At 35.1% G+C, this 72,089-nt stretch overlaps 1 protein-coding gene and 1 long non-coding RNA gene across 2 annotated transcripts; both read left to right on the top strand.

Moving 5' to 3' along the window:
• The first annotated feature begins 2,747 nt into the window (after positions 1 to 2,747).
• LOC141512072 (uncharacterized) lies at positions 2,748 to 27,450 on the top strand. Its single transcript, XM_074220966.1, has 8 exons — positions 2,748 to 2,758; positions 3,712 to 3,896; positions 9,662 to 9,772; positions 16,736 to 16,867; positions 21,772 to 21,843; positions 24,049 to 24,111; positions 25,827 to 25,922; positions 27,440 to 27,450. Exons 1-8 carry the CDS (start codon positions 2,748 to 2,750, stop codon positions 27,448 to 27,450), a joined length of 681 nt encoding a protein of 226 aa, XP_074077067.1.
• A 15,338-nt stretch (positions 27,451 to 42,788) lies between these two features.
• On the top strand, positions 42,789 to 59,352 carry LOC141511401 (uncharacterized). The gene is made up of 3 exons (XR_012475325.1): positions 42,789 to 42,885; positions 46,492 to 46,545; positions 59,318 to 59,352. It is a non-coding gene; the product is annotated as an uncharacterized LOC141511401 (long non-coding RNA).
• Positions 59,353 to 72,089: the final 12,737 nt, after the last annotated feature.

Raw genomic sequence — 72,089 nt, forward strand, 5'->3', positions numbered from 1 at the left:
TTTTTCCTTCTTCTTCCCCCTGACAAACAATGGGAACAAAAAAGATTTGGGAGATGAAAAGCAGTTATGAAAAAATCTGGATAGTTTCAATCCAACAATAATCATAAAATATCTGAGAATTCTTGTTTAGGACCTGAAATGTTACCAGTTCAACAGAGACCTTAAAACATTGGAAATTGTCTTAGAGAATGAACCTTAAGAGTCAAATGAATTAAAATGTATCTCTTTGCCCATTATTATCATCCTAATATTATTTCCAAGAGCAAAGTAATCTCGGGAGAAACCAAAGTTTCTTTGAGATCGGAGGCGGGGTGGGGGGGTGGAAAGAAGAGGGAAGTAGCAAAATAGCAAATTCAACAACCAATGACCATGTGGAAAAATTGTTCTTAATTCCTGGTAATTAAAATTTCTATAATAATTTTAATAATCCCTTTCTATAAGAATAAGCTAACATGTATTACTAACCTATTATAATCAAGGAAGAAAATTCTAGTTCCTTGAGATATTTCTATTGTCTTACTTTATGCATTAATTATTCAATTATTTAATATTAATTATTCAAGCAAATAAACATTTATTAAGGACCTACTTTCTTTCATTAGATGCTTAGGAAACAAAAAATGGAACAATTCCTCTTCAGAAAGTGCTTACAGCTAATAGGGTATTTACTAGTACTTATGATGATTTAATCAAACACCATAAATATCTTTTAGTTTGCCAGACATGTGGAGAAGTTTAGATTTCAAGATATTTCATTCAGTGCCCACACCAAAGAACCACAGTTTTAGGAAAACAAATTGTTAAAAGACTCACCAAATGACTAATTTTGTAAATATGATTTACATACATATAGGACTAGAAGATTACCGTGAAGTTTATGCCAGTGTCACTGATGGGAATGTCAATGTTAATCAGCTCATACCTATAATGAATAAATTAGGGATTTCTCTGAATGAAGCCGAAATTAATGAGGCATTGAAATCTATGAAGATTGATGGTGAGTTGTACAAGAAGTTACTAGCTCAGAGTATGTGAGTACAGAGGCGATAAATATACATAAAATCAGAATAAACATAAAAACATTCATGTATAGTTGCAGTGGTATATTCATATATCTATATCTCTCAAGAGCAGCTAGTGGTTAGAACCCAGGTCCTGATGTCAGGGGACTTGAATTCAAATCTGTTTTCAAATACTAACTAGCTGTTTACCTCAGATCTTCATCTGTAAAAATGAGTTGGAGAAAGAAATGGCAAACCATTCCAGTATCTTTGACAAGAAAACCCTCTACTTGGGTCATTGAAGACATGACTGAAACAACTCAACACCAACTATCTATATACTATTTCCCACGATATAACCAAAATTTCTATGTTTGGACCATGATTAAGAGAATTAGTTTTATCATTTAAGATTTGCAAATTGCTTTATATATATTATATTTTCTCATTTGACCAACTAGCCAACAAATATTTATTAAAAACACCTGCTATGTGGCAGGCACTATGCTAGATGCTGGTAAAATGGACTGTTTGGTTTTTAAAGCCCTTCACAGTTTAGCTCAAAAATTCTTCCCAGGTTGATTGATTATATATTGCTTCCCGTAGTCATTCACATTTGACCTTCTACCTCTGGGCCCCATAGTCTCACCTTTCTCTTCTCATCCCATTTGGAATTGTCTCTTCTCACTTCTTCCTCTTGGAATTGCTAACTCCCTTCCCTTTCTCTAAGGCTCCACTTCCTTCATGATTCCTTGCATTGTGTTCAGAAGGGGTGAGATACTGTGTTATGGGTTCTGCCATTGTCACAAGCTTCTACTCATGCTTGTCCTCTGATCTTACCAGATCTTCAGCAGATCACTATGGCTCCTTATTCTTCCTCCTCCTCTGTAGACAGAAAAGATGACTCCTCAAAACTGATAGCTTTCATTATGGCGAGTGATTCTGACCAGCCTTAAGGTTCCTTTTCTAAAAGGTTTCTATGACCATGCCTCTGTGGTGATGGCAAAAGGGGTAGGATTTACATTGACTGATAAACCCATTAAGAAGTGATTCTTAATTTGGTTTCATAGACAGATTTTATTAAAAGGGTAATCATTGGAAGTACAGCCTGAAGGGAAGGCAGAGATTGTCTAGTTTCCACCTTTTGTTTTACACATAAAGATCTAATCCAAGGCCCCAAAACATTTATGACTTACCCAAGTCACTCAGATGAGAAATAGTTCCAATATCTTCATTTTTTACTGCTCTTTTTTACTAGACCAACACTGCCAGATATATTAAGACAAAAGGAAATAAAGGCTTAGTAGTTCACCTGCCTCCCACTTTACTTTGTTTTTGGTAAATTGATTTTTTTTAGATTTCCTTTGCCATTATATTCTCTGAGTTGTGTTTTTACACTATTTTATAGAGCATGGACAAGTTAATTTAAAGGACTTCATCAAAGTTTTATCTGAAACTAAAGAATTTCTGGAAAGCCAACGTGAGTATGAATGACTAAAACCTTCCCATTCTTGTAGTAATAGTATACTTTTATAACTTTTAAAATCTATAAATTTAACTTTATAACTTTATAACTTTATAACTCTCTTTTCAATTTGATCATTTCATTAGTTAACATTTATTAAGCATGTACTTTGTGCTGAACACTGTGCTAGGCACTGAAGATAAGAAGTTTATAATCTAAATGAGAGGAGATAACATACAAAAAGAAGCTGAGGAGGTGGGGGGTACTGGGGGGCACCCAGCATGGTGGCAGAGTGAAGAATAATTAAGAATTTTAGCTAAGATTGTTTCTGGCAAATCTTTAACATTCACAATCAGGCATACAGATCATACTAGCAAGAGAGGACAAGCTTTTAGTATCTATGTCATTTTTTTTTTCCAATTCAAAACCAATTTTACACCTAAAGGAAGAATTTCATAGGAGCCATGACGGAGTCATATTATCCTCACTCCCTTCCCCTGCTTGCAGTTCTTAACCATCCTGAATAGTGTATGTGTTGTATGTATGTATGTATGTGTGTATGTGCATAGATGCACATGAATGAGATGGGGAAGGAAGGGTATTGGTCTATATTAGTTTATAATAAAATGCTCTTAAAGTATAAGAGGAGCTTAAAGAGGTTCCCAGGCCAGCCTTGTCAACTGGGACTGACAACTGGTTTTACTGGCCCTGAGTGCATCCCTTTAGTGCATTCATAAACAATGCCTATCCCTATACCTGACCCAATCTGAATTCCCATAATAGAGTAATATCTGAAGACCTTACACTGCTTTGAGGTTCAAAGTTCAGACAGGTGAGAAGGAACATAAGAGAGTAGCAAACAGATAAAAGTAACCCTCTACCATATAGCCCTTGAAGTCAAAATAACCCTGTACCATACAGTCCTTGAAGTCAGACAATTTGTGTAGTACCTGTATATTGCTGGTACTGCACAATTACCTCACATTAGTCAATGTGTCAACACTAACAAGGAAAATGAAGTTCTAGTTCTAGTCTGCTTTTAAATATGTAATATGTGCCCTGTTACTATTAGCATGGATTAGTATTTTACTTTTTTCCTGCTTAATAAAAAATTATTTAATTGTCAGTTTTATCCAAAGTGGTGTTTAAAGGCAAATAGCAACTCATGTAGTCTTCATGGAGCCCCTGCTCTAAAAAACATATACATTCATCAAATTAGTCTTTTATATGTTTCTTTATTTTCAGCATCCTGATAGTTTTACATTTTGATTTATCCATACATGTAGGATTAGAACATGTAGGTGACATTATCCCTCAAGTCACTGGTGGGAAAGTCAAGGTCAGTGAACTGCCTCCTATCCTGGAGAGCTTGGGAGTCAAGTTATCCAAAAAAGAAGTTAGTGAAGTACTGCTAACTGTCGAGGTTGATGGTAAGTATTTCAGGTTTCTCTTGAGTTATGCTTATTATATAAGTAATATCTTCATTCCAAAGACAAAACTGAATTTCCAGGGTTCCCCACAAAGTTCAGTTTTGAGGAAGGATGCAGTAATGGTGAAATGGAAAAGAAATTTATTAAGTGCTTATCAGGTTCCATTCACAGTGCTAATATTCCAAACATTACATTCTAAATATTATCTCAATTGATCATCACAGTTTTTTTGTGAGATAGATGCTATCTCTTTCAGTTGAGAAACCAGGCAGACACCAGTTAAGTGACTTGTTCAGTATCAGGGCTAGGAAGTATCTGAAACAAGATTTGAGCTCAAGTCTTCCTGAATCTAATATTCTTCCACTGCATCACCTTGCTACCTCAGGAACAGTCTTCAGGGATTCATGTTTTTCTTTCTTGAAGTAGAATATGGAGGGAATAATAGTGAGTCAGTTTATTAAAGGGAGTATGTAACAGGAAGGACTGTGTGACAGGAATTCCTTGTAACTGCCAAACCAACATTTTGTATCCTGAATCACAATCTGAGGGTCAGTGTACCCATTTATTTCTTGAAATTTTTTCTCTAGTCTTGGTTGCCCACTATGCCCAGTTTGCAAGGACCTGATTTTTCCCTATGATCCTTTTATTGATTTGGACCAAGAGAGAATTCCTATACTGGGTTTCCACATAGAACTCCCTTCTGAGGGAGGCAAAGGCTAGACAAGGTAGACTCAGGAAGACAAGTCACTTAATTGATCTCTTATCTGCTTCAGCTTCCTCAACTGTGAAACTGGGACAATGAGAGCACCCACATCCCAGAAATTAAACAGATCAAATGAGATAAATATGAGTAAAGCTCTTAGCACCATGATATTGTTATTATTGACCCTTTAGGGGATTTTCTTGGCAGAGATTTAGGAGTAGTTTGACATTTCCTTCTTCAGCTTATTTTACAGATGAAGAAATTGAGGCAAACAGGGTGAAGTGACTTGTCCGAGGTCATGCCTCTAGGGAGGGTGTGAATTAGATTGTGACTTGAAACTGAATTGGATTGAGGTTGAATTAGAACTCATGAACAATGAGTCTTACTGATTACAAGCCCAGTGTTCTATCCACTGCACCACCTATCTGCTTACCTGGCACATCATAGATAACTAATACCTAGTCCCTTCCTTATGACAAAAAGTTAGGTGTAAACTGACTATCCTGAGGTCATTTATCACTTACTGGCCCATATTAGGTTGATAGATACTCCATATATATCCTATAACTCAAAAGAAGCATTGGAGTATTTTTAACCCTAAAACAAAAGTTTGAATTTGAGATGGTTATTACAGATATGCATTCCACTAAAGTTCTACTTGACTGTCTCATGGTGACATTAAGCTGACCCTGCATTCTCCAGGATGCCAATGGGACACAAGTTCTGACAGATACTGCCAAGCTAGAGGGTTTAAAGTTTGATCAGTGATGAATGACTGATCTATTTCCTGAAGGCCAGCCTAGCTTATAGAAACTTATAAAAGCTCATCATGTGGTTGGGCAAAGCAATCTCTTGAAAATTGTTTACTAAGTTATCTTTTCTATAGCTTAGTAACTATGTTAAGAAGCTACTAAGCTTCTTAACATAGAACTAACTCCTATTTTGTCTGCAATGCTAAACAAGTGTCTCCTGTTTCAAGGCTCTTCTCTTTTGTCTCTCTAACTTGTCTAATTTGGTAATCTTATCAGTTATCAAAGATCCAATTAACTTCTTTATGAAGATGATTCCCACACCTATATGTCTATTCCTGGAACTTTATTCTTGAATCATCCACTGTCTGTTGGACATTTCTAAACGAATATCCCATACATATCTCAAATTCGACCCAGTCTGAATTTCTCTATCCATTTTCAAACAAAGATTAAAATAATCTAAATCAAAGGTTCTTTTTAAAAAAGTTTTAATATTCATTATGTTTTTTTAAATTTTGAGTTTCTAATTCTATCCTTCCACCTCTTCCCAGTAAATAATCTGATATCAGTTATACATGTGCAGTCATGTAAAACTTTTCCACATTAGTCATTTTATGCAAGACAATTCAAACAATAAAAGGAAGGAAGAAGGGGGAATGAATGGAGAAAGGAAAGGAGGAGAGGGAGGGAGGGAGGGAGAAAGAAAAAAAAAGAAATGAAGAAAAAATAGTATGCTTCAATCTGTATTCAGATGACATCTGTTCTTTCTTTTTTTTTTATTTTTACGAAAGATTTTATTTACTTTGAATTTTACAATTTTTCCACTATTCTTGCTTTCCTCCCCCCCCAACCCCCAATGAAGGCAGTCTGTTAGTCTTTACATTGTTTCCATGGTATACATCTAGGTTGAATGTGATGAAAGAGAAATCATATCCTTAAGGAAGAAAAATAAAGTATTAGAGATAACAAAATTACATAATGAGATAATGATTTTCCCCCCTAAATTGAAGGTAATAGTCTTTGGTCTTTGTTGAAACTCCAATTTATTTCTCTGGATATAGATGGTATTCTCCATCACAGATACCCCAAAATTGTCCCTGATTGTTGCACTGATGAAATGAGCAAGTCCATCAAAGTTGATCATCACCCCCATGTTACTGTTAGGGTGTGCAATGTTTTTCTGGTTCTGCTTATCTTGCTCAGTATCAGTTCATGTAAATCCTTCCATGCTTCCCTGAATTCCCATCCCTCCCAGTTTCTGATAGAACAGTAATGTTCCATGGCATACATATGCCACAGTTTGTTAAGCCATTCCCCAGTTGAAGGACATTCACTTAATTTCCAATTCTTTGCCACCACAAACAGGGCTGCTATGAATATTTTTGTACAAGTGATATTTTTACCCTTTTTCATCATCTCTTCAGGGTATAGACCCAGTAGTGTTATTGCTGGATCAAAGGGTATGCACATCTTTGTTTACCCTTTGAGCATAATTCCAGATTGCTCTCCAGAAAGGTTGGATGAGTTCACAGCTCTGCCAACAATGTATTAGTGTCCCAGATTTCCCACATCCCTTCCAACATTGATCATTTTCCTTTCTGGTCATATTGACCAGTCTGAGAGGTGTGAGTTGGTACCTCAGAAATGCTCTATGTTGCATTTTGCTAATAAGTAGTGGTTTAGAGAAATTTTTCATGTGACTTTGGATCTCTTTGATTTCCTCATCTGTAAATTGCCTTCCCATATTCTTTGACCATTTGTCAATTGGGGAATGGCTTGTTTTTTTGAAAATTTGAGTCAGTTCTCTGTATATTTTAGAAATGAGTCCTTTGTCAGAAACATTAGTTGTCAAAATTGTTTCCCAATTTACTACATTTCTTTTGATCTTGGTTACAGTGGTTTCATCTGTACAAAAGCTTTTTAATTTAATGCTATTAAAATTATTTAGTTTGTTTTTAATGCTTCTCTTTCCATAGATCTGACAGGTATACTACTCCTTGATTATCTAGTTTGCTTATAATATTGTTTTTTATGTTTAAATTCTGTATCCATTTTGATCTTATCTTGGTATAGGGTGTGAGGTGTTGGTCTAATCCCAGTTTCTTCCATACTAACTTCTAATTTTCCCAATAATTTCCAATGACAAGGTAGATTCAGAAACTATATGAAAACAATTATAAAATGCTTTTCACATAAAGAAAATCTGATCTAAATAACTGTGCAAATATCAATTTCTCATGGGTAGACCAAACCAATATAATAAAAATGATAATTATATCTAAATTAAATTATTTATTCATACATACACCAATAAAATTTCCAAAGAATAACTTTATTGAACTAGAAAAAATAGTAACTAAATTCATAAGAAGCAATGAAAGATCAAGAATATCAAGGGAATTAATGGAAAAAATTCATGGAAAAAATGCAAAAGAAGGTGACCTAGTCATACCAGATCTAAAATTATGTTATAAAGCATCAGTCATCAAAACTGTTTGGTACTGACCCAAAAACAGAGTAGTGGATCAGTGGATTAAATTAGGTGCAAAAGAAACAGTAATAAATGACTATAGTAATTTGTTATTTGATAAACTCAAAGATTCCAACTTCTGGGATTAAAACTCATCCTTTGATAAAAACTATTGGTAAAACTGGAATAAAGTATGACAGAAGCTAGGCACAATATCTCACACCCTATACCAAAATAAGGTCAAAATAGGCACAGGATTTAAACATAAAAGGTGATATCATAAGTCAGTTAGGAGAACAAGGAATAGTTTTATCTGTCAAATATAATGGAAAGGGGAGAAATTTATGACCAAATAAGAGATAGATAACATTATAAAAGACAAAAGAGATTATTAAGTTGTAAAGTTTCTCCACAAATAAAACCAATGCAGCCAATATCAAAAGAAAAGTAGTAAGCTTAGAAACAATTTTTACAACTAGTGTTTCTGACAAAGAACTTATTTCTAAAATATATAGAGAACTGAGTCAAATTTATTAGAATACAAGTCATTTCCCCAATTGATAAATGATTAAAGGATATGAAAGGCAGTTCTCAGATGAAGAAATTAAAATATTTATAGTTCTATGAAAAATGCTATAAATAATTATTTATTACAGAAATGTAAATTAAAACAACTCTGAGGTACCACCTCACACCTATCAGATTGGCCAGTATGACTAAAAAGGAAAATGATCAATGTTGGAGAGGAAGTGGGGAAAACTGGGACATTAATGCATTGTTGGTGGAGTTGATCCAACCTTTCTGAAGAGCAATTTGGAATTATGCTCAAAGAGCAATAAAACTACACATTTATACCATTTGATTCAGCTACTAGATCTGTATCCCAAAAAGATCATGGAAAAGAGTATAAGACCCACATGTACAAAAATATTTATAGCAGTTCTTTTCATAGTGGCAAATTATTAGAAATTGGAGGGGATGCCCATCAAATAGGAATAGCTGAACAAATTGTGATTTTTGAATGTGAAAGAACCCTATTGTTCTATAAGAAACCACGAAGGACTTCAGAATAGCTTGGAAATACTTGCTTGAGCTGATGCTGAATGAAGGGAGCAGAACCAGAACATTATACATACTAGCACAACATAAGCTAATGATCAACTATTATGGACTTGATGATTTTTGCAGTACAATGATCAAAGATAATACTAATAGACTTGAGATGGAGATGTTGTCTTATGAATTATGTCATTTTTTGTCTCTTTTAATTTTTTCTTCCATTTGGATGTGATTCTTCTTTCACAACATGATTATTATGAATCTACATTTTTCATGATTATAGATATAGAACCCATGTTAGATTGATTTCTGTCAGAGAGAGAAGGGATGGAAAGGAGGGAGGGAGATAAATGTAAAAAAATGATTGTTGAAAATTACCATTATATGTAGTTGGAAAAAGAAAGAAACTTAACCATAGAAATTGTACAATCTCTCTACCTGCAACTGATCTACAGAGATTATCTTTGAACAATTATTATCTAAACTCTGTCTCTTCCTGGGAAGATGGACTCCTTGATGCCTCCTGTTCATTTTCTTCTTAATTTGTAATAACAAAGGGAGAGAGACATTTGTAGTCTTAATTTTAACTAGAAAGCAAGGTGACCCATATGAAACCTGAGCATTACCACTACATAGTTTTGAGGAATTATTATTACTTGATACTGGGGAAAAGTGCAATACTAAATTTAAAAAAAAGAATGCATGCCTAAAATCACTTCTATAGATTTATTTAGCTTCACCAACTCAATAGCTTTATCCTTTTATTTACACTTGTATATAGCCAAAGAAGATACATTTGAAAAGATTTCTGATATTACTGAGGAAAAAGTTTACAAGTTTAGACCATTTGAAGAAAACATTCAAAACGATATGAAATATCTTGACATTGATGGTGAGTACTTAACTCCCTTTTTAGGCTATTTAGTTAGAATACTTAAGAACAGCTCTTCTTTCTAATGGCAAAGCCAAAATCTCACCATTCTGGTGAGGACAAAAAGAGAGATAATAGGCTGATTGTAGAGGTGCTCATAACTGGTCCATGTTTCTTCTTCTAGATGGAGAATGGTAGGAAATAGCTTGGGGAAGCTCAAAAATCTGTAATGATTGAGAGTTCTATCAACTTCCCCAGAAAAGAATTAATGTAAATCTGGTATATTAAAATGCTTTTTTTGTTGTTCCACTAATCCTTATAGAGACCACTTATCTTTTTAAATCATCCTTAATGATTTCCCTCTAAGGTTTTTCTGTTTTGGTGTGCAATTCTGTGATGTTTTATACCAAATGACAACCACACAGAGTTCCTAAGGACATGAAATTTGCCATTAGTTGACTAGTTTGAGGTTATTTTGTTTCTTACATCACTTTAACTGGTATTAAACACCCCAAAATGCACTCCTAAATCCAGGATACTTTGATACTTGGAACATAGTGAGCATTTAATAAATTCTTTTTCAACCCTTCATTCAACTGGATCAATCAATGCATGGGAAAGTGTGGTGTAACACAAAAATTCTTAAGGCCCATCCAATAAATATGTGTAAAGAGAATATAGACATAAATAATATGCCACTCTTCAATTCTAAATTATCTATTCTAACCTATAAGGATATAACTATATATGCTCCTGGAAATTGATATAATTCTGTTGGAATTATACCCATCATGTATCTTGTTCTTTAGGTCCTATTTTCTTCATTCAGCATTCTTTTGTGCAGGTTTTAACAATTTCCTCTTGAATACTTCATGTATCTTTCCTTCCATGCTAACTTATTTTGTACAGAAAAGTTATAGCTATGATCTAATCAGGTTGCCCTAAGTTACCCCTTTTCCAGAATCCTCTACTTGCTACTGCCAGGTTTTCTATTCACTATTGGCAACTGTTAGATGAAGCAAGGTGATATGTATTCTACTTCTGATACTTGGTCAGGTTATCAATCTGGAATGACAGGGAAGATTCAAAGACCCTGAGAAAAGAACAGACTAGAAAGATTTCTCAAGTCTACATTGTGAGAGGATTGCAAGTGGAGTACCAAGAAGGAACACAAATACTCAGTGGTCAAATCACATAAATTATTATCTATGTGTCTATTATCACAGATATGTAAAAATGTTTGTAGCTTCACTGCCTTTCAGTCTTATAGGCAAACACAAGAGTTGATATGAAATACACACTAGAGAACCCAAATCAAGTGGGAGGGAACTCTAGAGGCAATAATCAATGAATTTCTGGACTGTAGTCTTCCTCTCTATATACACATTCAACCACAAGGGTATTTGTTAAAATGATTATGGTCTGTTAAACACAAATGTTTTTGTAAATTATTCACCTGATTGTTCACCATTGAGGGGAGGGAAATGGGAAGGGAGGGTGGAAGGAAATTATGTAACTTTAAAATGTGCATTTGTATATGCATGTAGATGAATATTGAAAAATGTTTATAACATGTATTTGGAAAAATAAAAAAATATCAATGAAAAAAATAAAATGATTATGATCAGGAGAATCTTGTATATCTCATATGTCTCATTTAGATAAGGCTTGTTTATAAAAATGAAGGAAGGAAGTATTGTTGGATAGAAGTCATGCTACATGGTGGAATTATGACATTCTAATAAAGCAGTCTAAATGTACTCCCTCTCTTAGTCATTTTCTCACCATTAACCAAACATCTCATCTCTGGGTTCATTCCTCAGCCCATCTTTCTGGCTACCTACTATTTGTTATGTCTTAAGAGTTCATAAATCCCTTCTGGGTTAGGATATTATTCATGGGGTCACAGTATTCCCAAAGAAAGGTGGCTTTCAAAAGCACTAATTCCCTCCCATCATTAAACCCCACCCTTCTCCTATTATAAGTGCATATGACTTCCTCCAAGAAAAATGCTCTTCAATAAGACGACCTGCTCTCTCCCCTTTTACTGAGACAGTCTCTTCCCATTTCGATCCCCTAGATTTAAATCTTTAATTTGTAGTCTTTCTTTTCTCCTATGCCTCCCCTTTTTTAAACATGTTAAGGGTACATCATTCATTCCCCTCTGACTTCCATCTTCCATTTCCCAGTTCTCTGTGTTTCTCCTACAAAAGACATAATCATTACCTAGAGGCGCTGTGGGGTTTATCTTTATTTTCATACTGCTGGTTGCATGACCCAGAAATCACTTAAGTATGTTTAGCAATTCACTCAGTTATGTTTGGTCTTGATGATCTCTGTTCTTATTTTTCTATCCCAAAAGAAAGAATGTGTCTTGTGTCTGTGTTGTTTCTGTGTTATGTCTGTCTGTCTCTCTCTGTGTCTGTCCCTCTATGATCTGTTTTTCTCTGTCTCTGTCTCTCCATCTCACCCTGTAGCTGTCTTTCTTTGATTCTCTGTGTCTCTATCTCTATCTCTCTGACTTTCTGTCTTTGTCTGTCTCTGTCTCTTTCCCTATCACTTTATCTCTCCCCTGTCCCTGTGTCTACCTATTTTTTCTTCCCATTCCATCCCTTCATTCTTTAATCTTAAAATATAGGGAATTTCATTTTATTGCATATTCTTCTTTTGTTATTTGCACTTCATTACAATTCTTGTATTGCTTTGTTTAGAAGTATTTGAAAATTTGGCAATCTACTTTAGTTTGTAGATTTTTTGATATACAGGAATTCTTCAAATTCCTCTTCTTTACTAAATATACCCCTCTTTTGGCTGGAGATTAAGCTCCCAATAGAAGGGTATGTATATCATTCTAGCTTCCAACTTGGTCTCTTTTGCTTTTCAGAATATGATATGCTTATAGTCTGGACTTGTTTTGAGGGCGGGAGTTCCTATTTGAATCTTTGGTATTTATGTCTTTCTGAAAATGTATCTTAACAATCACAGTTTTAAAAATAGGTATATCCCTAAGATTAGGCTACAAGATTACTTCAGGTTCCAAGTATTGAGGGACTCAGGTTCATATTTTACCTTAATTGTTGGAGAATAGACTTTTCTAAGTCCATTCTCACTATACTGAAATATCTGAATTTGGGGGGGGGTGTATTTTTTCACTTTTGAAAAGCAAGGACATGTAAATTTAAGGAAATTAGAAAAGAGTATCTCTAACTGAAAAGCCTAGAAACCAAGGTGAATATGAATTTCTGTCTTCCTTCTTTTTATTGATTATTTTCCTTTTTCTTACTCTTTCCTTCTTGCTCATTGTCTTTCCTTCCTTCTTCCTTCTTGTTAGAAAAGAAATCTTTAAAAGAAAAACAAAAGACTCCAGGGTGAATGACATAACTTAAAATTTTAATACATTCCTGAAGGGAAAATGTGATCATCAAAGACAGACATACACAGAGAAGCAAAAAGCAACTTTTATCTCTGCCTCTAAAACTCCAGTTTCCTTCCTTAGACCCTCATTGAACAGGGATTGTATAATTCCCAATTTCCCAGTCCACCTCTTGCATGTTACTACTTGATATATCCCCCCACCTTGATCATGCCACTATATACACTGTATGTTAGTATAACAAATCTTAAGCTCCTCCTGCGGTGGAAAAGTTAATATGCATAAACTTATTAAGTATGCTTAATGTACCCAAATTACCTCTGAGTAACTCATAGTTCTTCATTAATCTTCTTGACCTTTTGGAACTTTCTACCAGGATGTAAGTTAGTGAGTAAACTACCTTCTTTGTGGTTCACAAACTAACCATCTCCTCCTTCTTTTTATAGATGCACAAAATATTTCATTTCTTTCACCTCCTTTTCCCCTTTCATTTCTTTTCTTCCTTCCTTTCCTTCTGTTTCCACCCCTCTTTATTCCTTCCTTTTTTCTCCAGACCCATGAGTTCATTAATGTATGGACTTTCCCAGTAATAAAACTCCTCCTTCAAATTCAGAATGATACTTTCTCGGTAACTTCATAGTCTTAAATAGTTGCCTGCAGTACTGAGAGTAACTTGACAAGTATAACACAACTGGGATGGATCAGAGGCCAGTTGGACGTTTGGACTCCAAGGTCAGCTCTCTCTCAGTGGTCACTGGGTCACAGAATGCATAGAGGAGTTGGTATAAGATGACTAAAAATGTAAGAAGGGATCATATTATGAAGGATTTTAAAATTCAAACAGAGAATAATATATTTTATCCTGGAGGAAATAAATAGAGAATCATTGTAGTTTATTGAATAAAGGAATGACCTGGTCAAAACTGTTCTTTAGGAATATCACTTTGGTAGTTGAGTGTAGGATGGATTGAAGTTAGTAAAGACTTTGAGGCCAAGAGAACAGAAGTCTATGGCAATCATTTGGACTTGGACTAATGAGGGCTTACACCAGGATGGTGGCAGTGTTAGAGCATAGGAGGGGGCATGAGAGAGAAGTTATTACTGTAGAATCTATACGTCTTGGTTACAGATTGTATATGGAAAGTAAGAGAATAAGAAGTTGAAGATGACACCAAGTACAAACCTGAGTGACTGAAGTTGGTGGTACTTTCAACAGTTCTAAGGAAATTTATAAGAAGGAGGGTTTTGTTGGAAAGATTATTAGTTCTATTTTTGACACGTTGAGTATAAGATGTTTATAGGACATCTAATCTAAGATTGTCAATAGGCAATTGGAGAAAAGAATTTTGAAGACAACAGAGGAACTAGGGCTGGATAAATAGCTCTCAGAATCATCCCAATATAGATGATCATTGAATCCATGGGAACTGGTGAGATCACCAAATGAAATAATGTAGAGAGAGAAGGTAAAAGAATCCAGGACAGAGCTTGGTGATGCCCAGGTTTAGAAGATATAACCTAGAAGGTGTGTCAGAGAGGTAGGAAGAAAACCAGAGAACCAAGAAAACAAAGTGTCATAAAAATCTAGAGAGAAGAGAATTGTCAAGGTGGAGAGGGTGATTAATAGTGCCAAAGATTACAGAAAGGTCAAAAAGTATAAAGATTTGAGAACAGTCAATTCAGAAATCATTTGTAACTTTGGAGAAAGAACTGAATGATGAGTTCAGAAGCCAGACTGGCGAGGTAAGTTTAAGGTAAGGTGAGAAATTGAGAGAAAAGGAAATGGAGGCATTGATCATAGACTATCTTCCCAGGAATTTTAGTCAGGAATGAATAATGATTAATATTTATATAGCACTTAGACTGAGTCAGGCACTCTGCTAATCACCATACAATTACTATGCCATTTGATCCTCACATAACCCTAGGAAGCAGGTACTATTATTGTCTCCATTTTACAGAGGAGGAAACACAAACAAAAAGAAGGTTAAATGAGTTCCCTGGAGTCTCAGTCAAAGAGACTCAGGTCTTCCTGTTTCCAGGCTCAAAAATCTATCCACTGTGCCTCCTAGCTGCCCCTAGAAAGAAAAAGAGTTCAGCAAGGATGGATGGGGATGGAGTGAGGGTTCTTTGAAGAATGGGGAATCATAGTCAGGTTTGTAGGCAGCAGGAAAAAAGCCAGCAGATAGAAATTACAGTTGAGTGAGAAAGTAAGGCTGATAGAAGGGATAATATGCTGGAGAATCAATCAATAAAAATGTATTAAATATCTCTATGTGCCAGAAATTGTATGCTAAGCACTGAAGATACCAAAAGAGACAAAAGATAGCCACTAGCCTCAAAGAACTCAAAATCTAATAGGGTTAGGGGTATGTTTTACATGATTCTACATGTATAATCGCTAATATATTATTTACCTTCTCAGCATGTTGAGGAAGATTGAAGAGTGGGAAGGAGAAAGAAAATCTAGATCTCAAAATTTAAAAAGAAAAGAACATTAAAAAATAAACTATTTTTAAAAAGTAATCTAATGGGGAGAAAACAAAAAAATATACTAGTTACAGATATAAGATAAATGAAAAATATTTGACAGAAGAAAAGCACTAGAGATTGAGAAAGGCCCTTTGTGAATGGCCTCAATTGTTTTTACAAAATTTGAGGGAAGGAACAGAAGAAAGTGCTCCATAGAGAGAAAATAAAACAACTCAGCACTGGGCTATTGCACCATGTATGAGTCTGGTAACTTGTAGGTCACTACAAATTAACAGAAATCTTTTTATGGCATTCACTTTAAAATTAGGTGATATGGATTATTGATCATTGACTGTCAAGAAAACAGGGCTTCTTGAATCAAATGAGATAATATACATAATATGTTTTGTGAACTTTAATTTCTATGTAGTGGTTTTTCAATACCATCTGGCTCTTCATTACTCTATTTGGGGTTTTCTTGGCAAAAAATATTGCAGTAGTTTGCCATATCCTTCTCCAGCCCGTTTTACAGATGAGGAAACTGAGACAAACAGGATTAAGTGATTTGCCCAGGGTCATCTTGTAACTATCAGACCAGATTTGAACTTAGGAAAATGAGTTCCTGACTTAAGGCCTAGCACTCTATTCACTGGACCACTCAGTTGCCCCTATGTGAACCTTAAAGTGCTGTATAATACTGGTTATTATTATCAGTCTTTATCATAATTAAATGTGGCATGTCCAGGGCATTTTTGACTACTAATTCGGATAGTTGACAGAATGTTGTTCTTAGAGTCAGGAAGATCTGAACTTCAATCCTGCCTCAAACTCATAGTAGCTGTGTGATCTAACCTCTCTTAGTCTCAGTATTCTCATCCACAAAATGTGTCAAAAGGATTGTGTTAGAATTAAATAAGATCATATGTATAAAGTGTTTTGCAAACCATAAAACTTTGCTCTACCTTCAATATTCATGCATCTTTCCAAATGTAAGTTTTTTTATTATGAAAAGTAGAAATATGTGGAATATTTAAAATTTCATAGACTTCTTCCTAGAGAAATGATTATAGTTTCTTTATAGACATTTTTATATTTCTTTAGGGTTCTAAACTTTTAAATTTTATTTTATGTGCATGTAGAAATAAAAATTACCCTCAAGGTCGATGACAACAAAGTCAATGTTAACGATATTGTACCTATAATGCAAAATTTGGGAGTTGAAGTAAGTGATGAAGAACTAAAAGAAATATTGGAATCTCTTCCAACTGATGGTGAGCATTTCCAATTTCTATTAGACTATTTATTCAGATTATAATGGGTTCTTTCTAGTGACATCACTTAAAACCAGTCGTGCCAACAAGGCTAAGAATGGGTCATTGGATTGGATAAGTTAAGGAATAAACATGATACTTTATCATTGATTTAAATGAAGGCATGCTTATCATTTTAATTTAGGTGATAATACAACAGACAACAGAAAGACTTAATGGGAAAGATATAGCCAACTCTAAGAAAATGAAGTTAAATTAGGTTAAATGTAAATAAAGTCCTACATTTGAATAGAAAGATATGGACTTAAAACTGTGATAGGAAAAATTCATGGGGTTTAATGTGAACTTCCTCCTTCATTTCATGGAATGATTGAGTTTAATGATATCAAAATATCATTTGGACATCATTATCATAAAATTCTTAATGTAGGCTGAGGAAATGTAGACAGAAGACTTCAAACTTGAATCTAGAATTCATAGTGAGCCAATAGATAAAATGAATAACTATAAATGCTTTGGTCCTATCCCCCTGCCCCCCCATAAAACATATAAAGTATAAAAATAACAATGAATAAATATTGTTGTTGAGTTCAAGAAAACCCATTTAAGCTTTTCTTGGCAAAGATACTAGAGTGATTTTCCATTTCCTTCTCCAGTTCCTTATACAGACAAAGAAACTGAGGCACTCAGGATTAGGTTACTTGACCAGGGTCACACAACCACTAAGTATATGAGGGAAGATTTGGTATCACAAGGATGAAACTTCCTGACTCTAAGCCTGGCTCTCTCTCTATTGTGCCACTTACTGCTAGCATCCTAAAATGAAAACTGAATGGGACTACCACATTTAAATCAATTAACAACTCTGCAATACACATTGTAATGTAAATTTCCTAAACTACATATTTGAGAAGTAGGCAAATAAAAATTCATATAATATCAAGACCCATAATTATTAAGGAAACTATAAAAATGATTAATACTTACTCCCCCAAAAGGAGGAAGAGAATTGATAGTTATTCTCAGAGTATATGAGAAACAAGTCAAAATTCTAGAGAAATACTTTTAGAAAAAGTAAATATTACCTCACTGGGCAATTGTCAAAACTGAAAACAGGCACACATCATTGGATTTGTCCATACTGGCTAAAGGTGGTTTACCTCTGAATGATTACTATGAAACTTATAAGATCCAAAAATGAAATTAAAAAATTTCCCATGAATAAGTTCTACATAAATGCAACCAACAATGAATCAACAAAGAATCACAGAACAAATGGCAGAGTCATGAGGACTTATTTATAGAAATGAAGAAATTTATGATAGCATTTTAAGATGAAGTCATTGCCAACAGAAATCATAAAAGTATTATCCTTAGGGGTCCTGAAACTTAATGATTTAAATATATTTTGCAAGCAAATTATGGGAACTGTGAAACTCATCACTTCAAATTTTAAAACTTCAGCACCTACTAAATACTTTGTGAGACATGACCTGGTAGCTAGAATTATGCATCAGAAACTTGTTATCTTTCAAGGACTGACAGATAACAAATCTCCACACTACAAACCTACCTCAAAGTATCCTGTAGCACTCTCTGAACATCAACCAATAAATGATACTAGAATCTACTCCGAGTTCCCATAAATTGTACTGGAATCAAAATCAACATTGAAGATTGACTTGTTATCCGCAATCTCCCAGGCATAACATTTGTCACAAATAAAATTCAACAAAGGTAGATTGAGATATGTTTTCTCTGGGCAAAGTAATAGTTTATTCACAGTGAGGCTGCCTGTTCATAAAGCTGGCTGCCTCAGTTTAAGCCAAAGTTCCTGAGCAGAAGGACAGCTCCCCTTTTATAGTTTTTAGGAAGTACAGGCCAAAAAACAAGACTTCATAGGGAAAGAAAAATACAATTGGTTGATGGCATCATGGAGGTTAAGACAATATGATTGCTTACAGAACTGAGGTTGTAGAGGATAATATGATTAAATGGAAATTGGGAATGAGGGACTAGCAACAGCTCCTTTCCTTCCCCTATGACTAAGGAAAGTTCATTGCTTGAGTCTACCTGCAAAATTAAAGATAGTGAACTAGACTTTTTTTGAATAGAAAACCTTGAAGGATAGCTTGGGCATGTAAAGATACTAGACCAGATTTCCTGGTGTCCACCTTCATCCCCCATGGATAAAGACTTACCTAAGACAGTATTTAAAGCATTACTTAAGATAAGAATAAAACAGTGATTAGCTGAATAAGTGAGTTTCTAAATTTAACTCTTTACAAGCCAGCTGACTAAGTTCAGAGAAAGAAGAATCACGAGTTAGGTAGTTATAGGACAAAATCATTAAGTTGTAAATTTTTATTATTGTTCAGTCATTTTAGTGTCCAGCTTTTCATGGCCCCATGTGGGGTTTTCATGACAAAGATACTAGAGTGGTTTGCCATTTCCTTCTCCAACTCATTTCACAGATAAGGAAATTGAGGGAAACAAGATTAAGTGATTTGCTCAGATTCCTACAGCTAAGTCAGTTTCTGAGGCTGCATTTGAACTCAGGTCTTCCTGACTCCAGGACCAGTGTTCTATCCACTGAATCACCTAATTGAATCAAATGGTAAATTGGGTCAATTAAAAATGATGTAGAATCAATTTAATATTTTCACATTGATCCATAAAACTCAAAAATAATTTAAACTGATTTTGCTACACTCAATTGATAGATCTCCAAATTACATGGGAAGGGGGGGAGGAACTTTCAAAATATAGAAACTGGTCAAGATCAAAATCATGTTGAAATAGTAAATGTATATGATCCCTGTTGTCTTATCTGCAATAAAAGAAGACTAATTATGTACCTATATTGGATGAGCTTAGATTTTAGTACACTTAAATACTTACTCAACCAATATCTACTATGTGCTTGGCACATTGTACAAAAAGAAGTTATTTTTATCCACCTGTACAGTCTATAGGACATAAAATGCTAGATAATAATTGTGTTAGACTAACATCATTCTGGATTGCTTCTAGCTTAGAATTATTGAAAAGAGAATTAGAATAATTAGATGATGATGATGATGTTGATGATTATGATAGTGATTAAACACTTATTAAGAGACAGCCTCAGACACTTAATATTTACTTAGCTGTGTGACCTTGGACAAGTCACTTAACCCTATTGAATTGCCCCAAAAAACCCGCTTATTAAGCACTGTACTTAGTGCTGGGGATATAAAAAGAAGCAAAGTCCTTGTCCTTAAGGGGTTTATAATCTAATAAATATTATGATGATAGCATCAACAACAATGTCCCTAAAAGTCCAATCTTTCATTCATGTTGTATGTACAGGTCAGAGAGCAACAAGCAACATAGTAATAGAATGACAACAGGGATGAACTTGAATAGAGACTTTGTATGACCTGACATCTCCACAAAATCTATGAAATACTGGAAGAAATCCTAAAACATTAACAGAATTTATTGCTAGTTTGAGTCAGCAGTGTTATAAAAATAGCTCTATGAATCTAAAAAACTAGAGAAACTTAAACTGGTCATACACAAAAACATCATGATTATCATCTTGTAGGGAAAGTGATAAACTTTTGCCTTTTTTAATATCAAAAGAAGGCAAGATACAGCAGAATGTTCTAATACCCTACCTGATAAAATGTTTCTAATATGATGCTGATCACTTAAGTAGACAAGCTGTAAATATCATGAAATGAACTGAAGATTATGAGTTGATACTATATTCTAAAAAAAATTCAAAGCAGATCATTCTAAGTGTAGTCTTGGGCTTCATACTACTCTTTGTCAATGGTACCATCAACTCTAATTAATTTAACAATGTATTTCAGCCCAGCATAGGGTGAGCATAATATAACCATCATTTGCATAGCATTTTATATTCATATAATGCTTTACATATGTTTTCTCATTTAATCTTGAGAATAACCCTGTGAGGCAGGTGCTATTATTGTTCCCATTTTATAGATAAGGGAAGTAAGACTGGGAAAGGTTTAGTGACTGCCCAAGATTGCATGAACAGTGTGTATCAGAGAAGTCTCACCCCTTATCAAATACTTATCATGACTACTGTGGAATGAAAAATTTCTAAATATGTGACCTTTGAAATAAAAACCTCATGGGAACAGGATGAAATACAAATTATTCCCATGATTCATCCTATTTGCTACTGGAGTTGGTACTAATTTTACTTTCAGAGAGCTTAAAAATGTTCTATGTAGTTGCAAATGGCAATTATTCCATCCATCTAGACAACTGAACACAGAACTTAAAAAAATTTTTTAAATAAAATAAAAATGTCCCAGGATTATTTTTATCCAAATGCCATGAAACAGAATGTGAAGAATGATTTAACAAAAATAACAATAACAATCAATTTAAATCATGAAATGTTTTACATGATTGCAGATATGTAACATCAAATTGTTTACTATCTGAGAGAGGGGAGAATGAGTGGAAGGAAGAGTAGAATTTGGAACTCAAAATTTTAAAAAATAAATCTTCAAACTGTATAATTTGGAAAAATAAATATTATTCAACAACAAAAAATAAAATCATATAATCTCACCAACTTCAAAAACTCACTGCTGGAGAATTAGAAATTATTTGTGTTATTATATAAATTGGTTGGTCATATAAGGAGGCCTGGATGGGTTGCTCCCTGGATCATTAGAGGACTAAGGATGTATTCACATCAATCAAATCCTAGATTCATCAAAATATAAAAAAAATCAAATATTAAACAAATATGACAAATCAAAAAGGGAGGGAGGGAGAAGTTAGATCCACTGTGGAAGTATCATAGATAATTATGAGACTGACTTTATAGGTTCATCTCTTCAGTGGAAAATCAATTATATTTTCCCTTTCTGTAGAAAATGGAAGAGTTAATCTGAGGGATTTTGTTAAGGAATTGTGTATAATTAGAAATCGCCATGATCTCCTTGGTAAGTATCTAATCTACCTAAGTATTCAAAATGGGATAAATGAAATTTTTCGTACCTACTTTTAATATGCATGACCACAGCTGCTTATGGGGATTCTACCAAAACTCCATATTCAATTTAATACAACAACAAACAGTTAATATCTATTATGTGATTAATCTCACTTTTGGCCCTTTTAATATGGGAAGATTGTCTTAAATGTGTAACTGGGAATTTCTATTGCTTTTTTGTGTTATGGTACTGATCTTTTATGCATTTATCCAATTAATCAATTTTTATCAAGCACTGGTACAATCTAAAAGTCATTTTTAGGGCCTGTCTGGCATGTACAATTTTATAAGATTTTGCTCTAGTCTTCAAATAACTTAAAATCTAGCAGGGAATACAGGACAAACTTAAAATTAAAAGAAAAGTTAAATAGCTCTACAAGGTAACAGTTGGAGCTCTTACATTATAGTAAATGGTTAATTGCCCATCAGCTGATGATTTAGGAATTAAATTAATTCTTGTGAATTAGAAAAAAGGAGTTTGGGGTTAGAATGATTTGGGGAGATTTCATGTAAGAAAGAAATAAAGACAAAGAGGACTTTTTATTCTGTTTTGTTTTTGCAAGGCAATGGAGTCAAGTAACTTGCCCATGGTCACACTGTTAGATAATTATTAAGTGTCTGAAATCAAATTTGAACTCAGGTCATTCTGACTCCAGGGCTGGTGCTCAATCCACTGCACCATCTAACTGCACCCTGAGTAAGACTTTGAAAGGTAGAACTGGTCAGTTAATAAAAAATTTATTAAGTACCTACTGGATGCCAGTCACTGTGCTAAGTGCTAGGGATACATTTATCAAAAGACAGTCCTTGCTCTGAAGGATCTCACAGTCTTGTGGGCAGATGATATGTAAACAACTGTGGTACTAATAAACAATATACAAGATAAATTGGAAATAATCAATCAAGATGAAGCACTATGGTTAGTGGGATCAGGAAAAATTTAATGTAGGTGGTGGGATTTTATCTATTACTTTAAGGAAGCTAAGGAAGTCCAGAGGCAGAAATAAAGAAGGAAAGCATTTCAGGTATGAGGGACAGTCAGTAAAAATACTGTCAAATCCTTTATAGATTCTCAACCTGGAGGGATGTTTAATGCTAATTCTGTATCTCAGATTAGGATGCTCCTAAGAAAGTTAAAATGTCTCCTTGAAACCTGCTCACTACCATCACTACCACCATTGTATTAAGCACAGTATTGAATACTATAACTTCATTTATATGGTGATTCCCTTCAAAATTATAGACTATCACTTCAGCTCATTTTATGTGCTTATATTTCTCATAAGTTTGCTATAGTGATCCACAGTCTTTAATTTTCAGACCCATGTCCAAATCAATATTTATGCTAAATTATATGACACTAAATAAAATTTCACTATTATAAGTAGTCAGAAATTTCTGGAATTTATGCATTTGAGTAATGTCTCATTTATACCTAAATTAACTTTTTTGTAGGAATATCAGAATGCACTAAGGAAAAGTTATCTAAGACTTTCTTAAGGGGGTCCAAATAGGGAATAATATCAGTAATAATTGAATTTAAGGATTTAGTACAACACTTGAGGGGTGGAGAGTTGAGGGTGTTCATGACAAGTGGTACAGAAGCATTCAAAATATTAATTTTCTGAGGTTAGGAAGTAAGGATTAAGGGTTTAGCTGCTTCTGGGAGAGTTGAGGGAAGTAGTGGTTATAACAATATACTAAAGAATTTCTTACTATGAAATGATGGGTAATTTTGTGAGCTGAAATTTGTAGTGATAAGGAAAAACTTAGTCTCAAGTTCTTTGTATTATGCACTGCCTATTTTCTTTATGTCCAGACTTTTTTTTCTTGTGATACTATATACAATAGAAATAATATGAAAATAAAAGGATAGAAAGCACAATATCTCTGTACTGCACTTCCTTTCAACAAGGAAGAAATCTGGTATGGACAAAGTACAACCACTTATTTTTCCTTCTGTTTCTCCATTTTATTCTTTTGAACATCTTAGAGAAAGCCTAATCAATAATTGCTCTCTTGAGTCATTAGTGTTTCCGACTTGTGTCATTAGTGTACAATGAATGGTTCAATAGGAAGGATATGGAGGCATTCATTTTTCCACATGGTCCCTGACCGGAGTGAACTTTAATCTCTTTTTTCCCCATTTTTGCAGATGAAAAGATGCCTTTACAGCAGAAAATTGACTCATTGAAGGCAATCATACCAAAAATTGGAGGTAAGTATAGTTCTAGTACTAGGTGACTCTTGTTCAAATAGTTCAAATAGGACTAGAGTCACAAAATTACAAGACTCTAAGTGTTGGAAGAAGAACTCAGAGGCTATTTAGGTGCTATATTTGCTAATTTGGCCAGGAATCTGTTCCGTAACTTCTTCAGGGAATAGTTATCCACCTTGTGCTTGAAGCCCTCTAATATAGAGGGACCCACTCTCTTCCACCTCCCAGCACACATTTCATTTTGGGTCAAATCTAATTTATATATCTATACATCCATATATTGTTGTTTCCTTTCAGTCATGTCTGACTCTTCCTGACCCCATTGAGATTTTCTTGGCAAAGATACTGGAGTGGTTTGCCATTTTCTTCTTCAGCTCATTTTACAGATGAGGCAACTGAGCCAAAAAGGGGAAAGTGACTCGCACTGGGTCATGCATCTATTAGGTGTCTGAGACCAGATTTGAACTTCCAAAAATGAGTCTTCCTGACTCTAGACCCAGCACGCTATACACCATGCCACCTATCAATATTTACACAGAAATTTATGTATGTGTGTGTATATATATATATATATATATATATACAGCAATAGATTGAATCATATAGGTATATTATTCAGATGTATTTGAATTAGATCTAATTCTAATATGTATATATACATATATGATCATTTATAGAGTCAGATCTATGTGTTTTTACACTTTGTTTTCATTTTGAGTTTTTTGTCATATGTGATTTAAGATCATGGTCTAAACCAAGAGTTCTTGACACCTAGAGGACCCATGGATGGGTTTCAGAGAGTATACCAACTTGGCTGAGAAGAAAATTATATTTATTTTTCTTAACTTCCAATTCAAACTGAATGTTTCCTCAATTATGAATTTAAAACACCAATGTTATTCTGAGAAGGCTTTACCTGGCGGACAGAGGGGCCCATAGCACAAAAATGTTAAAAAATTTCTGCCAAATTTTCCAGTTTTACTAGCAATTCTTGACAAATATGAAATAACTCTCCATGAGATTTATTTGTGGGTTTGTTTAACCCCTGGATTATTGAGTTCAATCATTTCTGACTGTTCCTTATCGCCTCTCTTCTACTGAGCAACTTTTCTATGCCTGTACCAAATAATTTTGATTATTACTCTATAGTATAATGAAATTTACAATTGCTATGATTCCTTTGTACATACTTTCTATCGTTTCTCCTGACATTCCAAATGTTTTGTCTTCCAAAAAATTTTTGATATTATTTTGCCTATCCCTACAGAGCATTATTGAATCTTGTTGATGGACAGTCTCGTCTTTTCACTATATCACTCAGATACTCTACTTTTCATCAGGAATAATTTTGCTTGATCCTAGAAAGCTGCTAGGAGGGGACAAATTCTACAGATTTTCTATATTCTCTCTTCCCTCCCCAGCCACTATCACTTCTTTATGTACAGATTTTCCAAGACTCAGCATAAATGATACACCCTGCACAAGGCCTTCTTTATCTCCTCCCTACAAAAAAATTAATTGCTTTCTACTTACTTATTTGCAGTAGAATGTAAGCTCTTTGAAGTCAGGAAATATTTTAATTTTTCTCTTTTTTGTCCCCAGTGCTAAGCATAGTTCTTGGTGAATTATTAGCACTTAATAAAAGATTGCTGAATTATTGAATTGAATAGAACATGGGATTGATCATGTCTCTAATTATTTTTTCTTTCTCTAAGGTATGAAGCCTGATATTCAAGAAATCCTGGGTAGCAAGAAAGTGGATATCACTGAAATAAAGCTTCCAGAGGTTCCAAAATATTTTTCATCTGAAAGTGAGTATAGCATACTAGGGTCTTATGGGATAGAGGGGAAAATACTGAGCTTAAGTGTCAGGAAGATCTTATTTCAAATCCTGCCTTTGACAACTTGCTAATTATGAGATTTTATGTAAATTATTTAAACTCTCTCACCCTCAGTTTCTTCACCTATAAAATGGGGCTAATGAAACCCACAGTACTGACAACCTTACAAGTTTGGCATGTTTATAAAAACCAAACAGTATTAAACTAAGGGAGGGTTAACTTTCAGTGTTTGTCTTAATAAGATTGAATTAAGCTAACGTGTTAGGGATCAGTCAAAAAATGGGATTTTGGAGAAGCGCATTTATACAATTATACAAATCAGAAGGTGGAATCTGATAAAATTGTTCTAATATTTGTCCATCAAAGGAGTAACCCTCAGTTCAGTATGTTGCTTCATATCATGTTCCTTAGAGGTGGAGAGCTATTCTCAGAAATTCCAATAATTCAGGACTTTCTCCCTCCAAGATGTCAGCACCATTGGTGACTGTTAATGTAATGGTAAATATGAGAGAGAAAAACAAACATGTTTTAGATGATATTATCAGTATTCACCACTCAGGCAAAGGTTTTTTTGTTTTTTTGTTTTTTTGTTTGTTTGTTTGTTTTTTGTTTTTTTTTTACTTTTTGCAAGGCAATGGGGTTAAGTGGCTTGCCCAAGGTCACATGGCTAGGTAATTATTAAGTGTCTGAGGCTGGATTTGAATTCAGGTACTCCTGACTCCAAGGCCAGTGCTCTATCCACTGCACCACCTAGCCACCCCCTGGGCAAGGGTTTTTAACCTCATTTTCTATCATGCACATGTTTAACAATTTGATGAAGTCCCTGCTTGGACCTTCTCAGAATGATGTTTTAAAAATATGTAAAATAAAATACATACAAAATATTTTTAAAAGAAATCCAGTAAACCTTAGTTTAAGAACTTCTTCATGGAGTTATTGTTAGGTTTAAATGAGATTATGCTTTTTAAGAAAGTCCTTTGTAAAGTTTTAATCCTTTATATATGTCAACCATTATGCTTAAAGTCCTTCAAGGCTGAAGTTTTTTGACACAATTTCAGGATCCAGAGGATGCTATTTATTGTCCCATCCTATTCCTACTTGACTTTTTTTTTTCTGCAAAGTCTCTATATTTGAAAAGCTTTTAATTCCATGTGGTTTGGAAATAATGAATATTTGTTATATTGTATTGTTGAGTTTGTTTACATGTTTGTCCATTTGGGATTTTCTTGGCAAAGATAGTGGAGTGGCTTCTTCAGTTCATTTTACAGATGTGAAAAGTGAGGCAAAGAATTAAGTGACTGGCCCAGGGACACACAGCTATTTAGTGTCTGAGGTTAGATTTGAACTGAGGTCTTTCTGATTCCAGACCTGGTGTTCTATCCATTGGGCAATCTAGCTAACTGAATATTAGATATACTCATATCTATTTAAAATGTTATTCCTGAGTTTTGTGAATCACATTGATTCAACCCTGTTATATCCTGTAGGTTTAGGGTAACAGTGTCTGTCTATGATAATTATCCACTTCTAATACAGATTATTGATTAAATTCTCAAAGATATTTTGAGGTTTGTGTTTGTAGCATAGAAACATGTAGATTCTCCTCTATTTAGGAAAGATAATGAGCTTCTCATGTATAATTTTCTCTACCTCAGTGAATGACTGGATACAGGTAGATACAGGTTATATCTTTGTTAGTGAACCCTCTATTTCCCCTTCTGCCAGAAAGACTAAGATCCCAGAAGTTTCTGGAAGAGTTGAATATAATTTAACCCAGAAATCATAGGAGCATTGGTATCTTAAATTTGGTATTGAGGAAGCTGGGAAGGAAAAAGAGCCAGAGTGTATTCATCTTTCCTAAGCCAGTTTAGAGAGATGCATTTTGCTCTGAGCAGCCACCTGCTAGCAGGTTGCAATGTGACTGTTGTGCGGAGAAGGAGCTAAAGAGAAAGCAAGTGGGAGCTAACTGAGTGAGATGAGACAGAACAGGACCCAAGACTTTTCTCTAGCTTCTTTTTGAAGGGGAGCAGGGAATAAAAAAAGAATCAGACATATAAAAACCTAACACAAGAATTTTTTTTATTTTTTTATTTTAATCAAATCTACTACAACTTTTCGTACGCAAATGTACTTTAGATGCTGCTAAATACAAGCGGGTATTATAATTTTACTTTGAAATAAAACTTCCCACCTACTATTTCTAATATGTGCAGATGGACATAGTTTGAGCCTTTAAAACATTCTTAAATTTCAGTTCTCTTAACAGTTCAAACATTTCAGTATATTTCAGTATATTCTCTGTTTGGGAGAGAAGAGTTGAAGGAGAGAAACTTCTATCTTGTCCCAATTACAACTGCCTAGCAGTTAGTAATGAACTATTTCCACCATTGCTTATTGCTCAGGCTATGAATGGAAATGTGGTAGCCCCAAAGGAAAGGTCTTTAAGGAAATGATAATAGGAAAAGTCTCTTAATGCAACCTAAACTTAAAGCACCCTTTCCCAAGGATGCCCATTCACCATCACTGGGAAGTGGAAGCAAGCATAAGGATCATCAATGAAGAGTACACATGTAGAGATTCCATGTGCTTGGATAGCTACATGGGAGAACTTCTCACACTACAGCCTTACCAATATCCCAGTCCTTAGGCCTCCTCCATATATCCAATAGATTTGTTGCTCTCCAGATTTCCCATGTTCTTTGTGGTGACTTATGGGTACATAGTTTTAAATCTTGATTATTTCATGGTGGTTGCTGGTCATAATTGTCCCTTTCCATCTGCTTTATTTTTTTTTAATTTATTTTTATTGAAGATATTATTTGAGTTTTACAATTTACCCCCAATCTTGCGTCCTTCCCCCCACCCCCACTGCACAGATAGCACTCCATCAGTCTTTACTTTGTTTCCATGTTCTACCTTGATCCAAATTGGGTGTGATGAGAGAGAAATCATATCCTTAAAGAGAAAGGAATTCTCAGAGGTAACAAGATCAGAAAATAAGATATCTTTTTTTTTCTAAATTAAAGGGAATAGTCCTTGTACATTGTTCAAACTCCAAAGCTCCTTATCTGGATACAGATGGTACTTTCCTTTGCAGACAGCCCAAAATTGTTCCCAATTGTTGCACTGATGGAATGAGCAAGTCCTTCAAGGTTGAATATTACTACCATGTTGCTGTTAGGGTGTACAGTGTTTTTCTGGTTCTGCTCATCTCACTCAGCATCAGTTCATCCAAATCCTTCCAGGTTTCCCTGAAATCCTGTCACTCCTGGTTTCTAATAGAACAATAGTGTTCCATGACATACATATACCACAGTTTGCTAAGCCATTCCCCAATTGAAGGACATTTACAGGATTTCCAATTCTTTGCCACCACAAACAGGGCTACTATAAATATTTTTGTAATGTTTTTACCCTTTTTCCTCATCTCTTCAGGGTATATACCCAGTAGTGGTATTGCTGGGTCAAAGGGTATGCACATTTTTGTTGCCCTTTGGGCATAGTTCCAAATAGCTCTCCAGAAGGGTTGGATGAGTTCACAGCTCCATCAACAGTGTAATAGTGTCCCAGATTTCCCACATCCCTTCCAACAGAGATCATTATCCTTCCTAGTCATACTGGTCAATCTGAGAGGTGTGAGGTGGTACCTCAGAGAAGCTTTAATTTGCATTTCTCTAATAATTAATGATTTAGAGCATTTTTTCATATGTCTATGGATTGCTTTGATCTCCTCATCTGTAAATTGCCTTTTCATATCCTTTGACCATATGTCAATTGGGGAATGGCTTTTTGTTTTAAAAATATGACTCAGTTCTCTGTATATTTTAGAAATGAGTCCTTTGTCAGAATCATTAGTTGTAAACATTCTTCCCCAATTTACTACATTTCTTTTGATCTTGATTACATTGGTTTTATTTGTTCAAAAGCTTTTAAATTTAATGTAATCTAAATCATCTAATTGGTTTTTGGTATTCTCCAACTCTTCCTTAGTCACAAACTGTTCCCCTTTCCATAGATCTGACAGGTAGACTAGTTCTTGATCTTCTAATTTGCTTATAGTATTGTTTTTTATGTCTATACCCTGTAACCATTTGGATCTTATCTTGGTAAAGGGTGTGAGGTATTGGTCTAATCTAAGTTTCTTCCATACTGACTTCCAATTATCCCAACAGTTTTTATCAAAGTGGGAGTTTTTATCCCAATGGCCAGACTCTTTGGGTTTATCAAACAGCAGATTACTATAATCCTCTCCTGCTTTTACACCTAGTCTATTCCACTGGTCCACCACTCTATTTCTTAGCCAATACCAAACAATTTTGATGACTGATGCTTTAGAATATAATTTTAGATCGGGTAGTACCAAGCCACCTTCGTTTGCACTTTTTTCATTAAGCTCCTGGCAATTCTTGACTTTTTATTTCTCCATATGAATTTACTTACAATTTTTTCTAGCTCATTAAAGTAATTTTTTGGAATTTTTATTGGTAGGGCACTAAACAGATAGTTTAGTTTTGGTAGAATTGTCATTTTTATTATATTAGCTCTACCTATCCATGAGCAGTTGATATTTGCCCAGTTATTTAGATCTGATTTAATTTGTGTGAGAAGTGTTTTATAATTGTTTTCAAAAAGATTCTGAGTCTGTCTTGGCAAATAGACTCCCAAATATTTTACACTGTCTGATGTTACTTTGAATGGGATTCTCTTTCTAGCTCTTCCTGCTGTTTCTTGCCAGACATATATAGAAAAGTTGAGGATTCATGAGGGTTTATTTTATAACCTGCAACTTTGCTAAAATTGCTAATTGTTTCCAGTAGTTTTTTAGATTTCTTGGGATTCTCTAGGTAGACTATCATGTCATCTGCTAAGAGTGAGAGTTTTGACTCTTCCTTCCCAATTCTAATTCATTTTCTTTTTCTTCTCTAATTGCTGATGCTAACATTTCTAATACAATATTGAATAGTAGTGGTGATAATTGGCACCCTTGTTGCACCCCTGATCTTATTGGGAATGCCTCTAGCCTCTCCCCATTGAATATAATGCTTGTTGATGGTTTCAGATAGATACTGCTAATTATTTTAAGGAACAGTCCATTTATTCCGATACTCTCTAGTGATTTCAATAGTAATGGATGCTGTATTTTGTCAAAAGCTTTTTTCAGCATCTATTGATATGATCATATGATTTCTGATAGGTTTGTTGTTGATATAATTGAGTATGCTAACAGTTTTCCTAATATTGAACCAACCCTGCATTCCTGGAATAAATCCTGCTTGATCATAATGTATTATCCTAGTGATCACTTGTTGTGGTCATTTTGCTAAGATTTTATTTAGGATTTTTGCATCTATATTCATCAGGGAAATAGGTCTATAATTTTCTTTCTCTGTTTTAACTCTTCCTGGTTTAGGTAACAGTACCATATTTCATAGAAAGAGTTAGGCAGAGTTCCATCTTTCCCTATGTTTCCAAAGGGTTTATATGGGATTGGAACCAATTGTTCCTTAAATGTTTGGTAGAATTCACTTGTGAATCCATCAGGCCCTGGAGATTTTTTTTTAGGGAGTTCAATAATGGCTTGTTGAATTTCTTTTTCTGAGATAGGGTTGTTTAGGTATTTAATCTCTTCTTCATTTAACCTGAGCAACTTATATTTTTGTAAATATTCATCCATTTCACTTAGATTATCAAATTTATTGGCATAGAGTTGGGCAAAATAATTTTGAATTATTACTTTAATTTCCTCCTCATTGGTGGTGAGTTCGCCTTTTTCATTTAAAATACTAGCAATTTGGTTTTCTTCTTTCTTTTTTTCAATCAAATTGACCAGAAGTTTATCAATTTTATTGGTTTTTTCATAATACCAATATTTGGTTTTATTTATTAATTCAATAGTTTTTTTTGCTTTAGATTTTATTAATTTCTCCTTTAATTTTTAGAATTTCTAATTTGTTATTTGATTGGAGATTTTTGATTTGTTCTTTCTCTAATTTTTTTAGTTGTATGTTTAGTTCATTGGTTTCCTCTTTCTCCAATTTATTCATGTAAGCATTTAGAGCTATAATATATCCCCTGAGAGTTGCTTTGAATGAATCTCATAGGTCTTGGTATGTTGTTGTTTCATTATTATCATTATGTGGCATAAAATGGTTAATTCTTTCTATAATTTATTTTTTGGTCCACTCATTTTTAAAATGAGGTTATTCAGTTTCCAATTTGTTCTGGGTCTATATCTCCTTGGCCCAGTATTGCCTATGACTTTTATTGCATTGTGATCTGAGAAAGATGTATTCACTATTTCTGCCTTTCTGCAGTTGATCATTAGGTTTTTATGTCATAGTACATGGTCAATTTTTGTATAAGTTCCATGTACTGCAGAGAAAAAGGTATATAGGTATATTCTTTTCTATCCTCATTCAGTTTCCTCCATAAGTCTACCATATCTAATTTTTCTAATAATCTATATACCTCCCTACTTTCTTTCTTGTTTGTTTCATGATTCTATTTATCTAGATCTGAGAGTGGGAGGTTGAGGTCTCCCACTAGTAGAGTTTTGCTGTCTATGTCTTCCTGTAGTTCGTTCAGCTTCTCCTCTAAGAATTTGGGTGCTGTCCCACTGGGTGCATATATATTCAGTATTGAAATGACTTTATTGTCTATGGTACCTTTTAGGAGGATAAAGTTTCCTTCCTTATCTCTTTTAATGCTATCTATTTTTACTGCTGCTTTGTCTGAGATGAGGATTGCTAACCCTGCTTTTTTTACTTCAGCTGAAGCAAAATATATTTTGCTCCAATCTTTTACCTTTACTCTATATGTATCTCTCTGCTTCTAATGAGTTTCTCGTAAGCAGCATATTGTAGGATTCTGGTTTTTAATCCACTCTGCTATTTGCTTACGTTCTAAGGGAGAGTTCATCCCATTCACATTCAAGGTTATGATTACTAATTCTTTATTGCCCTCTGTGCTATCTTCCCTCTGTTTGTATTTTCCCCCTTTCCCCCCCATTTATCCATATTCCCCAGTATTTTGTTTCTGAATACCACTCCCTTCAGTGTATTTGCCCTCCTATATCACCCCCTCCCTTTTCTTTCCCCTTTCCCTTTTTCCCTTTTCCCTTCCCTTCCTTTTGTTATTTCCCCTTATTTCCCCCACTCCCCTTCCCTTTCTCCATCCTCCCCCTCCTTTTCCCCTTTTAATACTTGTAAGGTTAGATGTTTTATAAGTTAACTGAGTATGTGTAGGTTGACTTTAAGCCAAGTCTGATCAGAAGAAGATTCAGGTGTTTCTCCTCTGCTCCCTTCTTCCCCTCTATTACCATAGGTTTTTTGTACCGCTTAGTGTAATGAGATTTGTCCCATTCAATCCCCTCCCTCCTCCTGTCTCTTTCCTGTCCCCCTTTTTAGAGAGGTAGTGTGTGTTTTTTAGATCATTCTATCTAAGTCATAGAAAATTCTGTGTGTCTGTCCCTTCTAGTTCCGTATATTCTATTGAATAGAGTCAAAATTCCCGAGAGTTATTAGAGTCTTTCTCCCAAGTGGGGTTAAAGCTAGTTACATCCCATTGGATAGCAGACTCACGGATAGGTCATGAATGTCCATCATTTCTGGCTAGGTATATTTTCTCTGTTAGAGTTACATTTCTCAGGATTTATAAGAGTCTTCCCCCCCACCATGCTGGGATATAGCCAGTTTCAACTTACTGGATTGCATTTTTTTCCTTTTACCGCCCCCCCCCTTTTTTTTTACCTTTTCATGTGTCTCTTGAACCTCCTGTTTGATGTCCAAATTTTCTGTTTACCTCTAGACTTTTCATCAGAATTTTTTGGAATTGTTCGATTTCGTTAAATGTCCATCTTTTACTCTGGAAGACAAGGCTCAGCTTAGCAGGAAAGTAGATTCTTGGCTGCATTCCAAGCTCCCATGCTCTTTGAAATATCTAGTTCCAGGCCCTTCAGTCCCTTAAGGTTGATGCAGCCAGGTCCTGCATGATCCTTACTGTGGCTCCTTGATATTTAAATTGTTTCTTTCTGGCTGCTTGCAGGATTTTCTCTTTTATCTGATAGTTCTGGAATTTGGCCACAACATTGCTTGGTGTTTTCATTTTAGGATCTTTTTCTGGTGGGGATCAATGTACTCTTTCAGCAACTACTTTGCCCTCTGATTCCGTGATAGCAGGGCAGTTTTCCATCACTAGATCCTGTAATATTAAGTCCAAGCTTTTTTTCTCTTCAATGTTTTCAGGAAGTCCTATAATTTTCAGGTTGCCCCCTCCTGGATCTATTCTCGAGGTCAGTGGTTTTGTTGATGAGGTATTTTACATTTGCTTCTATTTTTTTCTATTTTTTTATTTTGTTTAACTGACTCTTGCTGTCTCATGGAGTCATTAGTTTCTGTAGACTCCATTCTTTTTTGGGGGGAGGAGTTTTCTTCATTAACCTTTTGCAACTCCTTTTCCAAATAGTCAATTCTACTTTTGAAAGAGCTTTCCATTTGACCAATTGAGGTTTTGAGAGAATTAATTTCTTTTTGCATTTGCTCATTTGAGGATATGAGAGATTTGTTCTCCTTTTGTGTTTGTCCAATTGTACTTTCTAAGGTTTTGTTTTCTTGTTGCAAGGTATTAATTGTTTTCCCCAAATTTTTAAGCTCCTTCCTTATTTCTTCAATGAAGTCTTTCTGTGTTGGAGACCAGATTGTATTCTTCTCAGAGGTTCCAGGTCTCTCTGAGTTAGGGTCTTTCCCTTCCAGGAATTTTTCTAAGGATCCACCTTTCCACTGACCCTTCTTCATTATGCTAAGACCTTGAGTTGAGGGAGGCTGGTTCACCTGGGCTTGGGGATCACGAAAGGCTTTACTGAGTGCAGTTTCATTAGCTGGCCAGTAGGAGGTGCTGGTTGCCTTCTCTGCAGTGTCTGTGACCTTGGTTGAGAGGCCTTCTCCCTTTGCTTGAGGGAAGGAATCGGAGCTATTGAATTCTTCTGCCTTCAATCAATGGTGGGCTTTACCCTGGCCTGAGGTCATTCCTCAGCTGGGCTGGTTCCTTTGCTCACACACCTGGGCCTGAGGCAGAAGTAGTTTGCAATTGTTTGTTTGGGAGGAGGCCTCAGTGCAATGGAGGTGTGGACTCAGAGTTTCTCAAACCCTAGGTGTTCAGAGATGGTGTCCGCAGCTCTCTTGCACCAGACCTCTCCCCGCAGCCCCTTCCCCAAGCTCCAAGGGGACAGCACCAACACCAGCACCTCTGCTTCCCTGCAGACCCAAGCCCCTTTCTTCCAGCCCCACCGCTGATCCAGCAGGTCCGGCTCTTGAGCCCTCAGACTCCCGGTTCCAGTTCAGCTGTTAATCTGGCTGATCTGGTGCTGATCCTCCCTCTGAGCCCAGACTCACCCGCTGGTACTCAGCCAAGGATGCTGCAGGAGACAAATCTTGAGGTAGATGTTCTTTCTCCTGCTTTTCTTTCTGGGTTTTGTGGTTCGTATTTCTTTTAAGAGGTTTGTTTCATGTGATAGATGGGGAAGAGATCAGGAGACTTTAGAACTGTGCCTGTCTTCTCTCTGCCATCTTGGCCGGAAGTCTCTCCATCTCTTTTAGACACCCTTTAAAAAACTCCAGTTCCAGTTTGCCAGATGGTTTGAAAGTTCATTATCTGTAGCTACTATAGCTGTTGTTTGTCTTTCATTCTCAAAGAGAATCATGGCATCATGGAGGTGATGCCATGACTAGCAACTAAATTAGATTTAAGTGAGGAAGGGTTGTGCAAAGTTACCAGCCTCACAATCTCCTCCAGAACCATCTGGGTCCAGTAACCAGATATAGATCAAAATGCCTGGAGATGGTCCTAGATGCAGTAGAAGATTTTGGTCTTTTTAAGTTAAGTTGTTTCCAGATTTCAAATTGTTTCAGGCAACATCCATTCAATGATTAAAGATAGATTTAAAAAAATGAGGCCAAGAATGACTTCATTTAATGTGGAACTCAAAAACTTGTTAAAGATGAATGTTGAAAATTATCTTTGCATGAGCCATCTGAATCCAAGCAATGACCAAATGATACTTGCACTAGGACCTATTATTAGCCAATCAATGAAAGCTTGAGTGAGCTGAGCTTAAGGCCTGGTCCTTAAAAAAAAATCTAGCTCGAAAACACCAAGATACATTGCCCAAGTTTTGATGATCAAAATTTACGAGGACCTACAGGTTAAGGTATGATTCCCTATTTGGACAGAGGGAGAGGAGGTAGGGAAGGAAGGAAGGAAGGAAGGAAGGAAGGAAGGAAGGAAGGAAGGAAGGAAGGAAGGAAGGAAGGAAGGAAGGAAGGACGGAAGGAAGGAAGGAAGGAAGGAAGGGAGGGAGGGAGGGAGGGAGGGAGGGAGGGAGGGAGGGAGGGAGGGAAGAAACTCAAAGCAAATTGTGTTACCTAACTAGAAGAGGACCATGACACTGAAGAGGGATACTTCTACTTCCAGATGATATGAAATTGCAGATGATGCCACTGCTAGTGGAGAAGCCAGAGTCGGAGGCCAAAGTGATTTCCCCAGTGCCTTCAGCAGTGGGGGCTGAGGTAGAGACTGGTGCCATGGCTGGAGAGGAAAGACTGAAGGCAATGAGTGAGTTTCTGTCACTATTTTATGCATTTTTTCTGAAAACCAGTTTTATTTAAATACAAGTTTAGATTCATGACATAACATTTAAACTAAAATGAAAGAAAAAAAGAAACCAAAATCAAACCAGTCTTTTACTTCATGTGGCATTGGACAACTGTTGCTAGTAAATCAACTGTTTTGATACATTTTTTTTTCAAAATTTACTCCCTTGTTAAAAGTTTAATTCAGGTAAAGTTGGCCTCCCTGGGTGGTATCTCTTCCCTTGTGCATCCCTCAAAGGTAAGGCACTATTACTAAAAAGTTCTGGTCAGACAATACTGGACCTTAATGTGTGATGTAAGAAAGAAATTATTCTATCATTCCTTCAAAATGAAACTCCTCTGTTTCAGCTAGAAAAATGGGGCAAAAAAGAAGAGAATGAAAAAGCAGAAACATTAGTAGGAATTACAAGCAGTGATAGAAGTGACAAATAGGAGATAATTTGACAGCAGAAACATTGCTGACTACAATCTTACCATGCATATCTGAATAAGACCTTAAGAATTAGCTTTTTGCACTGAAAATGTTGTAGATCTGTTGTTTTTAATCAGCTAATAACTTACTTAATGTATCCTTACCATTAACATCGAGCATATTGGAAGTATAGCTGTTTCTTTTCATGCCCACATTTTTCCTCAGGAGAATGTTATCCCTCGCAATTGAGTGATATTCTGAAGGACCTGGGAATTTATCTTAATCAAAATGAACTTCAGGCACTACTGAAAAACCATCCAGAGAATGGTAAAATTTTCATTTTCCATCATACCTTTCATGAGAGCTAAGGACCATGGTCCTCGTTTGTGATGTATATTTTTTAAACTAAAACTTATTGAGGACTAGGAGAGGAAATGGTGTGTACTAAATAATATAAACAGACAGACAGACAGATAGATAAATAGATAGATAGATAGATAGATAGATAGATAGATAGACAGACAGACAGACAGACAGACAGACAGATAGATAGATAGATAGATAGATAGATAGATAGATAGATAGATAGATAGATAGATAGATGATAGATATAGATAGATAGATAGATGATAGATATAGGTGGTTTTGACACTGCTTAAAAAGCAATATTCAAAGTAGCTATTAATGGTTCAATGTTAATTTGACAGAAAATCTCCAGTGAAATGCTCCAGAGCTCTTTTTCAGTTCCTCAGCAGTAGAATTTATTTTAGAAGTTATTTGGCTTAAGGTACAAATGGCATTTACATCAAATTTTCTTATCACACAATGCTGAGAAGGGGTATCTTAACACAACAGGTCACAGAGTTGGGAACCAAAAAGATCTTGAATCCAATAAAATGAAATTTGATAGGTACTGACAACTTCCTTGGCAGTTTAGTAAAGAATTAAATTTAACATGGTGTTAATCTTCCTGTTTGGCCTAATAAGGGACAAACGTTAGTCCCTAGAGTTTGGTTTCAAGAAAGAACAAATAGAATTTGGTAAACATACACATTTATTAAAATTTCTGTCAACTTGCTGATTATCCAGAACCATACCCCAAAATGAAGTTTTGGAGAGGGATTCTTATACAATGTCACTAACAGAAGGCAAGATGTAAAAAAAAAAGCTTTTTTATTTGTCCATCAAGAGAGCAGTCCCTTATGTCCAAAAATAATAGACCTCCATCCCAAACAACCATGTTTGAGAATCTAGAAGATGCTATTAGAACTGACTATGAAGTCTGTCTGTTTCCTACTTGCTTCCTATGTCTTTAGGATTGTGTTGCACAGAAGCCACATCACAGGAGAAGCTGAATTAAATAATGGTTTGGAGAATTTCTTTCTTTCCTCAATCTCATAATAACCTAGAAGGATGATAGTATAAAATTCTGAAATAACTCAAAATTGCTGATTTCCACTGTTACTTTTCATCATATGTCAGTATTTTATGCTACTTTTTTCCAATGAACCTCTGACTAAACTGTGCTTTATCTTACAGTTGATGGGAAGATAAATCTGGATAAAGTGATAGATTCTCTGAAGACTTTTATAGGTCAGTTAATTATTATAAGAAGGCATTTTAAAACTAATGTCTTACATCTTGCACATATGTAAGACATGTATGCAGCATATATATATATATATACATATATATATATAGATCCCCATATACAATCTAAATGTTTTTTGCTTTTCTGGTCATTGCTTTACTAATCCCACTGTCCTATTATTTGCTGCTCAGTGGTCTTCCTGCCTCCAGTTTCTCCCTATATCACTATATCATCCATTCAGCTGTCAAACTGATCTTCCTTAAGTGAAGATCTTACCATGTCACTCACGCATGCGCGCACACACACACAGACACACACACACACACACGTGCATGCACACACATTTCAAATTCCACTGATTCCCTATTACTTACAGGATCAAATATAAAATCCTCTGAATTTAAAGCCACTCATAACATGGTCTTTTCCTATCATTTCAGTTTCTTTTTATACCCTTACTGCTCTCCATATACTCTTCAATCTAATAACACTGGCTCCTGGCTATTATTCGCACAGAAGAAACCTCCATTTCCCAGACCTTAGCATTTTCACTGATTGTCCCCCATGCCAGGAAGTCTCCTTCTTCTTCCTTTCCCTGTCCTCTTCCTTTCCTCCTCTCATCGATTGCTTAATCAGTCACCTGGCAAGCATTTATTCATTGCTCCCTCTCCCTCTCCTTGTTTTATCCATCTCCCTATCTCTAATTCCTAACCTTTCAGGCTTCCTTAAAGTTTCAGTTAAACTCTCAACTTCCAGAAGCCTTTCCCAATATTTCTTAATCTTAGTGTCTTTCCTTTGAGACTATTTCTCATTTATTCTTTTATATATGTTGTTTGTATTATTGTTTCCATGCTGCCTCTCCCATTGGAATGTACCTTGAGAGCAGTGACATTTTTGCCTCTTCATATCCCCAGAACTTAGTATTTACTTGTATGTTTGCCATATCATGTGGTTTTCTTGCATGTGTCTTTCCATACTATGTTCCTTGGTCACATTTATTCTCTGCATGTGTGTTACTGTAATCTATGGAAAATATTAGTTGATTGACAGACTGAAGCATTTGTGTCTAATAAAGATACTTTTCTGTCTTTGAGTTTTGCTTCTACCCTCTAATACCAGATCTCTTTGGAAAATTCTACAATTTGTTTTTTTTCTTCCAAATACATATAATGAAATGGTAGTTATGCAACTAAGAAAACTGAAAGCTATTGACAGTATCAGGAATGCAAAGGAAATAAAAAAAGAAAGAAAAAAGTCTTTATCCTAATCTCATCGAAGGAAGTGAGGATATATATTCTCTTCTCAAGAGCATACTGTTTGAGTTTTCTCTCCACTCATTTCTCCAAAAAATAACCCCAAACTTATTCCCAATATTCTTCTCAAGCAAAAGTAATTTTAACATCATATTTACTCCTTTTCTTTGCTTAGAAAGAGCTCAATTCTCCCTGCTGTTTTCTCTGCTGTACCTCTTACTTAGCTCTAATGTCTTCACTCATAGGATCATACATTTAAAGCTGGAAGGAATGTCAGAGATTACATAGTCTGTTTGATTCTCTCTCACTTTTTTTAAGGTTTTTTTCAAGGCAAATGGGGTTAAGTGGCTTGCCCAAGGCCACACAGCTAGGTAATTATTAAGTGTCTGAGACTGGATTTGAACCCAGGTACTCTTGACTCCAAGGCTGGTGCTTTATCCACTATGCCACCTAGCCGCCCCTCATTTGATTCTTTTTATAGATGTCAAAACAAGTGACTTGCTCAGAATCACACAATGTACCATTGCAATAACAAGCCTTCCCCCTTTTCCTTTTTTTCCTATCACATAAAATTAATCTTTTTTTCCTCCAAATCTCTCACAGTCAAGGCAAATTTCCTCACATTTAGGTGGGAAAATGTTATGCCTCAGTTGTTTCCTTTCTATATTCATCCCCTTTAAAATTAGCTCCAGTTGAAATCACCTCTCATTAATTATGACTGACTCCTGGGGAGTTTTCATCATATGTCCACCTTCTTCACAGAGATTACATACAGTCAGTGACAGATAATTTTGCTACTCATTCTCTGTCCTTTGCATCTGACATACTTCTCAACTTTACACACTGGTCAGATGATTTCCAAGACACATCCAAAGCATATTCCCTATTTTTCTCTTACCAGTTAAGAAGATCCACTCTTTTCTCTCTTCCTTCTATTTTCTGTTAACTATACAGAAGACAAAGCAGAAATGCCTTTGTTATTTTTTTTTCCTTCTTCCCATCTTTACTTGATGACTTCTAGTCACTGCTAAATAGGGTAATCAATTACATTTACAAGCTGGAAGTCACTCTTAATTTTGCTACTTTTCCACAATACCTACCTAATTCTTCCTTTCTGATGTTTCTCAGTACAGTGTAATAGAGAGCCTGCCATACCCCTCAAGCTATCATTCTATATCTCTTTTCCATTTTGATGCCAACCCGCTAGAAGTAACCACCTATAATTTACCACTACCTAAATTTGAAAGCTTCAAAGTTCTTTATAAAAAAAATTATTGGCTGTGCCATTCTCTCAAGTTCTATTCTAAAGGTTATCTTTAGCTAGCCAAACTCATTTAGTGTTCTTTTTATACAAAAATCCCAAAGTGTGTCAGATGCTTTCAGCTAATTATAAGATTTTTCTTGAGTAACATTATCTGCCTTGTTGAAAAGTCAAAACATTATTGCCCCCTCAAACTGTTTAAGGGACTTATTATCTAGTTAATACTTTTGATAAATATTGTCGATTGATGTCTCTGGGCCTTGTGTGATTAATTGAGGTGGGACTTTATGGCTACTTAATAATTTAAAGAAAATACATTAGTTTGATGTGATGTTTAATTTACTTGGGGCAAACAATAATTTTATATGGTTTCCTTTTGTGACTTCAGTCATGTATGTTTCTTGAGATACTAGACTGACACAGCATGTCTGACTTTTGATCAGAAGAAATCAGATTAAGCTGGTTTCTCCATTTTTAGTTCTTTGTCAGTTATATATTCTACTCTTGCTTTCTTTTGTTGTGTTGTCATTTCTGTGTTTTTTTAAGGTTACTTATTACTGCAACCAAATATGTGAAAAGTGTTGAGAAATAGGTAAAGGCATTCAAATGCTTATTAGTGCAAGGAACTGTGCTAAGTAGGTTATAAACAAAATCAATAAAACCATTTTGGGGTTTACATTCTAATTGTGGAAAACATAATAATGGGAGTCAAAAATTAGGGATAGGAAGCAAGTTGCTGGTGAGGAGATGGAGCAGTCCAGAGTCCTAGCTAGGTTAGAAAAGTGATTATATCTAGGGCCTCTCGTGAGACAGTGATCCCAACCAGGGAACTTCCCAATTAGCAAAGTAGGCCTTTGGGTGTAGAGGCATATCCAGGTGAGTAAGGTTGCTGGTGAAGGGCTCTTTCTAAAGATTACACCAGAAGCATAACCTGAACCCCCCATATTAAAGCCCAGAAGACACCAAAGGTTAATAGCATTTGCTCTGAACTTGCTGAAATCTAGAGCTATAAATTGAAAAGAAATAAGTGATCATTTTGCCTCTTTTTAATGAATAGAAATGATCTACACCCTTTAGTTCCACCTCTCTCTCTCTCTCTCTCTGTCTGTCTCTCTCTCTCTGGGTCTCTTTCTGTCTCTCTATATGTGTTTTCTTGAAGTTTGTTTTTTATTCAGGCCTCTTTTAGATCATTTTTTAATTGCATGCCTAAGACATCAATTTCTTTTTCTCTTTTATGAATGCAAATGTCTAGACATAAATTTCCCAAAAGGACTTCTTTGGTTACATCTCAGAAGTTTTAACATGTTTTCTTATATTTGTTGCTATCTCCATTTTAAAGAAAAGAAAATTGAGGCTCAAAGAGGTTAAGCATCTTTCCATACATCACACAGTAAGAGAATCTCAGGTGTGATTTAATTCTAAATTTTCTAGACTACGAGTCCAGCATCTATTCACAATGACATACTACCTGACAGGGGAACAGGTTCTCTTTCTGTTCCTCCCTCACACTGACTCTCTGAATACTTGTACCAGTCACATTATTCATGGACTTTTAACTAAAACTGAGGATAATGATACACAGATACAAAAATTGGTATTTTTCACAATTGAGAATCATTAAATAGTTCTCATTTTCCTGTCTTTCCAATTCTTATCTTTTCTAAGGTGGGAAGATAGATGCCAGTTACCTGAAAGATGTCCTCAATATAATGGGAGTACATCTTACTGATGAGGAACTTCAAGATGTACTGAAAGTAATGCCAATTGATGGTAAGTATTCAGATAATACTGGGCCCTGCAGAGGACTAGACTTAGACTAACTGGTTGATATGTGAGAACTTCTAGAGCTTCATTTATTTGATGTTTCTTTTTTGTTTTTGTTTTGTTTTGTTTTGTTTTTAGGTTTTTGGCAAGGCAAATGGGGTTAAGTGGCTTTCCCAAGGCCACACAGCTAGGTCATTATTAAATGTCTGAGACCGGATTTGAACCCAGGTACTCCTGACTCCAAGGCCGGTGCTTTATCCACTACACCACCTAGCCACCCCTATTTGATGTTTCTTAAGTAATCAGCAAAACTTGTAGAAAGGTACATGCTGAAATAAGTAGAAATATTGACTTTATCATTCTTTATATTAAGGATAATGCCTCATAGGATCATATATCATAGAATTAGAGCTGGAAGGTAATTTAGTGATCAATAACTCCCGAAGTTTTTCAGTTTAAGTGAAGCACCAAGATATAAAGTGTGTTTTCTATAGGTTACAAAGTTAGAAAGTGGATGAATTAGGAATTGAACCCAGATCCTTTTATTCCACCCAGAATTCTCTCCACTGTATCATGCTACTTTCTTATGAGTGACACCAAAAGGATAAACATAGATACCACTCATATTTCTGAAGAAGTTAAGGCTTAAGTAGATGGAAAGAAAGAAATGAATAAATAACAGTGAAGGGAAAAGGGATGGTAAGAAGGAAAAGGAACTGAAAACTTTTTTAAATGGTTTTGGTAGAGTGATAAAGTGCCTTCAACAATTGTCTCACTTCTACCCTTTTTTCACCTAAGTTTACATGTATCTTTTCTCTGCAAATTAATTTTGAGAGGATAAGAATACAAATCCTTTTTTCCATTCTTAGAAACTTAACAATTAAGTAGATGAATCTAATGTTTTTTTCTCATTTATTTCTCGTAATACCATTATTGTACTACAACAGCAGCCTAATCATACCACAGATGCTTCCTCATGCTACTCTAACCCTCAAATATGTTTGCATTGAAAACTGTTTATAACCAAAACATGAGTGTTACTTTGATTGAATCTCCTCCTGAGATATATTTATTATTTGAACTCATGTTCCAAGATTAAAGAAGTCATCTTATGCTATACCCTATAGCAGGATGACTAGTCAGAGTAAGCAGTGAGAATGTGGTACCCTTCTATTTGTTCTCATTTTCTAAAGATAAAAATTCTTTCCTATCAAGTCCCTGGAAAGGAAAAGACAAATAGGATTTTTGGCAATTCATTTAAGAAAAATTCTCTATCCTACCCTCAGTCCAAGGTATCTTAGGTCCCTATGGCTCACCAAAGATCCAAATTTTAATGCTTTTTCAAGCCTGTCTTCTCTCTAGAGACCCCCAAATAAGAATAATTAAGACAATTTACAATAAGGAAAATTTGTATTTTAGAAGTTAATACTCATTAACCCACATGAATCACAAATCATTAGAATATAAGATGACAAGAGGAAGATAATTTTGGACAGAGAAATCTGTCCACTTGGAAGCCTTGAATTATAGAAATTTGAGAACCTTCAGAGAAGGCTTTGACTTGTCTGGTTCTTCCCACTCCCCACTGTCAAGCAGACCTTAGAATTGTTATCCCCACTCCGGTCCTGAGAGTCCTTTTTTTGGCTGCTATCCCAGTTGTTCATTTGTTTCCTTTTTTTATTGGTTTTAATTTGTAACTCACTGGGCTAAGATTTAGTCCAAATTAATTCACTAATCAATAAGAATTCATTAAGTACCTACTATGGATATCAAAACATAAGCAAAAAACAGTAATTGTTCTCAAAGTAGCTTAGAATTTAGCTATAAGAGATAACATGAACATACATTGGTACATATAAATGGAAGATTATAAAGAGAGAAGAGTACAATATCAGGAAAGGCTTCATGTTGAAAGATGTAAATTTAACTGAGCCTTAAAGGAAAGCATCAATTTACTAAGAGAAGCAAAGAGGGTTATCAGATAATACTTCCAAAGAATAAAGAAAGGAGTTATATGAATATATGAAGAACAGTAAGGAGAGTTTGGCATGGATATGTGCATGAAGGGGAATGATGTGCAATGAGGCTTGAAAAGTAGGTAGAGAAAAGTTGTGATGGGTTTTAAATGGCAAAGTTGCTTACACTTTATATCGGAGGCAACAGGGAAGCCTTGGATTAGATACTAGGTATATCTTCACTTTAGAAAAAGTCATTTTGGCCTCTGTATGGAAGATGGGTTGGAGTGGAGAGACCTGAGGCAGGAAGATCAATTAGAAGACCTCTACAACATTTTAGGTGAGGGGTTAATGAGGGCCTAATTTAGAGAAATAATTGTGTGAATGCAGAGAAGATGAATTTGAATAATACTGTGAAAAATATAAATTATGTGATTTAGCCTCTAATTGAATTTGAATGTGAATGGATATGGAGGTTGCACACCTAGATGTCTGAAAGGATATTGGTATCCTTGAAAGAGGAAAGTTTGCAAAATGGCAAATGGGTAGATTTGGAGGAAAAGATAATTATGTGGTAACATGTTGTGAACATGTCAAGTCTAAGATGTTAGGTCCTCTAGGCAGTTTGTGACAGCAGGGCTGGAAATATCTGTCTAGTAATCATCAGCATATAGATAAGAATTGAACTCTGATGGGAACTGATGATATCACTAAAAGAGAACATAGAGAAAGAAGAGGAAAAGATTCAGGATGGAGTTTGAGGGAATGCCCCCCAGGAAGGGAGTATGATGTGGACAATAATCTAGTTAAGGAGATTGAGGAGGATAAATAAGATAGGCAGAAGACTAAGAGACAACTTTGCTGCAAAAACCTAGAAAAGAGATACTATTCAGGAGAGAGTGTTGCAATGTCAAATATCATGGGGAGGTCAAGAAGCATGAAGACCAAGTAAAGGTCATGATTATTGATAGTTTTCCAGAGATTTCAACTAAAACAGGAAGAATTTGGAATGATAGTTTAAGGGAATGGTAGGTTCTAGTGAGTTTTTGTTTTGTTTTGTTTTTTTTAAGGATAGAGAAAATTGTGATCAGAGGAAATCCACTTTATGAAATGAAACATTAAGTTCCAGAGCTCTTACAACCCCAATTTACTTCATGCTTTTAGTTTACCATCTCTTTCCTGAACCACTTGAATGACCAATTTGCCTTCACTCTCTCCAATCTAATTCACCTTACAGAGCTGTCAAAGCAATTTTATTTAAACACGGCTCCTAGAATTTTCTTCACACTGTCCTATATTTAATTCCTATTCTCTATGACACAGTATCTGAATGAGTGATACAGAGAATGATTAAACTAGAGATAATTAGCCAAAGCCTCATGGAGAAGGTGGAAATTGATATGTGCCCTAAAGGAAGGATTGTGTTTAGGTGAAAGGAAAGGGAAAAGAATTCCAGGAAAGGGATAGAATAAGTTATCAGCAAAGGCTTCCATCACATAACAAGCAATTATTCCTTGTTTGATTTTGTGTTCATCTGAAAAGAAAATTAATTTCTTTGTAAAGCAAAACAAATGAAGTGGCCCCAGCTTTTAAACCACATTTCATAATTTCAAAACTATTTTTAGAGTCAATGTATGAATTTTTCCTTGTTTTACAGAAAATGGGATGTTGGAACTCAGTAGATTAATGAATATTTTGAAGGCTAAAACAGGTAAGTGAGAAAATTATCAAAGTAGAAAGACTGCTATAATACTAATATTAACTCATATTTGCCCAGTGCTTTAAGATTTATAATGTACTTTCTTCATACCTCAAAAACTACTTTTTACCCTTCTCTCATTAATCAATCCTTAGAGGTAGATTTAAGTCTGACTTTCCCTTAACACAAACTGTTGTCCCTGTTATGATATGGGAACAAGCCTCCTTAGCTATGTTTGTATATTTTGTTTCTTTAAGATTGTTTCATACTTGGGATTTTTTTTTCAAAAAGGAGGAGATTGTTAATGTGTCCTGTTTGTCTAGATTTTTAAATTAAAAGAAATTTTTTTTTAAATTCTGGAGGAAAAATACCTGCAAGAAATAGGCAGTATATAGTTTTTAATCTTCATTTTACAGATAAGCCAAGGTTCAAAATGAATCCATGTCAAAACTTGGGTTCAAATCCTTGATCCTACCTCTGTGTTCAATACTTTTTCTCCTTGAACATTTTATAATTTTGTTTTACCTAATTATATATATACATATATATATATAAACATTTTACACATATTTACTAAACATCTTCTGTGTCCTGAATATGGTGCTCAGCATTAAAAGAAATACAAAGATAAATATTTCCCTGCACTCAAGGAACTGACAGTCTTAAAAGGGGAAATGCCATCCTACCTCTTTATTGGTTCACTGCTTGTGTTCTGATAACCCCTAGTTTTACTTTAGTACAATTTTGGAAAATAAAGGACATCCTTGTAGCAAATCCCATATTCTCTTAAAGTTTTGAAATAGCACTCTTCCTTTTGTCAAAACAGATATATATTCAGATTCTATGGCACAAAGAGCTTCATAGAGAGAAAAATAAGCTGGTGAACTTAAATAATTGCTACTTTTGTACTTTGAAAAAAACCGTGGCTTCTTTAGACTTTTTTTTACCAGAAGAACAATATGAACTAAAAGATGTCATATCCCCAGTGACCAATTTTCTGATGTACCTCTTGGCTCTTAATTGAAATCCCTCTGTCCTCCATCCCTATTTTCTGTTCAGCCTGTACTTAAAGCCTTTCTAGTTTAGAAAGGACCTGACTGAGTCTGTTCTTAATGGCATAATAATGCATGATAACAGCAGCTCAAAAAAAACATGTAATAAGCAACTCTTGTATGAAAAATTACTGTGCTCGACTCTGGGAAACAAAATAGTCAAACAAAACTCCGTGTGATCTTAAGAAGAAAATATTCTACTCAAGACAATATGATATGCTTGTAGTTATTGGGACAGGGACAGGACCTATGATTTCACTGGTATAGAAATTACTCAGGTAAGAAAAACTCCAAAGAGTTACTTTATGATTATAAACTGTCCAATAGGTTGAGGAGGGTTTAAGGTGGCAGCTCATAGAGTAATTGGAATTGAATATATAGATCTGGCAACTGACAATATGAATTAATGGCAGGTGATGAGATTACCAAGGAAGAAAGAACATAAAGAGAAAAGGAGTAAAGACTGAAGAACTGTGGAGTACCCATACAAAAAGAGTCAATGGATGGATAGTTAATCTAGCAAAGGAAACTAAAGCATAGGCAGATAGCTAGGAAGAGAATCAGAAAAAAAATAGTGTCAAATAAGCCAAAACAAGAAAGAGTATCTAGGAGAAGGATGTAATTAACAGTATCTAAAACTGAAGAACAATAAAATAGGATAAAGACAGAGGAGAGACCATTAAAGTAAGCTGTTATTGATAACTTAGGAAAGATTAGTTTCAATAAAATAATCAGAGATAGAAAAGAGTTTCAATGGAAGCATCAGCTATATAATTTAGGATAGAGCATGAAGGGATAGCTGTTTTCTAGCGTGCCTTAAAGTTTACAAAATTCCTTCCTCTCAACAATTAACAACTTCAAGCATAAGATTACCTTCACACCACATACAGGCATTAGAGCTAGGACTTCAGTGAAGGAATTTAGTTAACATAGAAATTCATCTAAAACATATTCATCTTATTCTAAAACAAATTCATCTTAAAAATAATGACTAAATCAGATTCATTAGCCAAATTTATTTGTGTTGTATCTATATAAACCTAACTCAGAGAACAATATCCCAAATCTCATTTTCCTATATTATGTTCACCTATATAGTAAAAAGCAAATGTCAGTGCTTCTTTTGTGAAATCATATCTTTTTGGATGCCCCTGTATTCAGAATGCTACACTTTGTATATCCTACATAAACAGCTATTTCTAATGTTCAAGTAAACTAAAGCCAGTGACTGGCACAATTAGCAGCTGGTCAAGGGACAGCAGATGTCCAAGAAGGCCTATGTCAGGATGAGTGGAGAGGAGAAGACAGTGATTTAGAAATATAAAAAGGAGTCATTTGTAAAACTTGGAGGATTACAAAAACTTAAATGTTCAAAGACTTTTAAGTGGTAACTAGGGCTAGGGTGCCATTTTCCTTGAGCAAAGTGGGAACTTGCAAACCAAAACTGAATTATTATTATTTCAGTGGCCAAGGGAAAAGAGAAAAGGCTATTATTTAGACTGTGAGGTAAAATAGAATGGAAGTAGAAAGAGGATCCAGATTTCATGGTGAACGAGGATAAAAGGACTTGATTTGGGATCAAAGTTTCCAAAACTAAAAACTATAAGATTATTTGTATGGCATTTAATAAACTTTATTTCTACAAGGTTAGGAGTACACAAGCTTGTTTATGTCTTCCTATACTTATAAAGACCATTGTGAATTCAAACTTATAATTACTTTCTTTACCAGCCTTTATCAATTTTCTGAAATTTTAGAGCCTGACCTCAGAGCCTGGTCAACATAGACTTGCTCCAGAGACAGTTCTTTAGAACATTTTAAAACACATTAAAATTGAAAAGTACAGTTTTAAAAGTGATAGATATATAGCAGTTTATCCTTAACCTATAATTGCTTACATTTATATTATTGAATTCACATGTTTATGGTAAAATAGCCTTTATTCTTCAATAGGAAATTGTAACTGAGATTATGCTGATTGGAGTATGTGATCCCAGAGGAATTGGCTATATTCTCACCCAAGACTTTCATTGTAAATAGCATTGCTGGTAGAGCCTATGTCCTTAGTCAATGTTGGGGTGGGGAAAGAAGACCACTAGAGAAAATGTTCAAGTACATTTCTGGTCAGACAGCCACTTTGAGTGAGGGTAACTTATTCTGTCTTATCATTTGGGAGCTTCCTCTTTTTTACTAATTACTCTTATTAACTACATATTGTATTCTACTATTTCTGTCCTACTACACAATCAAAAGTATGCTTAGTGCCCCCCTTTGTCTGGCTCGCTGGTCCTTCTCTAAATATGGCACTAAGCCAAGAAAGAAATCACAAGTGCTTGGGGGAGGAGAGCAGTGGAATTGGCAGTCAGAACATGGTCGCCTCAACTACAACCTTTTTTCTGTCTTTTGATGACTAGGTCCCATTTATGTGGTTTAGAGGAACAAGTTTTATGCCTTACTTCCTCATCAACACCTATTCCTTTTATGTACCTTTGAATAAATCTTACTGTGCCTTTGCATTTCATTCAAAAATTGGAAATAATAGGGCTCAATATAGGTAGAAGTCTTCAAATCTGTAAATATGGCTAAGAATTCCTGTCTTGGTATTTCCATTTTCCTTAAGGCATGATGGCCAGTGTCACTAACCTAGATGGAATTCTGAGAAACATGGGAGTTGAGCTCACATATGAAGAATTAAATAATCTTTTGAAAAAAATGCCAGTTGATTGTGAATATTTTGACACTTGTCTAGTCATATTAGTCTTCAAGATTGCTTGGGATTATATGATAGCATATCAGAAAGTGCATTTAGCCATCAATCAGCAAATATTGAGTGTCTGTGGTGCTAAGTGTTGAAGATGGTACAAAAAATAAATAATTCATAAAATTATGGCAGCTGGTAGCACAGTAGATAGAATACTAGACCTGGAATCAGGAAGACCTAACTTCAAATCCAGCTTAAGACACTTAATACCTGTGTGATCCTGGGCATTTAACCTAAATGCACTTAATTTCCTCAACTATAAAATGGAGATAATACTAGCACCTACCTCAAAGGGTAAGTATAAGGATCCAGTGAGAGAATGATTGTAAAGTGCTTAGTCTGGCATTTAGTATGTGCTATATAAATTCTAGAGATGATGACAATGATGATGATGATGATTATGATGATGATGATGCATTTTTTTAAACTTCCAAACAGTAATAACTTGGATTCTAGTTATGCTAAAAATCATTTATAATTAACATAAAAAGGTAAAGTGTTATGTTTTCTCCTTAAATCTGATGTAGTAGTTTTTACTTTTTCTGTAGACAGTTGATCTATTTTATTGTCTTATCACCATCTATTCATCACAAAGTCTGAAATAAGATTCTTCTAATGGTTCAATGATGAAAAAGACCTATGATTGTTTTCTTTTTTTCTTTTTTCCTTTTTTCCCATTTATTTATTTATTCTTATTTTGAACAAATGATTTTTTTTATACATTACTAAAATATTCTTGTTTAGGAGTAAACATAATACCCCCTCCCCCCAAAAAATTAAAAGTAAAATAATAATAATAATAATAATAATAATAATAATAATAATAATAATAATAATAATTGTAGGTATGGCCAGGTAGTGCAGTGGACAGAGCACTGGACCTGGAGCCAGGAGCATGTGAGCCCAAATCCGGCTCCAGACATCCAACAATCACCCAGCTGTGTGACTCTGTGCAAGCCACCCCAACCCCATTTCCCTGCAAAAAACAAAAAAAAATACCAAAAATAAAATAAAATAGTAATAATAATAGTAGGGGCAGCCAGGTGGTGCACAGAGCACTGGCCCTTGAGCCAGGAGCACCCGGGTCCAAATCCAGCTTCAGACACCCAACAATCTCCCAGCTGTGTGGCCCCAGGCAGGCCACTCAGTCCCAGTTGCCCTACAAGCCCACCAAAAAAATAATAAAAAATATGCTTCAATCTGTGTTCCAACACCACCAGCTCTGTCATGGGTGGATCACATTCTTTATGATAAGTCCATCACAAAAGTTACTTCCATATTTTTCTACTGTTGCCACTGCTGATCATAATTCCCTCCATTCATACTTCTCCACTACCATGTACTATATATTTCCCTTTCCTTTCACTCTGTCTCTGCTGTAGGGTAGCTGAGTGGTGCAGCAGACAGATCCCCGGCACTGGGGCCAAAAGACCCCGAACCCACATACCACCCCTTAGGTCCAGCATCCACCCGGCCCTATGATCCTGAATAGGCCATCCAATCCCAGCCCCTTACAAGAAATAAAAAAGAAAATGTGTTATATCTGACCACTCTCCCCCCATGGTCCATCCTCTCCTCCATCACTCATATCCCCCCCTTCCCCCTGTCCCCCTTCTCTCCTTCTTACTCCAGATGTCTATATACCATTGAGTATATATGCTGTTTCCTCTCCTAGCTACTTCTGATGAGAGCAAAGATTTCCTCATTCCCCCTTGCCTTTCCCCCTTCCATATCATTGCAATAGCTCATTGTAATAAGAAAAATCCTTATATGACATATATTAGCCTATTCCACCTCTCCTTTCTCTTAATCCCATTACATTTCCATTTTAGCCAACTCCATTTTTACAATATATTATATCTTCAAATTTAGCCCTCTCCTGTGTTTCATCTATAAAAGCTCCTTCTACCTGCTCTATTAAATGAGAAGGTTCATATGAGTATTATCAGTATCATTTTTCTATACATGTAGTTCATCTTCATTAAGTCCCTCATATTTTCCCCTTCTCCTCCAATCTCTATGCTTCACCTGAGTCCTGTATTTGAAGATCAAACCTTCTGTTCAGCTCTGGCCATTCCAACAGGAACATTAGAAATTCCCCTGGTTCATTGAAAGTCCATCTTTTTCCCTGGAAGAAGACATTCAGTTTTGCTGGGTAATTGATTCTTGGTTGCATTCTAAGCTCTTTTGCCTTCTGCAATATTATATTCCAAGCCCTACGAGCTTTTAATGTAGTTGCTGCTAAGTCCTATGTGATCCTGACTGCAGTTCCTTGATATTTGAATTGTGTCCTTCTGGCTGCTTGTAATATTTTCTCTTTGACTTGGGAGTTCTAGAACTTGGCTATAATATTCCTGGGAGTTGTTTTTTATTTTGGATCTCTTCCTTGAGGAGATCGGTGGATTCTCTTAATTTCTATTTTGCCCTCTGCTTCTAGGATATCAGGACAATTTTCCTGTAGTAATTCTTTGAAAATGATGTCAAGGCTCTTTTCCTGATCATGATTTTCAGGTATTCCAATAATTTTTAAATTATCTTTCCTATATCTGTTTTCCATATCAGTTGTTTTTTTCAATGAGATGTTTCACATTTTCTTCTAATTTTCATTCTTTTGATTTTGAAGTATTGTGTCCTGATTTCTCGTAAAATCAGCAACTTCCCTCAGTTCCATTCTTTGTCTGAAGGATTTGTTTTCCTCAGACAGCTTTCTTATCACTTTTTCCATCTGGCCAATTCTGCTTTTTAAAGCATTCTTCTCTTCAATAACTTTTTGAACTGTTTTATCCACTTGACCTAAGCTGGTTTTTAACATTTTATTTTCTTCAGCATTTTTGGGGGGCTCTCCTTGACTAAGCTGCTGACTTCATTTTCATGGTTTTCCCTGCATCTCTCTCATTTCTTTTCCCAATTTTTCTTCTATCTCCCTCACTTGATTTTCAAAATTTTTTTTGTTGAGCTCTGTCATAGCCTGAACCCAATTTCTGTTTTTTCTTGAAGTCTTTAGATGCAGGTACTTGTACTTTCTCTCATCTTCAGATTGAGTGTTTTGATCCTTCTTGGGATCACAGGCAAAGTATTTCTCAATGGTGTTCCTCTTTTTTCTCTGTTTACTCATTTCCCCGGCCTTTGCCTGGTTTTGGGGTGCTTCCTGAGCTTTTGAGTATTATTGGGACACCTCCCACAAGGATCTCAGTGTTTGTGGTTCTGTCTTTCCTCCTGTCTGTGAATGACCAGAAGCACACCCCTCTGCCACGGGGCTGAGGTAGGGGGCCCTGCTGTTTTATAGGGGGGCCTAGACTTTGATCAGGATCTGAATGTGGTCAAAACCCCAGAGTCCTGTTCCAGGGACAGAGGACAGAGCTCAGCAGTCTCTCTCTCCACTCCCCTCCCTAGGCTCAGCACTCATTCCCTGGGGGCTCCTGCTTACAGGCTCTGCCTGCTTCCAGTTCTGGGCTGCAGAGGCAGCTGAGTGCCCTGAAGGCTGGGTTTCACGTGCTCACTTTAGCAGAGGTACCCCCACTGATCCCCTAAGTTGTGTCTGGTGTTCGCTGGGGTGTAGATCAGGAAATTGCCTCCGCTTCTGTGAGTCACAGCTCCCAGTGCCCTGAGGTCACCTCCAGGAGGCTGAAGCTCCTTCGCTTTGGTGGGCCGCCCCTCCAACCCCATAGAGCAGAGCCTTTCTACTCTTTTCCAGGTTACCTTGGGTTGGAGAACTGCCTCACTAGATCCCTCTGTGGATTCTGTCTTTCGAAAATTTAGTTAGAGACCTTAGTTTATAAGTTTTGAGAGAGAGCACCTAAGGGACAGTCCTCTCCTGTTGCCATCTTGACTCCGCCCCCCTGGATATCAAGACCTGTGATTTTAATGTAAATAATAATACAGGTAGTACCACCCCTATTCAATTAGTTGCTATGATTTTTTTTTCATCATCTGATGACAAGTTCTCTGATGGTAAATCTCTCCAAACTTAGGGAGGCTATGTCTTGGAAAGGAAGTACACAGTTAATCCTGGGGTCCATGTTCTAAACCTTGACTGAAATTGTCAGAGCTTGTGTTCTATCAGCACAGATTTTTTTGAATTATAAAGATTTTATTTTTTTGAGTTTTACAATTTTTCCCCTAATCTTACTTCCCTCCCCACCACCTCCCACGAAGGAAATTTTCCAGTCTTTACATCGTTTCCATGGTATACATTGATCCAAATTGAATGTGATGAGAGAGAAATCATATCCTTAAGGAAGAAACATGATGTATGAGATAACAAAATCAGACAATAAAATATCAGTTTTTTCTTTCTAAATTAAAGATAATAGTTCTTTGTCTTTGTTCAAACTCCACAGTTCTTTCTCTGGATACAGGTGGCATTCTCCATTGCAGACAACCCCAAATTGCCTTGATTGTTGCACTGATGGAATGAGCAAGTCCATCAAGGTTGATCATCGCCCCCATGTTGCTGTTAAGGTGTACAATGTTTTTCTGGTTCTGCTCATCTCACTCAGCATCAGTTCATGCAAATCTCTCCAGGCTTCTCTGAATTCCCATCCCTCCTGGTTTCTAATAGAACAATAGTGTTCCATGACATACATATACCAAAATTTGCTAAGCCATTCCACAATTAAAGGACATTTACTTGATTTCCAATTCTTTGCCACTACAAACAGGTCTGCTATGAATATTTCTGTACAAGTTATGTTTTTACCCTTTTTCTTCATCTCTTCAGAGTATGGACCCAGTAGTGGTATTGCTGTATCAAAGGGTATGCATGTTTTTGTTGCCCTTTGGGCATAGTTCCAAATTGCTCTCCAGAAAGGCTGGATGAGTTCACAGCTCCACCAACAATGTAATAGTGTCCCAGATTTCTCACAACCCTTCCAACAATGATCATTGTCCTTTCTGGTCATATTGGCCAGTCTGAGAGGTGTGAGGCAGTACCTCAGAGAAGCTTTAATTTGCATTTCTCTAATAAGTATTGATTTAGAGAAATTTTTCATATGATCTCTTCATCTGTAAATTGACTTTGCATATCCTTTGACCATTTGTCAATTGGGGAATGGCTTTTTGTTAAAAAAAAATTTGACTCAGTTCTCTGTATATTTTAGAAATAAGTCCTTTGTCAGAAACATTAGTTGTAAAGATTGTTTCCCAGTTTACTACCTTTCTTTTGATCTTGGTTACAGTGGTTTTTTCTAGCACAGATTTCTCTAAAAATCCAGTATTGCTTTAATATCATAATGAACAATCAAAATAAAATTTTAATGAAGGAATTGTTCTAAACTTCATTAATTTTTAAAACATCATGTATTTCCTAAATTAAGCTAGATGACTCAATGGATAGGATTCCAGTTAGGAAGAACTAAATTCAAATCCAGCCTCAGATATTTGCTTGTTGTATGACCCTGAGCAAGTCATTTTACCTCTGTTTGCCTTAAACCACTAGAGAAATAAAATGGCAAACCACTCCAGTCTCTTTACTAACTCCATGGAAAGTATAATTCTCTGGGTCCTGAAGAGTCAGACATAATTGAATGATTGAACAAACAAAACTAGGTGTATTTCAGTGTAGGTTTTTGGTTGTTGTTTTTTTTTTATTTAGTGGGGGAAGTGGAATAGAAAGGACTTATACTTTCATTAATGGTAAGTAAAGTCCCATGTGTAAAACACTTTCCAAATATTGGAAAATCATCTATAACTTATAATCTTAGAGAATTGCCCAGACCATTAAAAAAAAGTTGTGATTTAGATAGAGAGCATTCCAAAATAGATCATTTCAATTATATTAAATTAAAAAACTTTTGTATAATGCAAGCAAGATTGCATTGAAAGTAGAAATCTGGGAAACAATTTTTAAAGCAAGTGTCTCTGATAAAGTTTTCATTTCTCAAATACATAGAGAACTAAGTCAGATCTATAAGATTACAAATCATCCCCCAGTTGATAAGTTCAAAGGGTATGAAAGAAGTTTCCAGGTGAAGAAATCAAAATTATCTCCAAATCACTTTTGATAAAAAGAAATGCAAATTAAAACAATTCTGAGCTATACTTCATATCTATCAAATTGTCTAATATAGGGGCAGCTAGGTGGCATAATGGATAGAGCATCAGGCCTGGAGTCAGGAGTACCTGAGTTCAAATCCGGCCTCAGACATTTAATAAATTACCTAGCTGTGTGGCCTTGGGCAAGCCACTTAACCCCATTTGCCTTGCAAAAACCTAAAAAAATAAAAATAAAATAGAAAAAAATTGTCTAATATAAAAAAGGAAATGATAAATGTTGTAGAGAATGTGAGAAAATTGAAGTACTAATGCACTATTGGTGGAGTTGTAAATGATCCAACCATTCTGGAGAGCAATTTGGAACTATACCCAAAGGGCAACCAAACTATGCATACCCTTTGATCCAGCAATACCACTACTAGGTCTGTATTCCAAAGAGATCATAAAAAAGGGAAAGTATCTACTTATAGCAAAATACTTAAAGTGGTGGCAAAACATTGGAATTTGAAGGGATAGAAATTGAGGAATGGGTGAACAAGCTGTGGTATATAAATGGAATGGAATACTATTGTGAAATAAAAAATTACAAACAAGCAGATTTCAAAAAAACCTGAAAAGATTTGTACAAACTCATACTACCTGAAATGAACAGAACCAGAAAAACAGTGTACACAATATCAGCAACATTGTTTGATGATCCAGTTTTTCTCAGTAGCACAATAATCCAAAACAAGTACAAAGGACTCAGTAAAAAAAAAATACTGTCTTAATATCCATATTCATATAAAGAACTGATGGACTCTGAATGCAGATCAAAGTATAATTTTTCACTTACTTTATTCTTTCTTAAGATTATTTTTTCCTTTTGTTCTATTTCTTCTTCAACAACTGAACTAAAATGGAAATGGTTTACATGAGAACACACATATATAAGCTATATCAAACTGCCTACCAAAGAGGGAAAAGGAGAGAGCAAGAAAAATTTAGAATTTGAAATCTTATAAAAATCAATGCTAAAATTTTCATAATATGTAATTTGGGGAAAAGTATTGATACTTAGCTCTCCTTCCCCATCACATAGTCTATTAGAAGCAGGATTTAAACTCAGGCCTTCCTAACCCCAAGAATGGCCTTCTATCTCCTCTACCATACTGCCTTATGATCTAAGTTATTCAAATTTTAAAAGATGCAATGACTATTTGAAGAAGCATAAAAAAGTGGGAAGGAATAGGACACATGTGAAAAGCAAGGAGAGAAGAGAGGAACAAGCAGAGGAGTTCACAATGGAGAACAGTGAGAAATCTGAATGGATAAGATGAGGCCTAATTAAGGAGAACTTCAAAGATCAATCAGAAACTTTGAATTTGATATGACCAATACTAGGAGCTATGGTAGTTTGTCTGACAGGAGACTGAAATCACTTCTAGAACTATTCTTTTGACCACAGTGCTGTCAGTGCTAGAACCACAAGGGTCATAATAAAGTTGTAAATAAAGGCTGGGGAGTTGAGATTAGGACAACTAACTCAGGAAGAGAGGTAGTGATTGGGCATTGAAATGTCAAGTTTTCAGGGAGCAACCAGATATCATGATTCTAAGCAGAACTTCAGTGGAATTAATATGGAGTGCCTACTTTCAGTTTAAGTAAATACATTGAAAACAGGCAGGCAGTTAGGAGACTAACAGAAAGGGAATCAGAGGGATAAGGAAAAGCAATTAATAAAAGGGTATGTCAATAGTCACGTGCCAAAAACAGAAAGGGAAACTGGAGGTTAGTGTAAGGCACCAACAACCAGGAATACTTTGTATTTGAATTTTCTACCCCAACCAGGAATTGTTTTGTGTGCTTCCTCATGGGATAGAAATCAATTCTAGAACATATGAACTTCTAGGTGGCACAATACATAAAGCACAATCATCTTTGTGGTTCTGAGGCCGGGTCTGGCCTCAGACAATTATTTGATGTATGATTTCAGACAAATAACTTAACCCTGTTTGCCTCAAGTTCCTTATATGTAAAATGAGCTGGAGAAGGAAATGGCAACTCACTCCAGTATCTTTACCAAAAAAACAAACAAATAAAAAACTCATATGATGTTTCCAAGGATCAGATACTACTATCAAATCAATGCTACTACACAAGTCAATATGAGATTCCCATGGATTCTATGTATAATTTAGTTCTATTTGAGATTAACACCACTGGTGTAATAAATTGAATCATGAGCCTTAAAGTCAGGAAGAAAACCCTTAGCTGTATGAGTCTAAACAAGTCATTTAATCTCTGTGCCTTAGGGAAGTCCCTAGGATATTAATTATTAAGTCATAGATAGATCAATTGGCTTTGATAGAAAGCATTCCCTCATTAATACAAAATAATAAATCCTTTCAAGGTTTTAAGGGGAAAGGGAGAGTTAAGGAGTACTTGACAATAATTATTTCATTTTATTCTCACAGCAATACTGCAACTGTTATTATCTCCATTTTATAACTGAAGCAAACAGAAATTAAATGACTTGATTCTGGGCAGCTAGTAAGTGTCTGAGACTGGATTTGAACTCATGTCTTCCTGACTCCAGCTAGGTGGTGCAGTGGAGAGAGCACCAGCTCTGGAATCAAGACCTGGGTTCAAATGTAGCCTCAGATGCTTAAAAATTACCTAGCTATATGTTCACCCCATTGCCTTGCAAAAACCAAAATTAAGCACTTTACAAGCCTTAAAGCCTTATGTAAGTGTTAACTATTATTGTTTCTATTATTCACATCAATTTACAAAGTCAGAGCTTTCTTCATTCCTCAGCTGCCTATCACAAATTATCTCTAGAGAAAAATAGGATAAAATCCCAAGGTAATTGCCTGAGCTCAAAGAAAAATTTTAAATTTCTCTGGCTTCTTTCATAATATCAGAATGTAACATAAATCTTTTGGTGAGATTCTGCATCTTTGGGTCCCTATCTAATCTATGCTTTATCTTTCAGCTGAGGGGAATGTTGCCCTGAATAAAATTATGGATAATGTGAACTCTATTAAAGGTGAGTAAGAAGTTATGAGGAAAATACAGGTAAAAACTGGCATCTTCACATTTTTCACAGAAATCCATGAGAAGAAGCATGGCATGAGTGATAGAATCAAGAATTCTTATATTCTAATATTTTCTCTGATACTTAGTAGCAGTGAGAGTGTGGGGCAAATTACTTCCCCTCTCAGGAAGGTTCCTAAATAGTATTGTATGGGATGTGTTTACCTGCTTAAATAACACTCGGAGATTTCTCAAGGTATGAAGAGAAAAGTTTTATTCAATTCTCGAGAATTGGACCCCCTTTCTCTGTCTTAAACATGGAGAGATAAAAGGGGGTAAAGAGCAGGAAATTCAAGATCCATTTATCCTGGCCTGATGTCCCCCCCCCACTGACCCATCCTCATTAGTGAGGAATGTGGTCTTCACAATCTATAGGCATAAATTACTCCTAAAGAATAAGCATATAATTCAGAGACAGGTTCTCCCCCTCCAGGACAAGGAATGTAGAACCATCTGGACTTGTCCAGATAAGACAGGGTCAGTTTACACTTTACATTCTGGTCAAGATAACATAAAATTGCTTGTCAGGGGAGGAGGTGCAAAAGGGACATAACGCACGGCTTTAACTATTTCTAATCTATAATATTCTACTGAAGAAATCTCAGACTTTATACCATTCAGTATTTATAAGGATAATGTGTTAATGTGTATAGGCAGAAATAATGAAAGTGCAAGCATTTATTAGTTGCCTATGAGATCATCCAATCTGTGACAGGCACTGGATTTAAAAATGCAAAAATATATAGTCTGAACTCACAAGGAACCTGCTTTTTCTTGGGAAAGACAAGTGTTCATGTAAATATGTGAAGGAAAAAAAAGAACATAATTTGAGTAGGGGAATAAGAGGCAGAGATTGCGATTCACCTTGAAGCAAGAGAGTGGCTCTAAGGTGTAAGTAAAGAGAGCATAGGGGACAACTAGTAAGATAATACAGAGAAAGGAACTAAAAGGTGATGTGTAAGGATGAGAAGATAGGCAGGGGAAGGTGATATATAATGAGACTAGAAAGGAAGATTGGGGTCAGGTTGAAAAATCCATAGAGATAGGAGTTTATATTATTTGATCAAGGAGAAATAGGGAGGAGAAATAGGGAATGAGGGGAGTTTGTGACATGATCAGTAAGTAAATCTGTACTTAAACTCTTTGGCAGGTGTGTGCAAAATGCATTGGAGGGAGAAGGGACTACAGTAGAGGCAGGGAGACCAATTAAGGGATCATTATAACATCTCTTCAAGGGGAAGATGAACAATGACCTGAGCTAAAGATGTGGTTGTGTGAATAGAGAGAAAAGAAGTTAGATTTAAGAGGTTTTGAAGAGGGAGAATTGGCAAAATTCCTACTCAAAAGTATTCCTTCAGGGCATTACAAGCTGGCCCTTTGCAAATGTGAATTGGCTTAATTACCAGGAGGTACTTTGCTAACTTGACTGAATCTTGCCCATTCCTCCATTTCATAATTCAGTCAAATGGAGGCTATTATTTGAAATAGGGGAAGTTCTAATCACTTGTTATAGAAAATACATATTTAAAATTTATATAAAACCTTATCATAGGTGAATATATTAAGTGATTATTATTCCATTCAAATCAGTTTGCAAGCTTTCCAAATCCTCTCCCTTTGTGGCAAATCATGAATTGCCTGAATTTGTAACATGTAGATTTTAGCTCCCCTTTTCCTAAAATTGAAACTGACAACATTCTAGATCTCTCAGCTCATGGTGAAGTGTGAGATTGCATTCGGAGGGCTCAGTAATTGGCATAAAGACAAAGTACCCAAATGCTACTTATTAGTCCCATGAAATTTAAGGTGTCATTGATTTGTCAGTTTTCAGACAACAATTCTTTAATTACAATTTCAGATTCTGAGGTGTTGGCCCCTTCAGTCTATTATATTTCCCTGAACTGGAAAGAAATAATTTCTATATCTAAATTCCCAAATGACTTACTCTTTATATGTTGATTCATCTTAAAAGCTAACTCTACTAGCTGTTTTTTCTTAAATTTGGAAATGATGAGTCACCAAAATAGGTGCATCTTTCACCCTCTGAATTTATTATTTTTCCTTATATTCCCATCTTTCACCATTTTCATCTTTGTAAACAGAAAATGTTGATATTCAAAACTTGGAAAATTTTCTAAAGGACATGGGGATGACACTCACAAAAGATGAACTTCAAAATATCCAGAAATCCCTGCCAATTGATGGTGAGTATTTCAGATTACATGGTGACCATCAGGAGAACTTGAACTTGCTTGTGTGAAAAATGTCTTATACTTTCTAAAGAAAGATGCATCAAAAAAAAAAAAAACATGCATCAAATTATATAGGATAGTGTTTTTCAACTCCAGTGCAAGCATAAAGACTAACCAGGGGAAGATAAAACCATTTTAGTAATTAGGAAGCCTAATGAATAGTAAAGAGAAAGGAGAACCAAAACATTGAAAAAAGTGAATAAAAAATAAAAATAAAGAAGGTGGGTAGGGGGGAGAGTTAAGAATTGATAGAAAAGTTATCCAGTATTGCCTCAGATGGAAAGTGAACTTGTTTCCACCCATTACAAATAGACTAGCATTGGGGTTTCTAGACCAAAAGAACAAACATATGACAGGAAACTGGAGCCAAAGTTGCTCAATTCATTTGTCTTAGGACAGAGAGAGATATAGGGCTTTTAACTATGGAGCAATATTTCAGTCTCCTTATAAAATGTCAATGGTACCCTCAGAAATTCAGGGAACATTTTCTTATTTTTTATTAAACTCTAGGTAAGCAAGCCTAAACTTCACTGCTCTGGCCAATCTAGAAATAATAAGTAAATGATTTGCTTTACTTCTGAAAATTCACAATATTTCATTTTTGTCTAACATTTTGTCTTGGGCTAGTGTTAAAAGGGTTCATCACGTCCTTTTAAGAGGAAGTATGGTATTATAGAAAGAAGTACTAGGTTAGGAATCTAGGCCTGAAATTCATATCTCAACTTTGTTGTTATTGTTCTTGGGAAGGACCTGAAGAATCTTTGGTTCCTTATCACTTTGCCATGGAGTAAGCATTTTAAAAGTGAGCATTTGTGAGTGAATTAAATGGAAAATTAATAGACTTCTGAAGGCACTCAGGACAGCTAGATGGTACAGTAGATAAACTAAACTCAGGAAAATCTGAGTTCAAATGGGGTCTCAGACATTGACTATGATACTGGAAAAGTCATTTAACTTTCCAAAACTGAGTTGCTTCATCTGTGAAATGGGAGTAATAATAGCACCTGTCTCCCAGGATTGTTATAAGTTCAAAAGTAGATAATATATGTAAAGCATTTTGAAAATAAATGTAAACTTTTATATACACAGTAAGTGACTTGAACAGGCAAATAAAGAAGGAACTGATTGAATTGATCTTATGCATAAAAAACAAGAAATATGATTTCATAGAATATTTCATCACCCTTACTAAGAATGAATTTTCAACAAAAGGGAAAGAGATACTAAGGACTTCTAGACTGTACAAATGCTTTATGCTTTTGTATTATGAACAGTTTTTCAAGAAAAGAATTGGTCGGTGTTAGGTTTGGCTAGCTCCAAAAAAGCATTGCAAAAAAAATTGAAACAAGTTATATCAAATAGGCAGGAAAGGACTTCTTATTGCAATAAGAACATTCACAGGATTAGCTATGAACAATAAAACTACTTCCTTGTCAAGAAAAAGACCAGAATATTTAAAAAATGCATAATCTTCTAGTTTTGTTATGATATTCTGATGTTATGTTTGATATGATAAAAAAGAATAAGCAAAATAACAAAAAAAAATATGACCATAAGGGTGGGAAAGAGATAAGGCAAACAATTGAAACAGTTCAAATTGAATTATTTAAATAAGCAACTAACCATGAAAATTGAAAATAGGCATCAAAAATTACAAGTATGGTGATGAAAAGGTCAAACTTTAAACACTCTACATCTGTTGCCACAAGAAGAAAACCAAACGAGACCAGTAAATAAAAAATGTAAGAAATATGGCAACACTAGTTTTAGTTAGTAAACTTATATGTTAAATGTCACAGAGAAGAATGATGGACATTGTTATAAAGCAATATTGTCTCATAAAGCATAGAGAAGCTATACAAAGTAAAAACAATTTTGGGGCAGCTAGGTGGCACAGTGGATAAAGCACTGGCCCTGGAGTCAGGAGTACCTGGGTTCAAATCCGGTCTCAGACACTTAATAATTACATAGCTGTGTGGCCTCGGGCAAGCCACTTAACCCCGTTTGCCTTGCAAAAAAAAAAACAATTTAAAGAAAATTTTGTAAGGAATCCCCCTATAGATGATAATCCCTAATACATTTAAAGATATAGAAAATTAATAAAATAAAATGGAAAAGGTCTATAATGATTATTATGACAAACTATAACAAACCAAGAAAAGCAGTAGAGAGGGAGCATTTGGAACCAAACATCCTAATCCAAGATAAGATGATGGGAGGGATAGAAATAGCATTACAAAGAAAAAAAGATAATGAGAAAAGCTACCAGGTGGGATCAAGTATATATAGAAAATGCTTCTGAAGGAGACACAATTGTGAGAGTACTTATGAATAAAGAAAAGTATGAGGATCATTTTTAGCTTTAATGGTTTTGACCTATAAACTTTTAAGAGTCTTTGTTCATAAAAGATTTGTGAAAGAAAGGAAGAAATGAGAAGAGACTTGGATCATTAATAAATTTAATGATATTAATACAATAGGTGGCAGGAAAAAATAACAATTACCTATATGCCTACTCTTTCATCAATAGAAAATCTTTAAATTAGTCATTTATACACAGTTCAAGAGCATCCTTGATGAGGGTATTATTAGGAATAAGTAGGTGTTTGCAAGAGACATTCAACAACAGATCACATCTTTGTCATTTTGTACTTAAGTGAAAGATGTAAAAAAATATAAGTTCACATTTTTCTTGTTTGGCAAGTATTTGATTTAGAAGAGTAAAAGAATATCTGAGTCATTTTTACAACAAAGTATTTTCCGTACTTATGTAAAATCAATATAGGTTCCTTGAAAGGTAAAACATTAATAATGCTGTTCAAAATAAATCTAATCACAAACATTAGATGAGGCATTAAAGAGACTAAAGGTATTCACCACTATGATGCTGATGCAGTTGAAGATGCTTTCCTAGTGAATCATTATTCTCTAGATAGTTCTATTGGGGGTGACATTTTCTTGGTTGCATCAAATTAGGGAATATTGCATAATCTCCAGGAAGAGGTCTGTAATCACTCAAGAGTTTGTGTAAACCATCTGAACAGGGAAGACTAAGTAGATGAAGAATGTCCATTACGGAGATTATGACATGCCTATAGTTCTAATTTATTTCTAAAAGTGTATATATCTAGGAGAAGGAATAAAAATCGATTATTCTCATAGTTTGAGGAGAATAAGCATTTCCCTTTGGAAAATTTAAAGATTCATTAATTAAATCAAGTTCCTGTGGAAATAAAGACTTTAATACCAGCATTCTACCAATGTTACTTCTAGTGAGACAAAGAATATGACATTCTCCAAGAAATAAAAATTAGTGTCACATTAAGGATAATAAAAAATAGTACATGGTGGGTATTATCAACATAAATGAGAGTATTTGAAGAGCAGGTATTAAATAGAATTATCACAAGGCAAGGGTTAGGGGTTAAAAAATAAACAGTGAGCAACTGGTACTCTGATAATATCAGTAGAGGGAAGCTGTTCTATTTAAATGGATATGTACTTTATTTGGTAACAGATAGAGCTCTCCTTGGATGACAAATGAATGGGATTTTCCAATGAGGTTTGGATAAAACAAGGATTTCCATTCTCACCTCTATGTTTTCATATATTTCCATCTATTGCAATAAAAAAATATAAATTAAAGAAAGAAGTAGAGGCAGAAGGGAAATAAACTTATTAATTTTTACAAATGATATGAAAATCTCAAAGACAATAAGAAGGAACCCTAGAGGTTCAACATAATGAAACAACTCTAAGAAAAATACAAAAGAAAACCACACAAATTTTCACACTTTCTATATGTTACCAAGAAAACAAAGCAGGAAGAGATTAAAAAAAACAACATTCCATTAAAAATAACTACAGAATTATAGAAATTTGGGGAGCCTGGTTACCAAAATAGAAAATTATATACACATAACTTAAAAAATACCCTTTAGAAATAAGCATTATTAAAAAATGTAGGAATTTTATTTTCTCATGTTTGGGAAATATTAGTGCAATAAAAATGGCAATAGTAATTAAATTTATGTACTTATTCAGAAAATTTGGAGAGGCCCTGGGAAGATGGTTTTATCAAAACCGTATTGGTGAAGCAGTGAATTAGTCCATCTATTCTGAAAAAGCAATTTCAAGCTATAATAAAAAAGACAGTATATTTTTCATAACCTTTTGCTTATCCATATAGCTTCTTGCTTTGTGTCCTAAAAAAGTTCAAAGAAAGAGGTAAAGACACAAATGCACAAAACAAAAACTGTATAGCATCACTTTTTGTCATAGAAAGAACTGGAGATTGATAGGATATATATCAGTTGGAAAATGGCTAATGAAATTTTCATATTTGAATGTAATAGAATATAATTTCACCATAAAAACATCACATGTGATGTTATAAATGAATGAAAAGAAAAACCTGCTAGAGTGAGAGAAAAGTGTACATTTTATTCAGGAACCTTGCAAGATACATCTTACAAGATATGGGTACCTCACTCCTAGGCATGAGACACAAATTAGTCTTCAAAGTCAGGTAATTTATGGTCTTCAGAAACTCTTTCCCCTCCCTCTTGGATGTTTATAGGGTCTCAGAGTTTGAGTTACAATCTAAAAGGTCCACCCATATGCCCCTAATATGATCCCCTCAAATCATATGAGGAATGATATACTAATGAACCCTAATTGTCACAGGGGGTGTGTGGGTTAATATTCAATTACCTAATTGCACTAACTCAGTATCATTAGGTCAAGATCTCTAGGTCACTCTTCACCAGTTGAGAACTGGTTTGAATGGGTTTGGTATCCCTGGAATGGGATTACTCTTCCAGTCTTGTGGTTGTCTGTGCCATTCCCCTTTTGTAATGGATTCCCTCAGGGCTCCCCTCCACACCCTCTGAACACCAACACCCTACATTTCTCACATGTGATAACTTCAGAAAAACACTGGATAATTTTTATGAATTGATTTTGAATGAAGTGAGCAGAACCAAGGAAAAATATTTTATAAAATGATTACATCATAACCAAAACTACTCTGAAAGACTTAAAATTGTAGCTCTGACTTCAGAAAATTGGTGGTAAATCATTCTAATCTCTTCCCAGAGAATTTATAGACTAGAAGTGCAGGTAAGAAATATGGTTTCCTTGACTCTTTATTTATTACAAGCTTGAGTTTTTATTGGGGGGAAGTGATGACAATAATGGGGAGGAGAAAGAAGTCCTGAAATATGCAAAAAAAGGAACGAAAAGAACATCAATAAAAGATGTATGAAAGCAGAAGTACAGAAAGCAAGAAGTACAGAAAAATCATAGACACACAATATAATCAGTAATTATTAAAATTGTCATATGTTATTTAAAACACATTGTTAATATAGGTTCATAGTTTGACATACCAAAAGAAAAAAAAACCTTTTCAGAAACTTATACTACTATTTCCTATTAAAAAGCTATCTTGAGTCAAGATTTGTGAAATACCTGTTTTTGAAACAAAGCTTGTATCTGAAATAAAACTTCCATTTACTATAATGGATTCTCTAAAAACAAAGTTACAAAAGAATATCTGTTAATGAAAGACATGAATGCATTCCTTTGAGAGCTCTGTTTATTCACTTCATTCTCCTTTGGTAGAGCAAAGAAGGAACAGAACAGGCTTTATAGGCTGAATTTACAAAATAATGAAGCTTTATGCCATTAACCTAATTCCTTGCTACTTCCTCTGTCAATTTCTCTTACAGTCCTAGGGAAGATAAACAAGACAAAATTAATTAATACTTTGCAGAATTTCAGTGGTGAGTGAAAATTTTTTTATTTCTATTCTTAATTAATTAATGTTAATTGTATTAGCTCTTCTTATTTGCTAATTCAGCATGTCTGCCTCATGACCTCTAGTTCTTTAAGTAAAACAACCCTGGAGGAAACAAATAATCAGATGTTTTCACTGTAGAGAATTTCAAATTCCTTAAAAGTGGATGGTGAGCATTTCTGAATCCTCTTTGCATTTTTGTGGAAGGTTTGATTTCTTGTCTAAGAGTTTCTGCAAGGATCCTAATATAGTTCACATGAAATACAGAAATACCTCTTGTGGATGTCTATCATAATTAATATTAATAACACATAAATACTTAGTCCAGAGTGCTTCAAATGGTTTTGATCAAGAAGTCTTTATGAAAGGGCTGACTCTCCCATAGGGAGAGGGGACACTGAATCCTGGAAATGCTAAGTCTTACATTCACTTTGAAAGACTTGTTCTTCCCCCTTCATGCTAATCATTGGCTGGGGTCATAATCTAATTAATATACCCCAAATGTTTTCCTCACACTGTTCGTCATACTAATGAGCACAGGGGAAGGAACTACTGTTCCTTGAGCATGTGTAAAGGATCTGGACACAGACCCTAGGTTAACTCAGAAATTAGTGGGGCAGACCTGATCTAATCTCAGGTTTTGATCAGACTGAGGCTAAATCTTTTCTCTTAACTGACATACATGCCCATAGGCACCAATACAGGCACACCCCAGTCTTTATAATGTAAACTAACAGTCTTTCTTCACATTCTGGGGATACCAAACACCCCCATATTCCTCACAATAATGTATGATGAAATATTATCTCTGAATCAATCTTCAAATCTAGACTCCTAGAATGTCACTGAATAGAACATAAGATTGGAAGATTTCTTGTAGTTTTACCACAGATCCCACCAGAGTGGCCTAGTGACCTTTATGGAGATGTGAATCAGGCAATACTAACTAGCCAAAGAAATTTTCTACTACTGGACTTAGAATCAAAAAGACCAGAGTTTGTTTTATATTGTATAAAATCCCGATTTCCACATTTATGATATGATCCCGGACAGTCACTTTCCCTCATTTAACCTCTCTGTCCACATTGATCAAATGGAGAGATATTAATACTGTCTGTAACATAAGATAGTAGAAGAATAAAAAAACCATAATTGTGTGTGTATGTATATATATATATATATATATATATATATATATACATGACACTATATGTGTATATAAATACATAGATATAAAGTTATATAACTTAAAGATATTACAAAATTAAAATATTTTGTAAGAGCTAGCTATTATTAATTAAATGAATACCATGTTTTTACTGGTCTGAATAAACTGAGTCAAACATGAGTAATGAGTCTCTAAGTATATTCCTTTAGCTTTCTATAGCAAAAATATAAAAATCATCATCTAATGGACAACAGTCAAAAGTCTTTAAAAATTTACTTTACAATAAATGCTAATTAAGATTTGTATTTCATGAACTTTTAAAATTGATATACATTTGAGGGGCGGCTTGGTGGTGTAGTGGATAAAGCACTGGCCCTGGAGTCAGGAGTACCTGGGTTCAAATCCGGTCTCAGACACTTAATAATGACCTAGCTGTGTGGCCTTGGGCAAGCCACTTAACCCCATTTGCCTTACAAAAAAAATCTAAAAAAAAATAAAATAAATAAAAACCTAAAATTGATATACATTTGAAAAAACAAAACAAAACAAGGCTTCTAGCCCAGAATACAGGCTTTTCTATAAAAAAAAAAAGTAAAGTCCCTAAATCTAAGCCTTTCTGGTCAGTTGTCAGAGAGCATGAATCTTCAATATTTCAAAAATTCATAACCTTGTTATTGAAAGTATTTCCACTAACAACATATTTGGCAACTCTTCTAAGGTTTCCTTGGGTACCTTTGTGTGAGTCACTTGTACCCAAAAAATAAAAGTTGAAAACTATATCTAATACCAGGTATATGTACAATGCAAGTGTGGGTGAAGAAATGTAAGCAGGGAGATTATAGAAGCAGAATCAACAGATCTGGCAATTGAATGGGAGGACAGGAGGAAGAGAAGAAAAACGAAGATTTGAGGATGATACTTTGAGGTTATAAACATGGTAATGACTCCATTTTTGCAAGACTTAAGTGAGATCATATATGTAAAAGACTTGGTACATTTGAAAGGGATGCATGAATGTCATTTTTCACATGTTTGATTTGAATAGTATAAACTTCTTTAGTTAAATGCTTCAATTTTTAGACTTTTAACAAAATGAAGTACCAAATGGGATGATTTTTCCAAAAGAGGCCATACCTGTTCGAACTTGAATAATTTAAATGCAATTTAAACATAATATTTTTATAATAAATTTAGATATTTGTTCCTTCATAGACAATATGTCTTCCATATAGTCAATTTGAAAAGGCAAATTTATATTCAAGTAATACCTATATTGAGAAGGAACATGGAGATAACTTAGTCTAGGGCCTTAATTTCAGAAAGTGAGAAGTAGAGAACAAGAGACAAGAAGAGACCAATTCTTTCATTGATAATCTTAATATCTCATAAATCTTAAAAGCCAAAATAAAGTGTCTGATTATAACAAATTCTAATAATACTCAAAAGCAAAGGAAAGAGAAGCTCACTGAATGACTATGTGAGGTAGCTATATGATTATGTAGGTAGCCATGGTGGATTAGGACTGGAGTCAATGAGAAAGACATGTATTCAAAGCATTAGACATGAGTTAGCTGTGAAATCCTTTTTGTTACTGTGTAGTTATTTCAGTCTCATCCAACACATTGTGGCCCCAAATTAGTCTTTCTTGAAAACTAAGGCTGTTCACCATTTCCTTTTCCAGTGCATTTTGCAAATGAGGAAACAAGCAAATCAGTATTAAATCAATTACACATGGGGAGGCTAGGTGGTGCAGTGAATAAGAGCACCTGCCTTGGAGTCAGGAGTACCTGGGTTCAAATCCGACCTCAGACAGTTAATAATTACCTAGCCATGTGGCCTTGGGCAAGCCACTTAAACCCATTGCCTTGGGGGAAAAAATGAAAAAAAGAAAAAAAACAATTACACAATGTAATGTAGACAGTAAATGTAAAGCCATGAGTATTCCTGATTGCAGGCCTGGAACTCTATGCACTGCAAGACCTAGATGTTGATGTCTTTTAACCTCATGGAACTTCAGTTTCTTCAAGGCTAAGAATAGATAAAAATAGCATTTGCCTACCACCCATCACTTCTTTTTTCTTTAGATTTTGCAAAGCAAATGGGGTTAAGTGGCTTGCCCAAGGCAAAACGGCTAGGTAATTATTAAGTGTCTGAGGTCGGATTTGAACTCAGGTACTCCTGACTCCAGGGCCAGTGCTCCATCCACTACTCCACCTAGCTGCCCCCCATCAGTTCTTTAAAGGAAAAAAATGAGTTAATGTTTATAAAACGGATTGGAATTCTGTTCAAATGCCATTCATTGCTGTTAATGTGGTTATTATTTTATGGATTAAGAATAACCTTAATTTCTTAGCTGCCTATCATAACTTCATTTCTCCTGAAAAGAGGATAGACAGAGAGAGAGAGAGAGAGAGAGAGAGAGAGAGAGAGAGAGAGAGAAAGAGAGAGAGAGAGAGAGAGAGAGAGAGAGAGAGAGAGAGAGAGGGGGGGGGGGGGAATTCAGAGGACACTGTTAAATACCTGTATATCAAAATGTCATGATGTAAAAAAAAATTAATGATGTAATATGGTATGAATTTTGTGAGTTTCTAACTCTTTAGCTCTGCTCTAACCTCTGCCTCATCTTACAGCTGATGGGAAGGTCTCCCTGAAAACACTTATGGAGAATGTGAAATCGATTAAAGGTGAGTGAGAAATAATGATGAGAAGGCACGTACGTGTCAATATTTTTCTCTGGAATCCAAGAGAGGATGCATAACTTGACAGATCAAGATAGAGCCTTAGCATCAAAAAGTCCTAGGTTCAAATCTTTCCTCTGACACGTGGGACTTTGGAACAAATTACTTCCCTTTTCAGGCAGTATCCTAAACAATACATAGGGAGATAATTTACTAATCAACTGTAAGCATAGATAAGCAACTTTTTTAAAATTTATTTTTATTAAAGATATTATTTGAATTTTACAATTTTCCCCCCAATCCTGCTTCCCCCCCCCCCACCCCCTCCCCACGCAAAGCACTTTGTCAGTCTTTACTTTGTTTCCATGTTGTACCTTGATCCAAATTGGGTGTGATGAGAGAGAAATCATATCCTTAAAGAAGAGAAGAGAAGTCTGAGGTAACAAGATCAGACAATAAGATACCTGTTTTTTTTCTAAATTAAAAGGAATAGTCCTTGCACTTTGTTCAAACTCCATAGCTCCTTATCTGGATACAGATGGCACTCTCCTTTGCAGACAGCCCAAAATTGTTCCCCATTGTTACACTGATGGAATGAGCAAGTCCTTCAAGGTTGAACATCACTCACATGTTGCTGTTAGGGTGTACAGTGTTTTTCTGGTTCTGCTCATCTCACTCAGCATCAGTTCATGCAAATCCCTCCAGGCTTCCCTGAAATACCATCCCTCCCTGGTTTCTAATAGAACAATAGTGTTCCATGACATACATATACC

The sequence above is a fragment of the Macrotis lagotis genome, chromosome 2, assembly GCF_037893015.1.
Source record: "Macrotis lagotis isolate mMagLag1 chromosome 2, bilby.v1.9.chrom.fasta, whole genome shotgun sequence".
NCBI lineage: Eukaryota > Metazoa > Chordata > Mammalia > Peramelemorphia > Peramelidae > Macrotis > Macrotis lagotis.

Coding starts and splice junctions, on each gene's coding strand:
- LOC141512072 (XM_074220966.1), top strand. Junction 16,868..21,771: donor GGAATCTCTTCCAACTGATG/GTGAGCATTTCC, acceptor CCCTTTCTGTAG/AAAATGGAAGAGTTAATCTG. Junction 24,112..25,826: donor AATCATACCAAAAATTGGAG/GTAAGTATAGTT, acceptor TCTTTCTCTAAG/GTATGAAGCCTGATATTCAA.